At 46.0% G+C, this 71,266-nt stretch overlaps 1 protein-coding gene across 9 annotated transcripts; it reads left to right on the top strand.

The window, feature by feature from the left end:
- The first annotated feature begins 6,413 nt into the window (after window positions 1-6,413).
- LOC135173799 (heterogeneous nuclear ribonucleoprotein K) lies at window positions 6,414-46,092 on the top strand. Of its 9 annotated transcripts, none has more exons than XM_064140958.1 (18): window positions 6,415-6,565; window positions 6,851-7,042; window positions 7,755-7,819; window positions 9,054-9,118; window positions 9,227-9,306; window positions 12,496-12,593; window positions 13,888-13,944; window positions 15,318-15,361; window positions 16,283-16,355; window positions 16,909-17,022; window positions 18,008-18,136; window positions 19,353-19,660; window positions 20,602-20,656; window positions 41,873-41,923; window positions 43,328-43,349; window positions 43,425-43,507; window positions 43,929-44,098; window positions 45,627-46,092. In XM_064140958.1, the coding sequence occupies exons 5-18, from the start codon at window positions 9,258-9,260 to the stop codon at window positions 45,655-45,657; spliced, it is 1,284 nt and encodes a 427-aa protein (XP_063997028.1). In that variant the 5' UTR covers window positions 6,415-6,565; window positions 6,851-7,042; window positions 7,755-7,819; window positions 9,054-9,118; window positions 9,227-9,257; the 3' UTR covers window positions 45,658-46,092. The 9 variants fall into 9 exon arrangements, with proteins under 9 accessions (XP_063997030.1, XP_063997028.1, XP_063997024.1 ...); XM_064140951.1 differs by having other exon boundaries at window positions 6,416-6,565; window positions 45,566-46,092; XM_064140960.1 differs by lacking the exon at window positions 18,008-18,136 and having other exon boundaries at window positions 6,414-6,565; window positions 45,566-46,092.
- Window positions 46,093-71,266: the final 25,174 nt, after the last annotated feature.

Here is a 71,266-nt window from a genome sequence, read left to right on the forward strand (position 1 = left end):
AATTCAAACCCTCCAGCAGACATGTCCAAGTCTGTTGCTGCTCAGGCCATTCTGGCACCTGCTAAGGCAAAAGCTAAGACAAAGTGTGGTTCACAGGAGGATGTAAGAGAGGGGACCTCTGGTGATCAGCAAGAGGAAGAAGAGGAGGCAGTTAGTCTGCGAGACCTTGCAAATGTGCTGAGACATCAATACTCAAATGAGAGGAGCACAGTGAGGTTGGCTGCCAAGAGAGAGGATGGTTCCAATGAGTTTAGGAGTGCTATGAGGAAGGTTCTGTTTGGCCAGGGACAACCAGGTCAAGAGGAGGAAGAGGAGGAAGATGACATCCAGGACTCCAAGGATCCTCTCAGAGAGGTCAGGGAAGTTAGAAAGGAATATGCAAAGGAATCAGGTGAGCCAATCCTAAGCTGGCTAGTGAGATGCTGTGGTGTTGGTGCTAATGCCCTGCAGGTAGGAGACAAGTCTGCCAAGCAGCTGGGACCACTCACCAAGGAGAGTGGAGTGGACAAATACCTAGCAAGTCCTCTTGGTAGGGTTAGCTTGTGGACATGCCTTCTATTGGCTGTGGCTATGAGATTTCCTTCCCGAAATGATTTGCCATGGGCTGCCAAGAAGTGGAACACCGTTGAGCAGGGAATTAAACTTCTGAAGGAGTTTGCTGTGAAGGAAGTGCTTCATGGAGATCATGGCACTCATGAGCCTGACAATATTCCTTTGGGAACAGGTCTCATGAAGAAGCTTATTTAGCTTGCTCCTTCATCCTATGCTAACATCTTGGCCAGCAAGTTTCTATCAAGGAGTGATAATGGAAGGTCTTTCACTGTTGGTGAATTCACTGATCAGCTCAGGCAGATAGACGACAGCTTGTCACACTCTGGCCTAGTCTCTGCCATAAAAACTCTAGGTACAGAGATAAGGGATGGCATCAAAGACAGCATGAAAGAACTGAAGGAGGATCTTAAAAACATTACCAATCTGGTAAAGGATACCATTCCTGCATCATCTGAATGGGTGCATGTTTCTGCAGTCAGGAACAGACGCCCACCTCCTACAAGGCAATTCCAGCCCAGGAGGAGACAAATTCCACCCAGACATCAGCAATCACGTGCGTCACTGTGGATACTTCTGCATGACACATATGGTGAGAACATGAACAAATGGGATGGTAAACCTACTTCAGCTCATTCAAAGAGAGTCAGGGATTTGCAGAGTGGCAGAAACAGAGGCAATAATGCCAGAAAAGTAGCTGTCACTTCTTCAGCTCCTGAGAGCAACTGCAATTGTTCCAACAATTGCAATTCCTCTCGCAACAACACCAATCACAGTGTACACCCTACATGCCATGTTCAGCATTAGGGGTGCCCTGCCTCCAGCCAGGAGGAGGAAAGGGATAGTGGAGAGAACCGAATCTATTGGAATGTATTCATTAGGTGGCCAGGCAGTTCAAAAGTTCGGAAATACAGGGCTTTAGTTGACACAGGTGCTCAGTGTACTTTGTTGCCATCCAATTGCAAAGGGACAGAGTCCATATCTATTTTTGGAATCACTGGTAGATCTCAAGAGTTAACTAAGATACAGGCTGAGATCAGTTTAACTGGTAAAGAGTGGAAGACACATACTATTGTAACTGGTCCTGATGCGCCTTGCATTTTGGGAATTGACTTTTTGAGACAAGGTTGTTTCAAAGATCCTAAGGATTACAAATGGGCTTTTGGAATAGCATCTGTAGAGATTGAGGATGGTAAATTGAAATTGTCCATTAGACCTGAACTTTCAGATGAATCTGCAGTTGTGGGACATCATGACATAGAGGATCTGGAAGTGCCAATTGCTACTCAAACTGTACACCACAGGCAGTACAGAACTAACCGTGACTCTTTGTTGCCCATTCATCAGCTGATTCATCAACTGGAGAGTCAGGCTGTCATCGAGAAAGCTCATTCACCTTTCAACAGTTCCATCTGGCCTGTGCGCAAAGCTAACGGCGACTGGAGACTCACAGTAGATTTTCGTGCCCTCAATGAGGTGACTCCACCCATGAGCGCAGCTGTGCCGGACATGCTGGAGCTCTAGTACGAGCTGGAATTGAAGGAGGCTAAATGGTATGCAACTATAGACATTGCTAATGCTTTCTTCTCTATTCCCATAGGCCTCAGTTTGCATTCACCTGGAGAGGAATCCAGTACCAGTTCAATCATTTGCCTCCGGGATGGAAACACAGCTCAACCATCTGTCACTCAGTCATCCACAATGCACTGGAGAAAGGTAAAGCTCCAGAGCACATCCAATTCTTCAACAACATCATTGTGTGGGGCCAAACTGCTGAGGAAGTCTTCAAGAAAGGTAACAAAATCATTGACATTCTGTTGCAAGCAGGTTTTGCCATTAAGAGAGACAAGGTCAAAGGACCTGCCAGAGAAATTCAGTTTCTGGGAGTGCGGTGGCAGGATGGTCACCGTCACATTCCTCAGGATGTGATTAACAAAGTCTCCACCATGGCAGTTCCCACAAACAAGAAGGAGACCCTCTCTTTCCTTGGTGCAGTGGGATTTTGGAGACTACACATTCCTGGTTTCAGTCAAATTGTCAAACCACTGTATGATGTGACTCATAAGAGAAAGAACTTTGAGTGGGGACTTGAACAACAAGCAGCCTTTGATCAAATCAAACAAGAAATAGTTCATGCAGTGGGCTTGGGACCTGTGTGATCTGGTCCGGACATTAAGAACATTCTGTACACGGCTGCCAGTGACAATGGTCCAACTTGGAGTCTTTGGCAGAGAGCTCCAAACAAGACACGTGGTCGTCCACTTGGTTTCTGGGGATGTGGCTACAGAGGTTCAGAGGGAAATTATACCGCAACAGAGAAAGAGATTCTAGCAGCTTATGAAGGAGTGAAAGCAGCTTCTCAAGTAATTGGAACTGATTCACAATTGCTTCTAGCTCCTAGATAGCCAGTTCTAAACTGGATGTTCAAAGGCAAAGGTTCATCACCACATAATGCCACAGATGCAACCTGGTCTAAATGGATGGCTTTGATAACCCAATGAGCACGAATGGGTAATCTTGATCGACCTGGTCTGGTGGAGGTGATCACCAACTGGCTGGAAGGCACAGACTGTACCAAACCTCCAGAGGAGAAAATAACTCGTGCTGAGGAAGCTCCTCCCTATGGTGATCTCTCTGATCAGGAAAAGAACTATGCTTTGTTCACAGATGGTTCCTGTCGTCTTGTTGGGAACAAGCGAATATGGAAGTCAGCAGTCTGGAGTCCTACCAGGAGAGTTACTGAAGCGAGAGATGGAGAAGGAGAATCCAGTCAGTTCGCTGAGGTAAAAGCTGTTCAACTTGCTCTTGATGTGGCTGAACATGAGAATTGGCCTATCCTTTACCTCTACACCGACTCATGGATGGTAGCCAATGCTCTATGGGGTTTGCTAAAGGACTGGAAGAAGAATGGTTGGCAGAGGAAAGGAAAGCCTATTTGGTGTGCTGATCTATGGCAGGACATTGATGCACGGCTGGAAAGAATTCCAGTGAAGGTGCGGCATGTAGATGCACACATGCCTAAGAACAGAGCTACTGAAGAACATCACCATAACCATGAGGCAGACCAAGCTGCTAAGATTGCTCAAGTTGATACGAACTCTGATCTTGATTTTGACCTTGATTGGAAACACCGAGGTGAACTGTTCCTAGCTCGGTGGGCCCATGACTCATCTGGACATCAAGGCAGAGATGCAACATACCGATGGGCATGCGATAGGTCAATTGACTTGTCCATGGATGCTATCACCCAAGTCATCTATGACTGCGACATTTGTGCTGCTATTAAGCAGGCTAAGCAAATCAAGCCCTTATGGTATGGTGAGAGATGGTCAAAGTACAAGTATGGTGAAGCCTGGCAGATTGACTACATCACTTCACCTCGATCTCGTTCGGGTAAGCAGTATGTGCTAACGCTGGTAGAGGCCAGCACTGGATGGTTGGAAACCTACCAGTTCCACGTGCTACTGCACGCAACACCATTCTTGGCTTGGAGAGACAGATCATGTGGAGACATGGAACTCCAGAGAGAATCGAGTCAGACAATGGCACTCATTTCAAGAACAATCTTGTGAAAAACTGGGCCAAAAAGCATGGTATTGAGTGGATCTATTATATACCCTGCTATGCACCAGTTTCAGGGAAGATTGAGCGCTACAACGGTTTGCTGAAAACCACCCTAAAAGCCATGGGGGGTGGAACTCTGAAAAACTGGGACAAACATTTAGCACAAGGTACCTGGTTGGTAAATAGTAGAGGTTCAGTAAACAGAGCAGGACCTGCACAATCGGACTTGGTCCAAACAGTAGACGGTGATAAAGTTCCTGTTGTACGTGAAACGAATCTGTTAGGGAAAACTGTTTGGGTAATTTCACCTTTGGGCGAAGGGAAATCTGTCCGAGTGGTGGTGTCTGCTGAAGGTCCTGGTCACACCTACTGGGTAATGCAGGAGAATGGTGAAATCCAGTGTATTCCACAGAGAAACCTAACCTTAGCTGAGAGAGTCTAAATTCATAGTGTATAATACAAGTTGTTAGGAGTTTTCTGTTCTAGGTACCATCGTCGTCCAACACTGAAAGAATCTGCGAGGGGATCTACAGTACGTGAACATGAACCCAACATCACCTGGGAGTCCCTGTTCTCGTCTCACCTGTGAGGAGACAAACTGTTCTGAGCTTTTGAATCAGCTACATCTGAAATAACTGGAATGAAGTGTGACCTGAACTTGTAATATTCATTAGTGTAAATATTGGTTTAGATTAGATCAGATAATTCTCAGTGATACTCTGAGCGAAGTAGACAGGGGTGGATTGTGCTAGTTTGAAGCAGGCTAGAATGTTTTGGTGAAAAGAACTAGATAATTGGCTGAAAAAGGAAAACAATGGTTGTGTCTCCTTCTCTCACAGTGTCACTGAGATGTATGGGAACAAGAAGGGTAAACATTAGATAACATTCGCCATTTTGTTCTCCCTTTGCTTTTGGCTTCGGACTCAGTTGCAGCTCCTTAACCCCACTGCTACTAACCTTCCTTCTTAACCTCTTGGCTGCACCTCTATTCTTTCTCAGGATTGGGGTAAGGTTGAGAGGGGCCGGGGAAGGTGTTGGGGTGGTTTGAGAGCCCCTCCTGGGGACTCAGGTTTCTGGGAGAGGAGTTGTGCTTCTGTATTGTTTATCCTTTGTATATTTCTTTATATAACTGTATATACTGTAAATAGCTGCTTGTATATTTGCTGCTGTAAATAAATAGCTTCATTTATATTCCTGGAGTCCCTTCTGAGTTAGCTGGGGCAATTCCACAAAGTGTGGGGGGGCGGGTAAGAGCCCAAACCATCACAAGTATATACAGTTATAGACAGAAATATACAAGGTAAAAGGTAATACAGAAACACAACTCCCCTCCCAGAAACCTGACTCCCCAGGAGGGGCTTCCAACAGCCCCTTCACCATCCCCCTACCCCTCTCAACCTTACCCCAGTCCCAAGGAAGAATAGAGGTTCGGCCAGGGGATTAGGAAGCAAAGTGGATTATTCAGAGAAACGGCAGAGAGGTTAGAGAGAGATGCAGCTTCGAGCTCCCCAGCAGAAGTGCCTTTATGTTTTGATTCTTCTTCTTGTATCTCTCAATAAGTCTATTAGGGAAGTAGACATCACCATTGATTTTCCTTTCACAGCCTGTAATCTAGTTCTTCTCACCAAAACATTCTACCCTGCTTCAAACTAATACACTGGGTAATTAGCTAACTATGTAACAGTATCTTGAAGGCTGCAGCAGTGAATCTCAGCCTTGTTTGTGGCCTAATTAGGAGACAATGGAGGATGGGAGAAAATGAGCACTGGAGTGTGTTTTTTGTGTTTTTTTGTGGTTTGCTTGGGGGGAAGGTTTTGGGGGAATTCTCATATATCCTGTATCAGGTGTTAAGGATTCATGTATGCTGTATACTTTTCTGTGCATTTTAAAATGCAACCTCTCTGTATTTTCTTCTCCAATTCAGGAAGAGCATTATTTTATTGCCCTCTTTCCTTAAAAAGAGTAAAGTAGGATAATCTAGGTCTGGCACACTCTTAAACAAAAAACTACAATAGACACATACCTACCTACTCTTCAAACAGGCTGGATCGAGATCGAGCCCTTTCTCCTTCACCCTACCCTCAGCCGAGCTACCCCATACTTATCCGGGGCAGGGGTGGTGCTGAAAACAGACGGAACCAAAAGGGCACTTCTCATCGCCCAAGTTCCGAGTAGGAAGGAAAGAGAGAACACACCTGCTCTCTGTGTACAGTTTCCCCTTCCCCCTCCCCAAAACCCCGCGCAACCCAACACCCAATAGGAGACGTAGAGCCCCGCGCGCCTTTAAAGCATCGCAAGAACGCTGTCCCACCCCTCCGATGTTAGGGGACCAGCACAAGGCGGGGTTTTCACAGGCGCCATTTTCCCCCCCTGAAACCTGCTCTCGCTTTCCTTTATAACCTTCCATCGTTTCAACTGTTGTTGCATTCTTCTCGTGGCTCCCGTCAGGCAGGTAAAAAACAAACAACAAACCAATTCAGGCACACTGTGGAGGGGTAGGGTGGTTCGCGCTCCTCTTCTCGTAATACCCAGGCATCTCTCACCGCGGTCCACACGAAGGGCGGGGTGAACTAGAAGCCATTTCTGCCCTGATAGGCAGCTGCCTTACGCAATGGGGCCGCAGCGGGTCTCTATAGGGGGGGTGGGGAGAGGTCGGCTGGATTAATTGCCTGGCGGCACTGGTGGATGCGTGTGGTGGTAGGAGCTGATCATTTTCTTTTGTACGTGGTGGGTGTAGGTAAACGTAGCTTGCGCTCGTAGCTGGTGAAGAAGGGGTGTCGCGCCCGCGCCGAGGGAACTGGAACTGTTGATTGCACCTCTGTCGGCTCTGCTGTGTGATATAGTAGCATAGGAGGCCTGAATCGTCGCAGATTTTTGTGGGCTCTCGCAGGGACGTGGTACTTCTCCGCTGCTGGGGCGGCGGAATTGGGTAGGTCCAGGAACTGCTACGTGGAGGGAGGGGACTAGGGGTGATTCTTTGCCTAATGTGGAGTAGCTTGGCTCAACCTGCGGGCTCAAGGGGCCTAACCTATGCTGAGGGAGGGGCGATAGAGTCATCTGTGTCTCTGCTGGCAGCCGTTGCGCCTCGGCGACCTTTGTGCGGACACGGTGGCCGAAACGGTGCGGCTTCCAGGTTAGCGATGCGGTGGAAACTGACCACACTAGCGGATGCGCGTTAAGGCTGGGGGAGTGGCCGCCGCCGCCTTCCTGCGCTTACTCAGGATAGCTGCATGGGCCGAGTGTTTGAGAATTATGGTGGGTAGAGAGGAAGAACGCTCTCGGCTGTGGCCTGTGCGACTGCGGTCGCGTCAAACCAATTGGAGAGTGCTATACGGTAGGGCTTCCTTTTAGGGGCGATTATGGCATTGGCGGATTTATTCTCGTAGTAGCATCATTGCGCTCTATTGTACCCGCTTGAGCTCGGGTAAGGGCCGCTGAAATATCTCCTTTGTGTCTTCCCTGGGAAGAGTGGGGGAAACGTTGTGACCGCGTGGTGGTGGGCTTTTCTGCTCCCGGCTCCGCCTACCAGTGGGTAGGCGCCATTACAGCGGCCGCCATTTCTGCTGGTCACTGCCACGGCGGAGGTAGGTCTAGATCTGTGAGGGTTATGTAATGCAGTCTTCTCCTTCCTCCCCGCCTAGGGAGTGAGCTGGGCTCCGGAGCGCTCTGTGGTCGGCTGGCTGTGGAAGTCCTGCGAGGAGTAAAGGTGAACGTCAGCCAGGCCAGACCAGACCCTGCCGCGGCATACGTCCGGGCGGGAAGGGGGTAGTTCGTTCCGGAGGGAGCGGGGTAGAAATGTGCCAGCATCTCGCAGCTTGTCCGTGGCCACTTTGCCTTTACGATGTTTTACGAAATGATGCGTTAGTCAATTTAATTCCGCAAAGTCCCGTTTTATACAACAGCGCACAGTAGCTAATTGAGAACATCTTGTCCTGAACACGATTTCACTTTATCCACTTGCAGCTCTAATTTTTTTTTGAGACGTTCGTAAGTAGAAGAGGGGCTGGAAGGGCTAGTCATTTGAACCTGGTGAAACTTTTCTTCCTGCTTTCTCCCTCCCCCTCCAGTGCCTGATGTTAGTCTGCAGAAACATGGTAACTGTTGCAAATGAATAGGTGATTGAAAGGATGTTTTCAAAAGTACCGCAATTTTTCTTGGTGAATAAATACTTAAATGTGAACCATTTGCTCAGGCTATGGAAGTTAAACAATAAAATCCAAGGGGGAAAAATAGCATTCTATGTCTGTTATCTGTACAAATTAACTTTTAAGAGAATAAGGTGCAAAATTGTTCTGCCCGAATTTTTAACGTGTTTTACAAGTATTCTCACGTGGACCTGCCTTTTTAAAGATTTTTTTTTTTTTTTTGGCACCTGATTCACAGTGTCGAAGTTCAGCTGCTTTTGAGATTTTGTGCATGTATGCAGAGGTTATACAAAAATAATGTGTTTAACAGATTGATTTTTTTTTTTCTAGTGTGGCTTGTATGTAATTTCTTTTGTTCACCTGTTATTGTATCATGCATATCATTCAATATGTCTGCTAGTAAATTAATAATTTATAAAATTATAATGTTTATAGTAACAAGTTGTTGTTCTAAACTATTTTTCTTCACTGATTGTTTTTTAAAAAGGAAAATCAAGATATTTATTATAGAATATGCTAAGAATGGGAACTAGATAATTGTTCACTTCAAATATCTGATTGCTTAAAGCTAGCAAATGCTTGAATACAGAGCATGTCTAGAATCAGTAAGACGATAATTGTTTAGCTGTAAATTTACAGATTTGATTATTCTCCTCTTAGTGATGTGCTTAGCCTTGTTATGTTTTCTCACTTATAAAGAAGGGCTTTGCACCAAAACCTCTGGTCAAACCCCCAGTTTTAGCTGTAGTGAGAAGCCTGTAAGTAAACAGAGCCTGATCTATGCTGTTTTCATAGGCTGTTGGGTTTTCATCCCACCCAGAACGCTGTAGTCTTGCTCTGCAAGTGTATATATATAACTGGTAAGTTCTAAGAGCAATCATTGCTTTCTGTTTTTCTGTTTAGTACAATATACCATTTGCTTCCCCTTCCCTCCGATAGATACACTAGTTTTTTTTACTCTACAACAGGTTTCATCTGCACACCTGAGAATAAAAGGTAATGGAAACTGAACAACAGGAGGAGACCTTTACCAACACAGAGACAAATGGTAAATTTTTTTCAGGGGCTATTTTATTTGGGAGGAAGAGCCCTTAAACTGTGTTTCTAACTATTTTGGAATACTATAGGTGTATCAAATGCTTGTATTGGCAATATTTTGATGTGTCCCACGTGATTTTATATTATGAGTACATAAATTTTCTTTGAGAATATTTTTATGTGGCATAAGTTATAACTAAGGACTTGAAAATATTTGATATCTAAATACTCATACTTGCATGGACAATGCAATGGTAAAAATGTTGTCAGACATATATATATTTATTTGTTGCAGTTGTTATTTTGAAGGAATGTAAATATACCTGTGAAGTATCTAAATATTAACTAAATGAAAAAAATGTGAACGTGAAAATTAATGAAGAGTTCGAGCAGGGGGTCCTGCCTGACCAACCTGATCTCCTTTTATGATCAGGTTACCCACCTGGTGAATGTGGGGCAGGCTGTGGATGTAGTCTACCTGGACTTCAGCAATGCAAAGCTGACAGCTCGTGGCTTGGACAAATTCACTCTGATATGGGTCAAGAACTGGTTGGAAGTCCGGGCCCAGAGAGTGGTGGTGAATGGTGCCACATCCAGTTGGCAGCCAGTCACTAGTGGTGTTCCCCAAGGATCAGTGCTGGGCCCAGTCCTGTTCAATATCTTTATTGATGATCTGGATGAGAGGATTGAGTCCAGCATCAGTAAGTTTGCAGATGACACCAAGCTAGGAGCAGGTGTTGATCTGTTGGAGCAGGGGTCCTCAGGCTTCTTAAACAGGGGGCTGGTTCACTGTCCCTCAGACACTGTCAGGGGCTGGACTATAGTTTGGAAAAAAAACGAACGAATTCCTATGCACACTGCACATATTTTATTTGTAGTAGTGCACAAAAACCAGGAAAAAGAATGCAATATTTAAAGTGAAGAACAATTGTAATCAACAAAAACAAATAATACTTCAACGTGAACTATGGGCCTGCTTTTGGCTAATGAGATGGTCAGTGTTAGGTTCCATATTGTCACTGCTAGTTGTAGCAGATCTGATTAGAGATTTCAGATGTTTCATTCGGGGAAAAAGTCTGCTCACAGACATAGATGCTGCCAAAGATGGCTGCAATTTTGAGTGCATGGTTCCTGAGATTATGATATGTCTCTGAGGGGAGAGATGCGTAGAAATTAGTAAGGCTGTTTGATTTGAATGCATCTTTCAGCGAGTCACAAGTCTGTAGTTTGGCCAATTCCATTTGGTAAATCAGATCAACAGTTTCAATGTCAACAGAAAATGGGTTCCAGAAAAGCTGTATGTCCTGCTCATGGAGACCAAGCTCTTTAAATCTATTTTGAAACTCCTTTTGCAACATTTTTAGTACATTCATACATGTTTTGTTTGGGAATGCAACTGCTGTTTTTTCTGCAGACAGATTTTGAGTTGTGAGGAGATGGCAGAATTTTCCTCCTTTACTTGGTTAATGAGCAGGTCTAATTTGACTTGAAATGCTTTCACATGTGTGAATACATATCACAGATGAGCTTCCCCTTTCCTTGAAGTTGGACATTGAAATTGTTGAGCAGCTCTGTTACATCTGTCAGAAACGCATGATGCCATTTCCATTCTGCACTTTGAGCTCTGGTACTTCTTTGTTTTTAGAGAGCATAAAATCACAAACCTGTGGCAGTAAGTCATAAAATCGTTTCAGAACTCTCCCTTGACTCAGCCAACAGACTTCTGTGTGGTACAGAATGTCTTCATAGGCAACATTTATCTCAGACAGAAATTCCTGAAACTGTCTGTGGTGTAGTGCATGAGCTCTAATGAAGTTAACACAAGAAACCACAGCTTTCATGACAGAGTTCAGGTTCAGTAATTTACAACACAGTGCTTGTTGGTGTATGATGCAGTGTATGGCTATTGGATGTGAACGGCTGCGTTTGTCCATATCTTTGTTAATGCGTGCAACCACTCCTTTCACGGACCCCACCATGCTAGGAGCACCATCAGCTGTCACACTGAATAGTTTACCCCAGTCCAGCTCCAAATCGTAGTTTGGCAAAATTTCTCATTGATACCGTCTCAGGAGAGGAGGAGGACGAGGACGGGGCGGCGCCGGTGCGGTTTGTAGCCGAGAGGTGCCCCATGGCCCGGGGGGGGGGGGGGGGGGGGCCAGGTCGAGGACGAGGAACTGGAACGCCCAGTCGTGATGGGTGCCGTGATGGGTGCTTGGGGGCTGCGGAGGCCGGCGCGCGGATTAAGTGGCAGGAAGTCATCTGTGGCTGCTTGGTTTCTCCTCCAACCCCCAGCGGGGGGGATTCTGTAAATACCAGCCGGCCAGATTGAGGACCCCTGAGTTAGAGTATTAGCATTGAGGTGATTCATGCCATTTTTTTCCAAAGCTATTTAAAATACTATTTTCTTATTGTTCAATCAATATTTTAGTGTTGGACAAGCTACTTCTGATCTTTTGGGCTTTAAGGTTTTCCTAATAGTAAAAGAACTACTAGGTAGGTGATGCTGTTAAGTTTGCAAACGTAATAGGTCGAGAGAGGTTCTCCCCCTCTACTCTGCCCTGGTGAGGCTGTTTCTGGAATTTTGTGTCTAGTTCTGAGAGTGAGGGACTGGGCCTCTTCAGTTTGGAGGAGACTGAGGAATGACCTCATCAATGTTTATAAATATGTAAAGGGTGAGTGTCAAGAGGATGGAGTCAGGCTCTTCTCAGTGATGCCCAATGACAGGACAAGGAGCAATGGGTGGAAGTTGAGGCATGGGAAGTTCCATGTAAACATGAGGAGGAAATTTTTGACTGTGATGGAACTCTGGAACAGGCTGCCCAAGGGGATTTTTGAGTATCCCTCTCTGGAGAGATATACAAGACCAGCCTGGATGCATTCCAGTGTGATCTGGTATAGGTGATTCTGTTCTAGCAGGGGAGTTGGACTGGATGATCTCTTGAGGTCCCTTCCAGCCCCTAACATTCTGTGATTTCAGCTGTAGTTCATAGATTTGGAAAGTGTCTTCAATAATTAATTGATATGTAGGCTGATGAAGTAAAAACCTGTTTCTGTGTTATAGATAAGGTAGATGTCAGAAGTTAGCATTGGGCTAGTAGGAGGGAGTGCTTCATTAGGAATACAGTGCATTAGCTTGATATTTAAGCAACAGTAAAATTGTGTTTGTGTTGTTTTTCCTTTATGGATCCATCTACAGGCAAACGTCCTGCAGAAGATATGGAAGAAGAACAAGCCTTCAAAAGATCTCGAAATACAGATGAGATGGTTGAGTTACGCATCTTGCTTCAAAGCAAAGTATGCTTCAGTATCATTATGTTCCTGCTTATACCATTGCTTAAGAGTGGTCACAAACTGTATGTTGTTGTGTATGTTTAGAAAGAACATATGCTTTATTTAAAATAAAGAAATATTAGGCATATTCATAAGTGAGCATGAATTGTGGTAGAAGTGTATTGCAATGGTATTCTCGTAATTTTTTTTCAAAGATCTATGGGACTGTTTGTGGTGTTTTTTTTATTAAAACACTCATTTAAAAAATAAAGCAATAGAAACTATGAGCCACTTATGTTTGAGTGGACCATAATTGTTTCCATGGAAATGACTGTATTAGCCTGTAGAAAGCAGGCAGTTCAGAGAATAATCATCTTATAATTGTAAATTAAATATGAGAGGCAATATGACTTCCTCAGGATTTTAGTAGTTTTCCTAGATTTATTAAATCTAGAAGGAAGTATGGGAATAATGTTTCAGAGATTGCAATTGCTTCACTAACTAGTATAAATTGTCACAGTAAAATTACTATTTATTAATCTTTTTTTAGTGTTTCCAGTTGTTACAGATGTTTGTGCTCTTTGAAGTAACTCAGACTTGTGTAGGGGTGGGGAATGTTACCTGAACTCTGCATGGCATATCTGATGAATAGTCAAGTTAAGTGGAATGCTGCAAAATGTTTGTGGTCCTGTTAACATCATGTATGAACTGCATAATGACAATAATTTTGTGTGTAGTTCTTGAAGTAGCCTACTAAAACTGTAGTTTTACAATTGTCTTTCTTGATTATCTGAGTTTATTCCTGTTGATTTTAGCCAATGGAGATTAGTGATTGCTTATATTTGCCCTGCATTCTTCAGACTCTACCCACCTGAGTGGTCAGTTGAGTTAGGTATAAACCAAAAGTAGCCTTTGAAATTATCAAATGCTTGGAGGGCAAGTAAAGTTTGCAATTTTTTTTAAAAAAAGTTATCAAATAAACTAACAAAATTCTTGACCTGTGTAACATGCATGGAATCCCATAAGCTATTTTTTCAGCTATACTCTTAACTATGAGATAGTTTTAACACATGCACAATTGTCTAGAAACTTAAATTTAAAATTGGAGTAATATTTTTATTTCTTTCAAAGTTTGGTTGTGAGAGCTGTTCCAACTTTTTTTTGTTCTTCATGGTAAGAGCATATTAGTTTGTTTAATTTGAACCTTTCAAAAGCAAAACAGGCCTCACCCCTGAATGCAGAACGTTGTTCTTAGTCTTCAGTTAAATGTAGTTTGTGCTGTATTAGCATAATGTGATGTCTGGAAACTATTTTACAGAATGCTGGAGCAGTGATTGGGAAAGGTGGCAAAAATATTAAGGCACTTCGTACAGATGTGAGTATATATATGAGGTTAAATTAATTAAACTATTTTGGAGCACTACATTGAAAACTTGATTGTATACATTTATAGAAATCGATCAATTCAAATCTAGAAAACAATCTAATTATAAGCCATTGATAATGATTGTCAGAGGAGTTATGTTTTTCAGTTTGTGTTGTAATTAAAACCCATCTCAAGTTATGTGGGACAAGAAGTTTATCTTGACCCTCTTTGCTTTCAAACAGGATTCCTCTAAATTACACACTTAAAATGAGTTGGTATCTTTAATTAGAGATATTGTGACAAAGCTTAAAACCCTTACCTGCCATTTCCCATATATGTGAATCAGTTAATAGTACTAATTATCACAAATAGTATCAGAGCCCAGTGACAGAAAAATTATTTAACCTTTAAAAAAGAAAAGCATCCATAATGGTCCATCTGTTCTTTTAACAGCTTGGACATAAAGCACAAAATCATTCATATTAATTTAAATATAGGTATAGAACAGGAAAGAAACGTTCTGTTACTTGGAAAACCTTTTTTAATTGTCATTGCTTGTTTACTTACAGTGGATTGACTCCTGTGATTAGACATGTTTGGTGTATTTGTAAAACTTTGCAATGCTTTTTAAATTTCATTTGTTTACACTCCTGTACTTAGCATCAACTATTTCAGCAAGTCTTTCAAGCAAGACTGTTTAACACAATATTTGCCAATATATCATTACAGAACCAGTTCCATCAAAGTTCACAAACTATAGTAACTAGAATTGAGGATTGAGTTGAAGTGGTCAGGAATCATACATACACTTGCTAACTTTGGCAGCTAATGTTTTTGTTTGCTTTAAGTAAATACATCACCTAAGTCCAGATAATTTAATTGGTCTGAAATGCTAACTTTCCCAACTTGCCCAAGGTTTCAGTAATGTGGATCTCAGCAGTCTTTGTCTACGTTCATGAGCCAACCTGCTACTGAAACATTCTGTTAAAAGTAACTTAGTCAGATGAAGTAACTCATTAAGATCCATACTGTTAAGCCACAGTTGATGTAGCAATCCATTATTGTATTAGTTTTCAGAACAACTTAAGCTTGCTTCATTAACTGAGAGTAATGAGTATAGTTTGTATTAAATTAAAATGTATTGCTTTTCCCCCTTTTCCCTCTCCTTGTTTTTTTTGGCCATATATCTCCGTTACCCATGTACTGGATCGACTTGCCCCTGCGTTGCCCACCATGACGTTGGCCCATCCGCCCCTGAACGCTCATGTGAAAACCCTGGTTGGCTATGCCCAAAAATGTGCTTGTTGCCAAATGGGTACCATACTTCTGATTGAATACCCATGCCCAATGCCAACATCCACGAACGCCAATGACCAATGCAGTACAATGCAAGTGTTTCAGTCCCAGACAGCAGTGGCCCCGAGCGGTATGTCCCAACAGTTTATGCCTCACTGCCTGATTAGAAAGAGAGAAATGTATTTTATTACCTGCCTTTTATATAATTAGTGTCCCCTTATAGACCGTGTATTGTGTTTTTTAAAAGCTTTCTGTCTTATTTTCTGCATTAAGTCTTTTTGTCCCTGAACTATGTGAGTTGGCCACCCAAACAATTCACTAATTTTATTTCAGTGGAAGTAGCACAGCTTCAAGTGTTGCATAGTCACTGCATTATAAATCAAATTCTTTCAAGAGTCTCTTGCTCTGTCTCTGTGGCCCACCTTGCTCCCCCCAACATTGTCTGTTCATAATTATTTCTGATGAAATGCTAACTCTAGCTCCCTTTCCTTTTTGCTTTTAATTTGTGTTACATTTTTGTTTTGGGGGTGTGTGTGGTTTTTGTTTGGTGATTTATTTTTTTTTTCCCTCCTTGTATTTATATTTCTTTTTTGTAGAACCCATTAGTAATCTAATTTCTAACTGGTCTCTCAACCTAACTCCAGATATAATGTTGACCACTTGCATAACCCCACTTTTTTCTACCAGAAGGTGTGCCAGTTTTACCAATGTAACAACAAGGATATATTAAATTGGTGGTGGTGGTAAATGTGAATATTCACTTCTACTTTCAGTTCTGCATTGATTTCTTGCCTGCTTAATCTGAGCCCTTTCAAAAGCTCTCCCTTTCTCTCTCCAAGACTTACCTAGTCTTAAATTCATCATGCATATGTATTGGGCATAAACAAATATGCATGTGTTGTAAATCCAGTGAACAGCTTTATTTTAAATGGGGAATATTAATTGTCAGTTCTTCTGTGTAGTCATTTTTGTGTATGATTATTAATATTAAACTTAATTCTACTACTTTTCCAACTTCTCCATATTTTCTGACACTATGTCCTCTTAACAGCATCTTGAGTATAAGTGCAGACACAGAGACAATTGGAGAAATCTTGAAGAAGATTATCCCTACTTTAGAAGAGGTATGTCTCTTAGGTTTGTTTCTTCAAAGTTATAATTTTTTTTTAAGCTAACTGTAGATGATTGTGTGCTATTTTTAATAAGTTAAATGAGAAAATAAACCCCATTCTTTTTTGAAAGGAGGCCTATAGCTCTCAAGATACTTTTATTCTCTACATCCTCTAATAAAAAAAAATCTTACTAGAAAATAAGTATTTGGAATGGCCTCCTCCCTTTCAAAATAACTGTTTCCCGACTTTAGTCCCCAGTTTGAGGTAGCTCTATTGTAATGTCCATCTTGTGTTGCATTGTTTGATATCTTAAAATTTTAGCCAATAATAAGAAGGAAAACTAATTTGACCTCAAAAAGCAAGTACTTCAATAGGTGCAATTGTCTTGTAGCAAATAAAGTGTTGGAGTTCAGCAGCAAGTTGTCATGCCATGGTGTTTGGTGAAAAACGTTAAAAAAATCCCCACCAAAATTAGTGTTTTAACTTCCCAATTTCACCTGCTCCCCTAATTATCTTTTCCCCTGACTAATATTTTATTCTTTCCTTGTATGCATCTTGTTTACAGTATCAACACTACAAAAGTAGCGATTTTGACTGTGAATTAAGACTTCTAATTCATCAAAGTCTAGCAGGAGGAATTATTGGTGTCAAGGGTGCTAAAATAAAAGAACTCAGAGAGGTACTGTTTCCTATTTTTTCAGATTCTGCTTTTATTCTATAAGCAGATGAGAATTTTGTGTTCGTAAACAGTGAGTGTATGCATCATCTGTGCAATAATTTCCAAGTTATTACAACTTCATTGCAAAATGTTGGAAACAGTGGTTGTTGATGTTAGAGCCTAGAACCTCTTATAAAGCTTTTAACCATATTAGCAGTAATCTTGATATAAAAGGTTACTTTTTAAAATTAATGCCATTCATCATTTCTTCTGGAATGATCTGCTAAACAGATGATGTTGGTGGTGTTGGAGTTAGATGTTTGAATATTAATAGCATAGTATGTTGTTGGTTTTTTTTGTTGGAAAATTGTTTGGGTTTGAGTGGGTTGCAGTTTTGATTTTTTTTTTTAAGTTCCACTTGATTGAAGGCCACTATATTCTTTGAAGGTCTATTCCTTGTGAAGGAATGATGTTTTGTTCTAAAAAGCTAGTGATTTCTGAATCAAGAGTATTCTAGCTCTCTTTTTAATTTTCCCTGGCATTGTTAAAGGTAATTCCAAATCAGTTTAGACATATGCTAGTTTGTGTGCACTGAGGAAGGCAAGATGACTAGACATAACCCTGGTTACATTACTGTTTTGCATCTAAAGCATGTTTTTATTACATGAAGTTTAATAATTTATTAGTATGTGGTCATTTTGCTAATATTTGATTTAAGTGACTGTAGATGAGCCATAATTGAAAGATTTTTAAAAATGAACTTTTATCCTATTTGCTAGCACTTCATATGAACTCATGTCATTGCAGGTCTTAAATATAATATCCTTTTTTTTTGTTTGTTTAAAAACTCAGAAGCAAGCATTCACTTAAAATGACTGGAAGCTTAATGGTTTGGTTTGAGTTTTTAGAAATGTTTTAGTGTGTCTTAAGACACTTTGTTTTCAATGAGTTCAAATAAATTTTTAACAGTTGTATGAAGATTTGGGGGTTTTCTTGTCTTGAACAGAACACTCAGACCACCATTAAGCTCTTCCAAGAGTGTTGTCCTCATTCCACTGATAGAGTGGTGCTTATAGGTGGAAAACCTGATAGAGTTGTGGAATGTATTAAGATCATCTTGGATCTTATCTCAGAGGTAATGTCTTAAACGTATTATTTTTTTTTAGTGATATTCATGAAAATTGAGACTTATTTGGATGGAAAAATATCTTTCCACTTCTATTTTGAATTCAGTGCCTCTTCTCCGGTAACAAAATAAGTGTTGGGCAGTTATCACCCTTCAAAATTATTTCTATTTTCTAGCATACCTTATTGGACAGGGAAGACATGTTTTGTACCAATGGACTGGTACATATTGGTAAAATAAGAAATTTAAAATTGAGGAGGAATCAAGACAAATGTATGTGCCACTGATGAGTCACAACAATTTCTCTATTGCAGTTAAGTTCTCAGGAAGCATATCACTGTTTCTGTCCTCATCAGCACTGTGAAATCAACAATGTGTTCAGAATGTGTAAATCATATTAAATAGAATAATTGAAGTTGTAAAAAAACTTATAAGATCATGAAGTCCAACACCTCCATGACTGGTAGATCATGTCCTGAGGTGTCACATCTTGTTTTGGTGACTCCATCACTTCACTGGTCAGCCTGCTATGATGACTGACCTCTCTTTCAATAAAGAAATTCTTTGTAATATCTGATATAAACCTCCTCATGTGCAGATTGAAGACATTACTTCTTGTCCTGTTGTTAGTTACTTGGGAGAAGAGGCTAACACCAACCTCACTTTTAACCTCCTTTCAAGTAGAATAATAAGATTACCTCTCAGCCTTCTCCTCTTCAAGCCAAGCAATCCAAGTTCCCTCAGCCTTTCCTCATAAGACATGCTCTCCAAATGCCTCACCAGATTCATTGCCCTTTTCTGTACCTCCTCCAACACCTCAATGTCTTTCTTGTACTGCACTGCCCAAATCTGGACGCATTTCTTGAGGTGTGGTCTGGGTAGTGCTGAGTATGGGGGCACAATCGCTTCCTTACTCCTGACCATGTGATTTCTGATAGTCTAGGATACTGTTGGTCTTCCTGGCTACCTGGGTGCACTGCTGGCTCATGTTTAGCCAGAACCCTCTGGTCCTTTTCTGCCAGGCAGCTTTTCAGCCACTTGTCCCAAAACCTGTATCATTGCATGACATTGTGACTGAAGTTAATTTACATTTTAATATAGTAATTTAATGAAATGTAACAGACAGTGCTAATCAGGGGGAGGGGTGGTGTTTTTTTTTTTTTACTTTGTTGGTTTGTCTTTTTCTGTTTTGGGTTTTTTGGTTTTTTCTTTTTGTGTGTTGTAGTCTCCAATTAAAGGACGGGCCCAGCCTTATGATCCCAATTTCTATGATGAAACATATGACTATGGTGGCTTCACAATGATGTTTGATGAGAGAAGGGGACGTCCAGTAGGCTTTCCAATGCGTGGAAGAGGAGGCTTTGATCGAATGCCTCCTGGTCGTGGTGGACGACCTATGCCTCCATCGAGAAGAGATTATGATGATATGAGCCCTCGCAGAGGACCTCCACCACCTCCACCAGGTCGCGGTGGCAGAGGTGGCAGTAGAGCTCGTAATCTTCCTCTTCCTCCTCCACCACCTCCTCGTGGCGGGTAAGCTGTTGCGTAAATGGATAGTACATTTTTACTCAAGATAGAGTTTTGTACAGAATTATGCTATGTTTCCAGGACTTGTTTCACATTCCATGTTGATAGTGATTTTTATTGGGTTTGGCTGAGATGGAGTTAGTTTTCCCTAGAGCATCTTTTGTAGTGCTGTGTTTTATATTGGTAGCTGGAAAGGATGTTGGTAATGCACCAGTGTTTTGGCTACCGCCAAGCACCAAAGCTGTGCTTTTCCAACATCCCCCTCTTCCCAGCAGTAGGCTGAGAGATAGGCAAGGTCTTGGGAAGGGACACAGCCAGGCCATCTGACTCAAACTGACCAAAGGGGTATTCTATACTATATGATGTCAGCTCAGATAATAAAAGCTGGAAAGAAGGAAGCTGAAAGAAGGAAGTGTGGGGGCGTTCATTGATGGCATCTGTCTTTCAGAGAAGCCACTATACATATTGAATCCCTGCTTCGAGGGAAGTGCCTGGACATGATCTGCTGATGGGAAGCAGAGAATAATATAATTGTTTGCACTATTTTCCACATATGGCTTTTGCTTTTTGTCCTATTAAATTGCTTTGATTTTAACTTATGGGCTGCTCTCTGTGTTTTCTCTCTCCCCTGTCCATTTAAGAATGGGAATGATAGAATGGCTTTGGTGGATATTTGGTCTCTAGCCAGGGCCAAACCACCATGTGATTATGCAGGTTTGAGTGTTCATTGCACCAGAGAATATTGAGAATTATTTGAATTTGATTATTTCTGTGATACGGGAGTCTTACTAGGACTGTAGTTAGTAGTTCCGTAACTTTTGCGTCATTCAGAACTTGGCTAAAGTATTCAGAAATTCACAGTTGTGTGTAAATCTTGAAAGTTTGCAGTAGGATATATAAACTAATTTATAGCATGAGTAATGTGCTGCTGCTTTTTCTCATTTTAGAGATCTTATGTCTTATGACCGAAGGGGTAGACCTGGAGACCGTTATGATGGAATGGTAGGAGTTAAAGTTCATATTGGTTTGTTTAGTAAATAGTTAGTGCTTCCAATATCTGTGGAAACTGTTCTCAAATATATGCATTTACATTAAGTGTGAGGTATGTGTGCTTCTGATTAAACTTTGGTACCGCCAAAATATTCTGGCCGTACAAATGGTGCCTGCAAGATTTTGACTACTTGGGGTGTAAAGGGTATTTGGGATGTGATCTGTGGTTTTGATTGTGCTCTATCAACTTTTGATTACAGTCCCTGCAAGTTTTATTACATGGACCTTTTAGACTTTTGCTTCTTAATCAAGATTACATAAATAGGAATTAGGAGGCTTTTCAGATCTGGAAAGCATAGAATAGAATCAGAATCAACCAGATTGGAAGAGATCTCCAAGATCAACCAGTCCAATCTATATCACCTGGCCCTGTCCAATCAACTAGACCATGGCACTAAGTGCCCTATCCAGTCTTTTCTTGAACACCTCCAGGAATGGTGACTCCACCACCTCCCTGGGCAGCCCATTCCAATGGCATGTCAGAAAAATCTTTTTCAACAGATGTTAGCAGAATTTAAGAGAATGAATAATATCTATAAAGAGTTCTAGTTGATCTGGTAGATAATTTGGGTTTTTGAGTCAATTCTTCATGCTAATTTCTATGTCAGGGTGGGGAGGATGACCAAACCTCCAAGTACTCTAATCCATGTTAGGGGATGGGAAAGAATTAAAAAAGGCTTCAATATTTTCTGCTGTGTTATATTATAAAATTGACTTTCTGGGAATCATTCTCAGTTGTATCCTGTTTCCTGGGAAGAGAAATCATGGGCACCTGTGGTGACAGATTAGATTACATTTACTTAATTTAAATGAATAGAAGAGAAAGAAGGAAGCTATAAAATGGTTACTTAAATGAGCATTGCCCCTATATGTGAGGAAGAGGTAGTTACTTCCTGTAACTACCATACAATCTAGCTCAGGTCACAGAGGAATGCATTCAGATGGGCCTTGAAAGTCTCCAGAGAAGGCGACTACACAACCTCTTTGGGGAGCCTGTTCCAGTGCTCTGTGACCCTTACAGGAAAGAAATTCCCCCTTGAGTTGAGGTGGAACCTCTTGTGCTACAACTTAAACCCATTGCTCCTTGTCCTATCACAAGGACCAAGTGAGCAGAGCCTGTCCCCCCTGCTCCTGACACCCATTCCTCAGATATTTATAGGCTCTTCCACACATCCTGAGCTTTCTCACTAGGATGTCATGGGAGATGGTGTCAAAGGCCTTGCTAAGGTCAAGGTAGACTCATCCACTGCTCTCCCTGAATCTACCCATTCAATTATGGTATCATTGAATGCTATCAGGTTAGTCAAGCATGATTTCCCCTTGGTAAAACCATGCTGCCTACTCCCGATAAGCTTCTTATCTTCCAAGTGCCTTGAGATGCCCTCCAGCAGGAGCCACTCCGTTAATTGTCCAGGGATGGAGGTGAGGCTGACAGGTCGATAGTTCCCTGGAGCCTCTTTCTTGCCCTTTCGAAGACTGGAGTACCATTGGTTCTCCAGTCCTGTCTGCCATGATTTGGCAAAGATGGTGGAGAGTGGCAAAGTGATAACATCAGCCAGTTCTCTCAGCACCCTTGGGTGCATCTCATCAGGGCCCATGGACTTGTGAATGTTCAATGTGTGTAACTCATCCCTAAGCCAGTATGCACTGACCAGTGGGGAGCATTCCCTCCTCCAGGCTTCCTCTTTGTCCAGAGTCTGGAGTACATAGAGGAGTTCAGTCTTAGGTGTAAAGACTGAAGCAAAGCAGGCATTCAGCAACTCTGCCTTCTCTGTATCCTCAGTTATCAAGGCTGCCTCCTCATTCAGCACTGCCCCACACCCTCCCTGTGCTTCCTTTTTCTACTGATCATAGAATCAACCAGGTTGGAAGAGACCTCTGCGATTATCCAGTCCAACCTATCCCCTAGTCCTAGCCAGTCATCTAGACCATGGCACTAAGTCTTTTCTTGAACACCTCCAGGGACAGTGACTCCACCACCTCCCTGGGCAGCACATTCCAACAGCAAATCACTCTCTCTGTGAAGAACTTCCTCCTAACATCCAGCCTATACTTCCCCGGTACAACTTGAGACTGTGTCCCCTTGTTCTATTGGCAGTTGCCTGGGAGAAGAGACCAACCCCCACCTGGCTACAACCTCCCTTCAGGTAGCTGTAGACAGCAGTGAGGTTACCCCTGAGCCTCCTCTTCTCCAGGCTAATCAACCCCAGCTCACTCAGCCTCTCCTCATAGGGTTTGTGTTCCAGGCCCTTAACCAGCCTTGTCGCCCTTCTCTGGACACGTTCCAGCACCTCAACATCTCTCTTGAGTTGAGGGCCCCAGAACTGGACACAGTACTCAAGGTGTGGCCAGACCAGTGCTGAGTACAGGGGAAGAATAACCTCCCTCATCCTACTGGCCACACTGTTCCTTCCTGATATAGACCAGGATGCCATTGGCTTTCTTGGCCACCTGGGCACACTGCTGGCTCATCTTCAGCCTACTATCTATCAGTACCCCCAGGTCCCTCTCCTCTTGGCTGCTTTCCAGCCACTCAGTCCCCAGCCTGTAGTGCTGCTTGGGGTTGTTGTGGCCAAAGTGCAGAACCCTGCACTTGGCCTTGCTAAATGTCATCCCGTTGGCCTCTGCCCACCTATCCAGCCTGTCCAGGTCCCTCTGCAGGGCTCTCCTACCTTCCAACAGATCAACACCTGCACCTGGCTTGGTGTTATCTGCAAACTCGCTGGATTCAATCCCCTCGTCCAGATCACCTGTAAAGATGTTGGACAGGACTGGGCCCAACACTGACCCCTGGGGAACACCACTAGTGACAGCTGCCAACTGAATGTGGCACCGTTCACCACGACACTTTGGGCTCAGCCATCCAGCCAGTTCCTGACCCAGCACAGAGTGAATCTGTCCAAACCATAAGCTGCCAGCTTGGCTAGGAGCGTCTTGTGGCAGACAGTGTCAAAGGCTTTGCTGAAGTCCAAGTAGACTACATCCACAGCCTGCCCCACATTCACCAGGCGCGTAACCTGATCATAAAAGGAGATCAGGTTGGTGAGGCAGGACCTGCCCTTCCTAAACCCATGCTGGCTGGGCCTGATCCCTTGGCCATCCTGTAGGTGCTTTGTGATGGCACTCAAGATGACCTGTTCCATGACCTTGCCTGGCACTGAGGTCAGGCTGACAGGTCTGTAGTTCTCTGGCTCCTCCTTACGACCCTTCTTGTGGATGGGTATCACCTTGGCCAGCTGCCAGTCTTTGGGAACCTCTCCAGTGAGCCAGGACTGCTGATAAATGATGAGAGTGGCTTGGCCAGCTCAGCTGCCAGCTCTCTCAGCACCCTAGGATGGATTCCATCCGGTCCCATGGACTTGTGAGGATCCAAGCGTCACAGCAAGTCCCTTACTTCTTCCTCATGGATTAGAGGGTGGCTATACTGGACCCTGACTCCATCCGCCACTTCAGGAGTCCAGCTGTCCTGGAGACAACCTGTCCCACTATTGAAGATTGAGGCAAAGAAGGTGTTAAGCACCTCTGCCTTTTCCTCATCCTTTGTCGCTATATTCCCCTCTCTAACAAGGACTGGAGGTTGTCCTTGGCCCTTCTCTTGCCATTCATATATTTATGGAAATATTTTTTATTTTCCTTGACATCTGTGGCCAGCCTGAGCTCCAAGTGGGCTTTTGCCTCTCTAATTTTTCCTCTACAAGACCTAGCAACTTCCTTGAACGTTTCCTGGGACACCTCACCTCTTTTCCAAAGGTGATAGACTCTCTTTTTAATCTTTAATTCCTTCAGTAGCTCCCTGCCCATGCAGTCTGGCTGCCTCCCTAGTCATCACAGCTGCTTCTGTGCCTTCAGGAGTTCTTTCTTGAAATAGGTCCAACCTTCCTGTACCCCTTTATTTTTAAGGGCTGCAGAGTCGATAGAGAGCACAGCGGACACTGCTGCTTAACTCTGACTTTCTGCTCTGTCTTGCTGTTCCGCGGTTTGGGAGGTACTTCAGGTAGGCGGGGGGGTCGGCAGGGCTGCTATCTCGCAGGATTGAGCGGGACCGTGAGGTGGGCTCGTGACGTGTGCCGCGGGAGGTTTAAAACCCTCCGGGGCGGTGCGTGCAACACCATTTTGGCTGCAGAGCCTCCCTGTAGCTGGGATTTTTTTTTCTCCTGTTTATAACTGTCAATAACACTGTGCACCATGGCTGTCACTCACACAATGAAGGGCAGAAAAAGCGTGTGCACCCAGACAGATTTGACCCACCATCACACAGGAGTCCAGGCTACTGGTTGCAGGGAGTGCTGGAACCTGTCACTTGCCGTAGAAGGGGCGAACAATTGCGCCAGGTGTGAGCAGGTGAACTTTCTCGTCACCTTGGTGGCAGAACTGAAAGATGAAGTGGCTGAGCTGAATGATGAAGTCTCCAGGCTCAGGTTAATAAGGGAGGCCCTGTGTGATGGTTTGGGTGTTCACCACATTTTAGAAATCACACAGACTAGACTGAGCCAGCTCTGGGAATATAAATGAAGCTATTTATTTATAGCTGGCACAATATACAAGCAGATATTTACAATATATACAGTTATATACAGAAATATACAAGGTAAAAGTAATACAGAAGCACAACTCCCCTCCCAGAAACCTGCGTCTCCAGGAGGGGCTCTCAACCACCCCTGCACCTCTCAACCTTACCCAGTCCTAAGGAAGACTAGAGGTTCAGCTGAGAGGTTAAGAAGCAAAGGTGAGTGGAAGGTGAGGTTAGGGAGATGCAGCTCAGTCAGAAGCCCAGCCAGAGAGCGACGAAATGGCGAGTGTTATCTAATGTTTTTGTTTCTACTTCGGTAAGACTCTGCGGGGAGTAGACATCACCATTGTTTTCCTTTCACAGCCTATGATCTACTTTTTCTCACCAAAACATTCTACTTTGCTTCAAACTAGCACACCCTGCATGCAGAGGGCAGGGAGGATGGAGAGGGCTGAGGAGCATCCATCTGGAATGATGTCTAGGGTGGAGCAGTCCCCCCCCCCCAAGTTGTTGGGGACTCAGTCTTAAGGGGGACAGAGGGACTCATTTGTCGTCCCAACCCATCCCACAGGGAGGTCTGATCCCTTCCTGGTGCCCGGGTTAGGGACATCGCCAGGAGACTCCCTAACCTAATCCAGCCCTCTGATTATTACCCTTTGCTGGTAATAAAGGCTGGCAGAGATGAGATTGAGAAGAAGGGCACCAGGGCAATTAAAAAGGAATTTAAGGCCCTGGGGAAATTGATAGAAGGGGCGGGAGCACAGGTGGTGTTCTGCTCAGTTCCCTCTGTGGCAAGAGTTCACAGAGAGGAACAACAGAACCTATGCCATCAACTACTGGGTCAAGGGATGCTGCCAGCGGTGGCACTTTGGGTTCTTTTTCCATGGGGAAACTTACTGAGCCAAACCTGCTTGATCCTGATGGGGTGCAGTTGTCGAGGAGGTGCAGGAGAGTCCTGGCACTGGAGTTGGCAGGGCTTGTTAGGCGGGCTTTAAACTAGGTCTGAAGGGGGTGGGTGAGGCAATTACTCTCTCAGAGAAGGAGAGAGTGGGATGGAAACTAGAGTCAATTGAGGAATCGAGAGCCCAGCTGAAGTGCATCTATACCAGTGCACGCAGCTTGGGTAACAAGCAGGAGGAACTAGAAGTCCTGGTCCACCAGGGTGACTATGATATAGTTGCCATTTCAGAAACTTGGGATAACAGGCACGATTGGAGTGCTATACTGGGGGGGGATTCAGCCTCTTCAGGAGAGACAGGAAAGGGAGAAGAGGAAGGTGGGGTGGCTCTCTATATTAGGGAGTCACTCCTTGCTACTGAGCTTGAAGTGAGGGAACAAAGGGGTTGAACGCTTGTGAGTTAAAATCAGAGGGAGGACTAACAAATCTGACATCCTGGTTGGAGTCTGTTATAGACCACCGAACCAGGATGAGGAAACAGATGAGGTATTTTACAAACAATTGGAGGCTGTCTCAAGATCATCAGACCTTGTTCTTGTGGGTGACTTTAACCTGCCAGATACCTGCTGGGAACTTAATTCAGCAGAGAGGAGGCAGTCCAGGAGATTTCTAGAGTGCATGGAGGACAGCTTCATGACCCAGCTGTTAAGCGAGCCTACTAGGGGTCAAGCTCAGCTTGACCTGCTGTCCTCCAACAGAGAAGGGCTGGTGGGAGATGTGACAGTGGGAGGCTGCCTGGGGTGTAGTGATCATGAGATAGTGGAGTTTTCAATATGCAGGGAGATAGGGAGGAACTATAACAGAACCCTCACCTTGGACTTCCGGAGGGCAAACTTCAATTTGCTTAGGAAACTTATTTGAAAAGTCCCCTGGGCAGCAGTCCTTGAGAACAAAGGGGTCCAGGATGGTTGGACCAACTTTAAACAGGAGCTCTTGAATGCACAGGAACTGGCAGTTCCCATGTGCCAAAAGACGAGCCAGAGGGGAAGGTGACCAGCCTGGGTGAAAAAACAGCTCCTGAAGGAATCGGGGGGGAAAAAAGACCCTGTCCCCCACAGCAAACTGTTGGTTAAGCAGAGAGACTAAGGCCCAGTTAGAACTGAGGCTGCCACCTCTGTGAAGGATAATAAAAAGCACTTTTATAAATTTATCAATTCTAAAAAGAAGGGCAAGAGCCTCCACTCATTACTGGACCAGGAGAGGAACACTATAACTGATGAAAAGGAAAAGGCTGAGGTCCTGAATGCCTTCTTCACCTCAGTTTTCAACAGTAAGGAGGGTGGAGTTCAAGGCAAATGGCCTCTTGAACTGGGGGATGGGGTCAGGGTGTGGTGTGTTGCCCTGGAAATTCATGAAGAATTAGTTCAGGACCTGCTGAGCCACCTGGACACCCACAAGTCCATCGGACCAGATGGGATCCATCCTAGGGTGCTGAGAGAGCTGGCAGATGAGCAGGCCCAACTGCTCTCCATCATTTTCCAGCAGTCCTGGCTCACCGGAGGGGTCCCAGGAGACTGGAAACTGCCAAGGTGATCCCCATCCACAAGAAGGGTCGGATGGAAGAACCCGGGAACTACAGACCTGTCAGCCTGACCTCAGTGCCAGGGAAACTGATGGAGCAGGTTAGCTTGGGGGCAATAACTGTGCACCTGAGGGATGGCAAAGGGCTCAGGTCCAGCCAACATGGATTTAGGAAGGGCAGATCCTGCCTCTCCAACCTGATCTCCTTCTATGATCAGGTGACCCGCTTGGTGGATGTGGGGAGGCCTGTGGATGTGGTCTATCTGGACTTCAGCAAAGCCTTTGACACTGTCCCCCACAGCAAACTGCTGGCTAAGCTGTCAGCCCACGGCTTGGATGGCAACACTTTGTGCTGGGTTAGGAACTGGCTAGAGGGCCAAGCCCAGAGAGTGGTGCCACATCCAGCTGGCGGCCAGTCACTAGTGGTGTCCCTCAGGGATCAGTACTGGGCCCCATCCTCTTTAACATCTTCACAAGAACCCCATGCAGAGATACCAAGCTGGGGTTGGAGTGGCTGGAGAGCAGCCAAACAGAAAGGGATCTGGGGGTGCTGATCAATACCTGCCTGAACATGAGCCAGCAGTTGTGCCCAGGTGGCCAAGAGAGCCAGTGGCATCCTGGCCTGCATCAGGAATAGTGTGGTCAGCAGGAGCAGGGAGGTCATTTTGCCCCTGTACTCTGCACTGGTTAGGCCTCACCTTGAGTACTGTGTTCAGTTCTGGGCCCCCCAGTTTAGGAAGGACATTGAGATGCTTGAGCATGTCCAGAGAAGGGTGACAAGGCTGGTGAGAGGCCTTGAGCACAGCCCTACGAGGAGAGGCTGAGGGAGCTGGGATTGTTTAGCCTGGAGAAGAGGAGGCTCAGGGGAGACCTTATTGCTGTCTACAACTACCTGAGAGGAGGTTGTAGCCAGGAGGAGGTTGCTCTCTTCTCTCAGGTGGCCATTACCAGAATGAGAGGACAAAGCCTCAAGCTACGCCAGGGGAAATTTAGGCTTGAGGTGAGGAGAAAGTTCTTCACAGAGAAAGTGATTTCCCATTGGAATGGGCTGCCCGGGGAGGTGGTGGAGTCGCCGTCCCTGGAGCTGTTCAAGGCAGGATTGGACGTGGCACTTGGTGCCGTGGTCTAGCCTTGAGCTCTGTGGAAAAGGGTTGGACTTGATGATCTATGAGGTCTCTTCTGACCTTGGTGATACTGTGAACTTTCTGAGTTAGTTCCTTAAATAGGCTGAAGTCTGCCCTTCGGAAGTCCAGCATGGAGGTTCTGTTGATGCCCCTCCTGGTTTCTCCGTGTATTGAAAGCTCTGTAATTTCATGGTCACTGGACCCCAAGCAGCATCCAACCACCACATCCCCTACCAGCCCCTCTCTATTTGTGAGCAGCAGGTCAAGCAGGGCTGCCCCCCGGTAGGCTCTCGTAACAGCTGGGATGAGAAGTTGTCTTCCACACACTAGAAGCCTTCTAGACTGCCTCTTCTCTGTGCTATTTAAGTCCCAGCAGATGTCTGGTAGGTTAAAGTCACCCACCAGAACAAGGGCAGGTGATCTTGAGGCAGCCTCTAGTTGCTTAAAGAGTAATAAATCAACCTCTTCTTCTTGATTGGGTGGTCTATAACAGACTCCAACCAGTATATCAGTCTTGCTGGCCTTCCCCTTAATTCTCACCAATAAAGACTCAACTTGATCATCCTTGATTTCTGCCCCCATGACATCCAGAGCATCCCTAATATACAGAGCCACTCCTCCACCTCTTCTCCCTTGCCTGTCTCTCCTGAAGAGTCTGTAGCCATTGATTACAGCACTCCAATCATGTGAGCCATCCCACCACGTTTCAGTGATGGCGACAATATCATAGTTTTTCTTCAGCACAAAAGCTTCCAGCTCCTCTTGTTTGTTACCCATACTGCGTGCATTAGTGTACATGCACTTCAGCTGGGCTGCTGCTTTTACCCCTAGCTCTAGCCTTCCATCCTCAATTCCCTTTGATTTATCTCTGGTGCTGTCATGTTTAACCCCCTCCCCCTTCCACTCCAGTTTAAAAGCCCTTTCAACAAGCCCAGCCAGCTCATGTGCTAGGGTCCTTCTCCCCCTCTGTGTCAGTTGTATCTCATCTGTTGCTTGCAGACCTGTGGCATTATAAAGTTCCCCAATATAAAAGAATCCGAAGTTATGTTGGAGGCAGCAGCCTCTGAGCCACTTGTTAATCAAATGCACTTTCCTGTTCCTCTCTACATTCCCACCTGTGACTAAGGGTAAAGATGAAAAGACTACCTGAGCCCCTGCTCCCTCAACTGCTTTTCCCAGGGCCTTAAAGTCCCTTTTAATAGCTTTTAACCCTCTGGTATTAACCTCATCATTCCCTGCCTGTGTAACTTCAGAAGGGAATCACCAATAATAATTACCCTCCTCTTTTTCTTCTGGGTACTTGTTCTGATGCAAGGGGGCAACTGATTTGTTTCAGTTGCCCTTCCAGACAGTGATGCTTCTGCCTTCTCCAAAACCACCTCACCCTTAATCTCTAGCATCCTGTATCTGTTGTGTAAGGGCAGCTGAGGATGTGAGGATGGCTGGAAGGGTTTTCCCTTGCCCCTTCTGGCAGGTACCTGCATCCATTCTCCCTTGTTACTTGGTTAATCTTCCTCAGGCAAGGGGGACTGCAGAGCATGGTGCTGTATGTCCAGCTCTCTTTTACATTCTCTTTCAGCCTTAAGTCTTTCCACTTCTCCCTTGAGTTCAGCCACTAGGTTAAGCAGACTATTAATCTACTCACACCTAATGCAGCCATTTCCTCTGTCTCCCTCGACTTCGAGTGACAGGCTCCAACACTACTCACAGGCAGTTGCCTGAACACCTGCGTTCCTACGGGTGGGCTCTGTTTGGGTGCCCACAGTTTTACAAGTATTGTAAAGCTTTGACCTAGTTTGCACCATGTCTCTCTTTCTTTGAAGTTCGATGGTAGTTAGTTTGGGTGTGAAGGGTTTGTGGGTTTCTTTTGTGAGTGGATTTTTTTTTTCTCTCCCCGGTGTGTGCTGCAGGTTGGGCTCAGCAGAAAGCTGCTCTTTTGCCGAACCAGGCTCTGGTGTCACCGCTGCCGCTCCTCGTTTAAATCACCTGCTCACCAGGCACCGCCCCCTCTGCCTCACTCTCGAGTGAGCACTTAACGCCATGTAGCTTGCCGTGCCTGCCGCTTCCCTGCCCCTCTTCTGGGTTTCTCCGATTGCGAGAGCCTCAAAGTGGAGAAAAAAGATTTGAAAAGGCTTTGAAAAAGCACGTTTCAGTTGAGCTAGCCTTGGTTCTGCTCTCTTGCTGAATCAGGCTCTGATGTATTTGAAGAAGCTCTTCTTGTTCTGTTTTACTTCCTTTGCCAGCTTCAGTTCCAAGAGGGCTTTGGCCTTCCTTGTTGACTTTCTACAAGCTCTGACAACTTTTCTGTAGTTCCCTCAGGTGACCAATCCCTTCTTCCATGAATTTTAAGTTTCTTTCTTCCCTGAGATTTCCTTCAGGAGCTCCTTGCTCAATCATGCAGATCTCCTAGCACATTTAACTGACATTTATTCAGGGGAACACACCTGGCTTGGTCTTGGAGGAAGTGGTCTTCAAAAATTAACCAACTTTCTTGGGCTTCTTTACCCTCCTGTCCCTTAGCCCATGGATTTTCTGCAGCTATGTCTCTGAAGAGCACAAAGTTGTAATTCTATTTGTTGGTCTGCTTCTACCCTGTACAATATTCAACTCCACTATGTCATGATCGCTGTTCCCAACCTTAATGTCCTCAAACAGTCCCTCTTTATTAGTTAATGCAAGGTCCAGCAGCGCACCTCTCCTTGTTGGTTCCTCCACTACCTGCATCAAGAAGTTATCATTGATACACTGCAAGAGCCTTTTGGACTGGCTGTGTGAGCTTCCCTGTAAATATCAGGGTGAAGTCACCCAAGAGTACCAAGGAGTTTGCTCTAGAGGCTACCTCCAGCTGTCTGTAGAAGGCCTCATCAACATCTTCCTCTTGGTCTGGTGGTCTATAGTAGGCACCTACAACAATTTCACCTCCTTTCCCACATCTCTTAATTCTTAACCACAAGCTTTCAACCTGTTCTGCTTCCTGTGATGGTTTGGGTGTTCCTCACCCCCCCACACTTTAGAAAATCACCCAGACTAAGCCGGCTCTGGAAATATGAATGAAGCTTTTATTTACAGCTAGCACAATATACAAGCAGATATTTGCAGTATATACAGTTATATACAGAAATAGACAAGGTAAAACGTAATACAGAAACACAGCTCCCCTCCCAGAAACCTGAGTCCCCAGGAGGGGCTGTCAACCACCCCTTCACCTTCCCCCTGCCCCTCTCAACCTTACCCCAGTCCCAAGGAAGAATGGAGGTTCAGCCAGAGGGTTAGGAAACAAAGTGGATTAGTCGACAATGGAAGGTGAGGTTAGGGAGTAAGATGTTGCTCAGCCAGCAGCCCAAGTGAGAGTGGTGCTGAGTGTGTTATCTATGTTTTGACTTATCTTTTTTTACATCTCAGCAAGCCTATGAGCAAAGTAGACATCACCATTGTTTCCCTTTCCTCAGCCTGTAATCTAGTTCTTTTCACCAAAACATTCTAGCTTGCTTCAAACTAGCACACTCTTCCCCCCCTTGGATAGAACTCAGCACATTTCAGTTGCTCTTGCACATAGAGAGCAACTCCCCTGCCTCATCTTACTGGTCTGTCCTTCCTGAGCAGTCCAGAGCCATCCATGGCAACATTCCAGTCGTGGGTGCTGTCCCACCATGTTTCAGTGATGGCAGTTATATCATAGTTATTCAGCCTAACCCAGATCTCCAGCTCTTCCTTCTTATTCCCATGCTCCGTTCATTGGTGTATAAGCATTTCAGGGAGGGAGTTAGTCCATTAGCTTTCACTCTTGCAGTTTGACCATTCCCAGCCACTTCCATGGCCACCAACCTAGCATTAAGCTCTGCATGTGCTGATTCCTCATTGCTTGATCCCTGTGATCCATCTCTGCAAGATTGAAAGTGTTCTTGTGTGTCCCCAGCATGCTGCTCTTATTAGCCTCCCACCCTGGTGTGCTGTCCCTCAGCTTATACTCATTGCTAGCCCTTGCATCTTCTCCAGCACACAACTCATTGTTATCTACCTCCCCTGAGACAGCAGTGGAGCTGAAGCATTGCCCCACAGTTGTCTCAGGCTTGCTTACAGTAAGCCTGCCTTTCTTCCCTCCCCCCCTTCCAACCTGGTTTAATACACAATTAATGATCCTTGCCAACCCCTGTGATCTAAACCTTCCACTTTGAGATGCACTCCATCTGCTGCCAGCAGACCTGGTGTCATGTGGGGTGACCCGTGGTCAGAAAAAGCCAAAGTTCTGCTGGAGGCACCAGTCTCTAAGCCAAGAATTGAGCAGGTGAATCCTCCTCATTCTTTCTGGCTTAGTCCCTTCAGCAGGGAGAATAGAAGTGAATACTACCTGTGCTTCCACTCCCTTGACTGCTTGACCCAAAGCCTTGAAGTCTCTCTTGATAGCCTTCAATTTTCTTCTTCCAAGGTCATCATAGCCTATCTGGAAGGTTAACAGTGGATAGTAATCTGTAGGCCATACCAGGGAGGGAAGCCTTATCACATCCTTGACCTGGGCCCCCAATAGACAGCAGGGCTCCCTTTGGAGTGGGTCTGCATATTGGGCTTTCTGTTCCTTTCAAAAGGGACTCTTCTATAACAGTGACTCTTTTCTACTTGATGTAAGATGTTTGTATGGTGGGCTTGGGCTTCCTTAATTTTGGGAATACCTCCAAGCCAGATGATTCACCTTCCTCAGTGGCTGGTTGTGCATGCAGGACATCAAACCTGTTCTGCAAGGGCACCTGGGGGGCACTCCCTTCTCCCTGAGGGCCTTTTCCTATGGGGTCCTATTTACTAACTCCTTGAAGAGCTGGAAGTTTGCTTTCCTAAAATTTAGAGTCCTAACTATGCTTCTCATGGGCTTCATACTCCTTAGGACAGTGAACTGCACTAGTACATGATTGCTGCAGCCCAGGCTGCCTTTGACTTGGACATCCCTGCATTTATGACCAACAGGCTCGATAATGCATCCCCTTGTATAGGGCTGTTAATTTCTTGTCATAAGAAGTTGTCATCTAGGCACTCTAGGAGCCTTTTGGATTGCTTACAGTTAGCCATGCTACTTTTCAAACAGATGTCAGGGTGGTTAAAACCCCCTAGAGGGATGAGAGCCTGTGATCACAATGTCTCCTTGAGCTGTAGTCAGAAGGCTTCATTGATAGGCTCTGCTTGGTTGGGCAGCCTGTAGTAGACTCCTACCACAAGGTTTCCTTTGTGGTCCCCATCCCTATGTCATAGCTTTCCTGTAGTAGAATAGCTTCCAGCTTCTGTTTGTTGCCCATGCTGTGTGCACTGGTGTAGATGCACTTCAGCAGCTGGGCTGCTGGCCATGTCATCACCTTAGAGGGACACTCCACTGTTTGCCCAAGGCATTTCATTGGAGCTACCTACCACAGGCTGTTTACCATTGGTAAAGGGGTAATAAGAGATGGGGAGAAAGGCTTAATATAAGCAAGTTCCAGTTTATTATACCCAAGAATGGGTTTATATACTTTCTATCAGAAGACTACATAACAGGATTACAAATCCTGTTAGAGACTGATTGGTTATATACATTTACGTTAGGACTACGTTAGGATTACACGCTAATTGCTAGGATACATTAGCTATGTATTTCTTCTAATAAGGCACAATAACTTTTCTTAGCAAAGCTTAGTCCTTCAGAGAATTTATCAACTTAATCCTAAGGAGACAGTTATGGTGTCTAAGTAAGAAAACAGGCACCAAATGGTGCCAGGTTGTGAAGGCCATAAAACAATTAGTTTAGACTGGAGACCTCTTGTTTTACAAACCACGTTTCTTTCAGAGGCACTTTGATTCTACGCTTTCACCCAGCTCAGTGGCCTGCCCTCAAGCCCATGGCTTGTACTTCAGTATACCAAATTCAGACATTTCTATAAAATCACTATATGTAACATTGCTATACCAAACAGCTACCCTCCTGTTCCTTAGTACCCCAGAGGCCCTTGGCTCAGTTCCTTAAGACCTTGCCTTTGCTACAGTGTTCACAGCATGCTTCAGGGCAATAGGTTTGAGGTCCTTACTATCACCCCATCCTTCCAACCCTGATATATCTTCCTGCCACTTGTCACAGACAATTTTGGTATTGTCACCATCTCCTACCTCAAGTGAAATGACAGACTGAAGGCTGTCCTTAGGCAACTCTCTAGTGCAACTGGTTTTAACCCCCTCCCACTTTGAGTCTAGCTTAAATTCCTTTCAGCAGTCCCTGCCACCTCATGTATCGGGATCTTTTACCCTCTCTGAGACAGATGTACTCCCATCTCTTGGTAGCAGACCCAGTGCCATATAAAGTTCCCCAAGGTCAACCCCATGTTTTTCCAGCTTGGTGACCAGGAGGTGGTGTGAGACCGTGTGGAAGGCCTGGCTCAGGTCCAGGTAAATGACATCAGTTGCTTGCCCCTTGTCTATTAATGTTGTGACCTGTTCATAGAAGGCCACCAGGTTTGTCAGGCAGGATTTGCCCTTGGTGAAGCTGTGCTGATTGTACCAAATGGCCTCTTCACTGTTCTTCTGTCTCAGTAGTGCCTCCAGGAGGATCTGCTCCATGATCTTACTGGGCACAGAGGTGAGACTGACTGGCCTGGAGTTCCCTGGCTTCTCCTTCCTACCCTGATTGAAAATAGGAGTTATGTTTCCCTTTTTCCAGTCAGTGGGGACTCCCCCAGACTGCCATGACTTTTGGAATATAATAGAGAGGGGTTTAGCAAACTCCTCAGACAGTTCCCTCAGCACCCATGGGTGTATCCTGTTGGGTCCCATAGACTTGAACACTTTCAGGTTATCACAAACCTGATCTTCACTTATGATGGGCAGCTCTTCCTTCCAGCCCCTGCCATTATCTTCCGTGGCTCCAGGAGTGTGGCTGGAGGCCTTTGCAGTGAAGACTGAGGTAAAGTCGTCATTGAGAATCTCAGCCTTTTCCATATCACTTTTGACCATTTCACCTGTGTCCTTTCTGAGGGGACCCACACTTTCCCTAGGCTTCTTTTTACCATTAATATACCTGTAGAAATTCTTGGTGTTCCCTTTGACCTCCCTGGCTGGATTCAATTCCAACTCTGCCTTGGTTTTCCTAACCAGATCTCTGGCTGCTAGGGCAGCTTCCTTATACCCCCCCATTCCAGCTGCCCTTTCTTCCACTCCTTGTAGAGTTTCTTTCTGTGTGACAGTGTGTCCAGGAGCTCCTTGCTCAGGCAGGCCTCCTAGCATTCTTCCCTGCTTTCCTCTTTGTTGGTATGCATTGCTCCTGGACACAGAGGAGGTGGTCCTTGAGTACTGACCAGCTGTCCTGGGCCCCTCTTCCCTCTAGGGCTTCGTCCCATGACACTTTGGCCAGCAGATCCTTGAAGTGATCGAAGTCTGCATGCCTAAAGTCTAGGGTCGTAAGCTTGGAATACGTCCTTCTTGTTGCACTGAGGATCTTAAATTCAACTGTCATGGTCACTGCAGTCAAGGCTGTCCCTGAGCCTCACATTGGTCACTAGCCCTTCCCTGTTGGTGAGAACACCTTTTCTTGTTGGCTCCTCTACCATTTGGAGGAGGAAGTTGTCATCTATGCAATCCGGGAACATCCTGGATTGCTGATGCCTTGCTGTGTTGTCCCTCCAGCAGATGTCAGGGTGGTTGAAATCCCCCATGAGGACCAGGGCTTGTGAAGCTGCTTCTATTTGCCTGTGGAGGACCTCATCTGCCTGGTTCTGCTGGTCAGGTGGCCTATAGCAGACCCCTACAGTAACATCATCCTCCCCTGTCTTCCCTTTAATTTTAACCCATGCACTCACAACCAGCTCAGCATCCTTCCCCGGGTGGAGCTCCACTGATTCCAGCTGGTCACTGATAAAGAGGGCAATGCCGCCTCCTCTGCTTCCCTGCCTATCCTTGCTAAAGAGCTTATACCCATCTATCCCTACATTCCAGTAATGGGAATCATCCCACCAAGTTTCAGTAAGAGCCACTATGTCATGGCATCCCAGCAGCACAGTGGCCCTTAATTCATCCTGTTTGTTACATGAGCTCTGCATTTGCGCAGAGGCACTTCAGCTGGGCTGGCCCTGTTGTCCTCTTGTGCCAAGTCACCTTGATTTCTGCAGATTGTCCTGCTGTGTCATCCCTGGCTTACCTCAGGGCAGCAAGTTGAGGGCCCTCATTGGCTCTTCATCCCTCTGCCTCCAGTGAGCTGCCCCAGAGTTTGTCACCAGCCAGCAGGTGACTATCAACCCCTTCCCCCTTTCAATCTAGTTTAAAGTCCTATCAATGAGCTCTGCCAATTCCTGCCCCAGGATCCTTTTCCCCCTCTGGGACAAGTGTATCCCATTGGTTGTTTGTAACTCTGGTGCCCTGTAAACTGAGACGTGGTTGTAGAATCCAAACCCCTGTTGATGACACCAGCCCTAGAGCCATGAATTGAGCTGTTGGCTCTTCCTACATGTTCCCTTGTCCATTGCTGATGTTAGAGGGATCATAGAATCATAGAATCAACCAGGTTGGAAGAGACCTCCAAGATCATCCAGTCCAACCTATCCTCCAGCCCTATCCAGTCAAATAGACCATGGCACTGAGTGCCTCATCCAGTCTTTTCTTGAAGACCTCCAGGGATGGTGCCTCCACCACCTCCCTGGGCAGCCCATTCCAATGGGAAATCACTCTCTCTGTGAAGAACTTCCTCCTAACATCCAGCCTATACTTTCTCCGGCACAACTTGAGACTGTGTCCCTTTGTTCTGTTGCTGGTTGCCTGGGAGAAGAGGCCAACCCCCACCTGGCTACAACCTCGTTTCAGGTAGTTTTAGACAGCAATGAGGTCACCCCTGACCCTCCTCTTCTCCAGGCTAAATAAGCCCAGCTCCCTCAGTCTCTCCTCATAGGGTTTATGTTCCATGCCCCTCACCAGCTTTGTTGCCCTTCGCTGGACACGTTCCAGCACCTCAACATCTCTCTTGAATTGAGTGGCCCAGAACTGGACACAGTACTCAAGGTGTGGCCTGACCGGTGCTGAGTACAGGGGAACAATAACCTCCCTTGTCCTACTGGCCACACTGTTCCTGATGCAGGCCAGGATGCCATTGGCTCTCTTGGCAATCTGGGCACACTGCTGGCCCATCTTCAGCCTCCTATCTACTAGTACCCCCAGGTCCCTTTCCTTGTGGCTGCTTTCCAGCCACTCAGTCCCCAGCCTGTAGCACTGCTTGGCGTTGTTGTGGCCAAAGTGCAGAACCCTGCACTTGGCCATCTTAAATCTCATCCCGTTGGCCTCTGCCCACCTATCCAGCCTGTCCAGGTCCCTCTGCAGGACTCTCCTACCTTCCAACAGATCAACTCCTGCTCCTAGCTTGGTGTCATCTGCAAACTTACTGATGCTGGACTCAATGCCCTTGTCCAGATCATCAATAAAGATATTGAACAGGACTGGGCCCAGCACTGATCCCTGGGGAACGCCACTAGTGACTGGCTGCCAACTGGATGTGGCACCATTCACCACCACTCTCTGGGCTCTGCCATCCAGCCAGTTCTTGATCCAGCACAGAGTGAATCTGTCCAAACCATGAGCTGCCAGCTTGGCTAGGAGCTTCTTGTGGCAGACAGTATCGAAGGCTTTGCTGAAGTCCAGGTAGACTCCATCCACAGCCTGCCCCACATTTGCCAGGCAGGTAACCTGATCATAAAAGGAGATCAGGTTGGTGAGGCAGGACCTGCCCTTCCTAAACCCATGCTGGCTGGGCCCGATCACTTGACCATCCTGTAGGTGCTTTGTGGTGGCAATCAAGATGACCTGTTCCATGACCTTGCCTGGCACTGAGGTCAGGATGACAGGTCTGTAGTTTTCTGCCTCCTCCTTATGACCCTTCTTGTGGATGGGTATCACATTGGCCACGTTCCAGCCTTCGGGGACCTCTCCAGTGAGCCAGGACTGTTGGTAAATGATGGAGAGTGGCTTGGCCATGGAATCATAGAATCATAGAACTGTCAAGGCTGGAAGGGACCTCAAGGACCATCCAATTCCAACCCCCCCTGCCACAGGCAGGGATACCTCGCAGTACATCAGGTTGCCCAGAGCCACATCCAGCCTGGCCTTAAAAACCTCAAGGGAAGGGGCTTCCATCAGCTCTCTGGGCAACCTGTTCCAGGGTCTCACCGCCCTCATGGTGAAGAACTTCTTCCTAACATCCAATCTGGCCAGCTCGTCTGCCAGCTCTCTCATGGACTTGTGAGGATCCAAGTGTCGCAGCAGGTCCCTTACTTCTTCCTCATGGATTAGAGAGGGACTATACTGGTCCCTGACTCCATTTGCCACTTCAGGAGTCCAGCTGTCCTGGAGACAACCTGTCCCACTATTGAAGATTGAGGCAAAGAAGGTGTTAAGCACCTCTGCCTTTTCCTCATCCTTTGTCACTATGTTCGCCTCTCTATCTAATAAGGACTGGAGGTTGTCCTTGGCCCTTCTCTTGCCATTCATATATTTAAAGAAACATTTTTTATTTTCCTTGACAGCCGTGGGCAGCCTGAGCTCCAAGTGGGCTTTTGCCTCTCTAATTTTTCCTCTACAAGACCCAGCAACTTCCTTGAACTCTTCCTGGGACACCTCACCTCTTTTCCAAAGGTGATATACTCTCTTTTTAATCTTTAATTCCTTCAGCAGCTCCCTGCCCATCCAGTCTGGATAGAGGAGAACACAACTTGAGCTCCTGATCCATTTGCCTGCTGCCCTAATATCCTGAAGTCTCTTTTAATTGATCATGAGCCTCTCATTGTTGCATCATCGCTACCCACTTGAAAGACCAGAAGTGGGTAGTAGTCTGAAGGACTCATGAGGTTGGGAACTTTACCTACTGTGTCTCTTACTTGGGCACAAGGGAGGTAGCAGACCTCTCTGTGAAGTGGGTTCAGGCTGCATATTGGGTCCTCTGCTCCCTTCAGTAGGGAGTCTCCTATAACAATGACCCCTCGAGGTTTCTTTTCAGGATTGGTTTTGATGGCTGGCCTGAGGCAACCTGTCTTTGGTGCAGTTTCTGGGCTTTTTGAGTCCTCATCCTTGCTGATGACCTGTTCCTCCTGCAGACCCTCATACCTGTTCTGCAAGTGCACTATGGGCAGTGTGCCGCTTAAAGTAGCGTGCTTGCTCAGTTTGCATTTGTTCTATTGGGCGGAGACCTGTTCCCATTGACCCTGCTCATGGGGGTTACTACATGAAGGCTGAGAGACTTGCTGGTGGGAGGATATCAGACCCCCTGCTTCACTAAGAGTTAACCCTAGTTCAGCTTTTGTAGGGATTAGATTATGGAAATAGTCAATTTCCCTTTTGCAGTCTCTTACACTTCTTAGTCTTTCTACCTCTTTTTTTAGTTCAGCTACCATATTCATCAGATCCCTGATCTGCTCACAGAAGCATTGAGTGCACCCTCAGCAAGTTTGCTGATGACACCAAGCTGTGTGGTGCAGCAGACATGCTGGAGGGAAGGGATCCATCCAGAGGGACCTGGACAGGCTGGAGAGGTGGGCACAAGCCAACCTCATGAGGTTCAACAAGACCAAGTGCAAGGTCCTGCATCTGGGTTGGGGCAATCCCAAGCACAAATCCAGGCTGGACAGTGACTGGATGGAGAGCAGCCCTGAGGAGAGGGACTTGGGGGTGCTGGTGGATGAGAAGCTCAACATGAGCCAGCAGTGTGCACTTGCAGCCTGGAGGGCCAACCAGATCATGGGCTGCATCAGGAGAAGGGTGGTCAGCAGGTTGAGGGAGGCGATTCTTCCCCTCTGCTCTGTTCTGGTGAGACCCCACCTGGAGTACTGCGTCCAGTTCTGGAGCCCTCATTACAGGAAGGATGTGGATGTGCTGGAGCGTGTCCAGAGGAGGGCCACTGGGATGACCAGAGGGCTGGAGCACCTCTCCTATGAGGACAGACTGAAAGAGTTGGGGCTGTTCGGTCTGGAGAAGAGGAGACTCCAAGATGACCTTATTGTGGCATTCCAGTGTCTGAAGGGGGCCTACAGAAAAGCTGGGGAGGGACTGTTTAGGCTATCATGGAGTGACTGAACTAGGGAGAACGGAGCAAAGCTGGAGGTGGGTAGGTTCAGACTGGACATGAGGAGGAAGTTGTTCAGCATGAGAGTGGTGAGAGCCTGGAATGGGTTGCCCAGGGAGGTGGTTGAGGCCCTGTCCTTGGAGGTGTTTAAGGCCAGGCTGGATGGGGCTCTGGCCAGCCTGATCTAGGGTAGGGTGTCCCCGCCCATGGCAGGGAGGTTGGAACTGAGGGTCTTCAAGAAAAGACTGGATGAGGCACTTAGTGCCATGGTCTAGTTGATTGGATAGGGCTGGGTGATAGGTTGGACTGGATGATCTTGGAGGTCTCTTCCAACCTGGTTGATTCTATGATTCTAACTAGATGATCCTTGTCGTTCCTTCCAACCCTGACTGATTCTATGATTCCGTAGTTGTTTGTTGTCGAGTTCTGAAAGAAAAAAATGTTCTATATCACATTTGAGGGGGGAAAATAGTATTCTAAATAGAATTAGTAAATAGTACGCTTCATTTAGTCATTGGCGGTAATGAGGTATGTGGCAATGGATTACTGCAATATGAGAATCCATATCTTTTCTGCTTGACCTGCTGTTGACATAGATATATCAGTGACAGTTACTTGTTTTATTAAATAGCTTTCTGGGATTTTTTACATATGAGAGAAATAGGAGCGTTTGATATCTGGTAATAACCTTTTTTAGTATATAGTACTGATTTAGTACTTAAAGATGTTTTTACAGAAACAATCTGAGCTTTGCTTTCCCCTTAGCTGTTTGGTATTCTCTCTCAAAGTAAAATCTGTTTATTCCACAGAAAAAAGGAGGAAAGAAGTGTGAGCAGTTACAGTTCCCTTGCAGTGAAAGTAAAAAGAGTAAATATTTGCAGTAGTTTAAGCAGTGCTGAAAAATGTTTTTCTGTCTTGATATGTGTGTTTGCTTGCCAAGTTACCTATAAGCCTCTTATTATGTGGACTTAACTTGAATTTATTTCTTCTTTTCATATGTTGTGTCTGGAAGATGATGCAGTGTCATGTGGATGCCTGTGATGATATGCAGCCCCCAGAGTTGGTGAGTTTAATTGTTTAATTGTTGAATTTTGACAAAAATCATTTGAATTGGTTAAGTGACAACTGGAATTTGTTGATATTGGATGTAGTCAGTGACATCTTGCACCTATTAGAGTTTATCTGACTTCTTACTCTTAAGGGGTTCAGGAAACAGTTTTAAGGGTATCAGCAAGTGTTTATGCTGTCTAGAAGATGGCAAAGTGCTGCCAAATTTTAAACGTTAGTTCCTAGCTTACATGAACACTTATCTCCTTCCAAATTCATTTTCCTGTCTTGCAGTCTGGGAAGGAGGAGCAGCAGAAAGGGTCAAGAAAAGGATTACTAATTAAAACAAGTTAGACTGAGAAAAGGCTTCCCTGGGCAAAAATAGATGATCATCAGAAATAGGTGGAAGAGTACGAGTGGAATATGTAGTTTTAATCAGCATTTGAATTAAGTTCTAACCATCCTTCATTCTTTCATATTTTGCATTCCACTACAAGCTCTATTATGTTGTAGTATGGCCTATATTGTTAAGTAATGTGATTACATAACACCGGTTGCTTAGAAGCAGATCAATTGAACAGTTTTTTTCTGAATAGTTTCCATTTTGATGTGACTCCAAAAAAAAACCAGTAAGTAAATATTTTGTTGGGAAAAGTAGTTGCATTACAACTTGTACAAACAAGTAATTAATGCAAATTCCTGTATTTCATCAATGCTAATTGAATTCTAGAGAGGGGTGCATATCTAATCTCTGTTTCTACAGAAAGATATTAAAATAGGGTGTTTGTGCATTTAGAAGACTTCAGATCAAATTAAGCTCTTGATATCAAGTACTAGTCTACAAATCCTGGAAATAAAAGCAGTCAGAGGTGTTGTATTGCAGTGATTTGGATTTGGTGTATGGCAGTTTTAGCAGAACAGCAGTAAGATACAAAGGATTGTAGCATAGTCTGAATGAAGAGACCAATTATAAAGTTATTAGTGTTGACATTTTTCTTGAGATATAGAAGGAGTAGGAGAGTTGACAGTTACTGGGTAAACATCTTGTCTCAAACTGAGACTTTAATTTCTCCTGAGTTATAAAGGTGAACTCTGATCATTCAGTTGCAAGTTCGGTCTGAGAGTCAGAAAGAGATCAGCATTAAGAGCTGTTTGCCAGCTGAATTCATATGGTTGTTTCTTAAACCAGTATGGCTGAATTTTAATTCTTAGATGTTTTAATAGAGCAAGATAAGTTATTAAATCACCTTCCCTTCATTCCTGGTCTGCCCTTTTCCCCAGTTTGCCTTTAATGGCATGTAGATTAAGGTTTTGAGTAAAACAGGCTCAATGTAAACAGTATGGTAATTGTGATGAAAACAAGTGAATGAATGATGGCTACTTGCTATTTAAGAGTTTTCTTTTTCTTTTTTTCCTATAGTTTGAGGGTGGCTCTGGATATGGTAAGTTTTTATAGAGAACTTTGACATTACGTTGCATTTAGTCAGCAAGAAGCTTGATGCATACATTTAAATCAGACTATTCTTACACAGGGGGCCGTGGTTCATATGGAGATCTCGGTGGACCCATCATCACGACACAAGTAACAATTCCCAAAGATGTAAGTGAAGCTGATTTGCTTTGTGCTTGAGTTTAAATAACTAGAAAACCACAGTCTTTTCTCAGAATATACAAATAAATTCAAAATTATTTGGGATACTTGACAAGTACTTTTAATAGAAAGCAGATCTTTCTAAAACACCAAAAGTTTTTATCTTCATTTTAGAGATGCACTGAACTTTAAAAAAATTATTAATAGTAGATATAGTCTACGTAACTTGTTTTTACAAGGAAGCATTTGGTGCTTACAACTTTATTCCACCTCTGTTTATATGGTAAATGTTACAGAAGATCTTTTAGAGCCTGTGAAAGAGGATGTTTCCATTGTAACTCTTAAAACTGAACTGATTTAAGCTACTTACAGTACGGTGTTTTTGCGGAGAAAGTTATATCACAAAATGAATACAATGTTTTTTCCCTAGTTGGCAGGGTCTATTATTGGAAAGGGAGGACAGAGAATCAAACAAATACGTCATGAGTCAGGAGCTTCAATCAAAATTGATGAACCACTAGAAGGTTCAGAAGATCGCATAATAACTATTACAGGAACACAGGACCAGATACAAAATGCTCAGTATTTACTGCAAAACAGGCAAGTTGAAGCTTAATGCTGTCCTTACTGTCAATTTTGAACTGACTTTCTAGCTATTACATTCTAAAGCTCGTTGCAATATAGTTCTTAGAAAGCAGGATTTAACTATTGAACTTCTCCAGTGGAAGTTCTGCCCTGATTCTCTTCTTCAAAACTAATCTTGATGGAAGGCACCTTAAACAAGTAGCCCTCTTATTTCTCTGACAATTGCTACCAAAACCCCCTACTTCTAATAAATTGGATAGAACCTGTAGAAAATATAGAAGATTTCAGTGGATGTTGGTCTAGTTCTGTGTGGAAGACTAGTGATTTTGTTGTTTTTTGATAATTTAAGTGACAACAAATCACAGTCTGCCATATGGCACAGACCATGCCTCTACAGGACATGAGATGAAATTAATTGGTGCTGTTATGCAGCATTTGCAGAGGCCAATGGGATGAGATTTAACAAGGCCAAGTGCAGGGTTCTGCACTTTGGCCACAGCAACCCCAAGCAGCGCTACAGGCTGGGGACAGAGTGGCTGGAGAGCAGCCACGAGGAAAGGGACCTGGGGGTACTAGTAGATAGGAGGCTGAAGATGGGCCAGCAGTGTGCCCAGGTGGCCAAGAGAGCCAATGGCATCCTGGCCTGTGTCAGGAACAGTGTGGCCAGTGGGACAAGGGAGGTTATTCTTCCCCTGTACTTGACACTGGTCAGGCCACACCTTGAGTACTGTGTCCAGTTCTGGGCCCCTCAATTCAAGAGAGATGTTGAGGTGCTGGAACGTGTCCAGAGAAAGGCAACAAGGCTGGTGAGGAGCCTGGAACACAAACCCTATGAGGAGAGGCTGAGGGAGCTGGGGTTGTTTAGCCTGGAGAAGAGGAGGCTCAGGGGTGACCTCATTGCTGTCTACAACTACCTGAAACGAGGTTGTAGCCTGGCAGGGGTTGGTCTCTTCTCCCAGGCAACCACCAATAGAACAAGGGGACACAGTCTGAAGTTGTGCTGGGGGAAGTATAGGCTGGATGTTAGGAGGAAGTTCTTCACAGAGAGAGTGATTGGCATTGGAATGGGCTGCCCAAGGAGGTGGTGGAGTCACTGTCCCTTGAGGTGTTCAAGAAAAGACTGGATGAGGCACTTTGTGCCATGGTCTAGTTGACTAGATAGGGCTGGGGGATAGGTTGGACTGGATGATCTTGGAGGTCTCTTCTAACCTGGTTGATTCTATGTTTTCGCTGCTTACCAGCATTACTTTTTCTTCTGACAAATTAATAGTTTCACAGTTATTAAAGCAGAACTAAGAAAAGTGTGGTGTTGTCATAATATTTAATATTGTTTAATTTGAATGCTTGACTTCAGGTTACTATGTATTTAAATGTGCTTATAATTATTAGTCATTATTCTTTTAAAATTACTTTTAAATGTGTTGGGATTTGTATGTGTGGTCAATCATTCTAATACATGCTTTCTTTCTTTTTCTTTTATAGTGTGAAGCAGTATGCAGATGTTGAAGGATTCTAATGCAAGATTATTTTTTCTTTTTTATAGTGTGAAGCAGTATTCTGGAAAGTTTTTCTAAGACTAGTGAAGAACTGAAGGAGTCCTGCACGTTTTTTTCTTTTTTAAAAAATATCTTCTGTTTAAAAAAGCCAACATTCCTCTGCTTGCTTCATAGGTGTTCTGAGTTTGAGGTGTAGTGGAATCTGCTGTTCATGACATGCAATGTTTTAGTTCATTACAAATATTTGGGGAAGGGAAATGTTGCACAAGAATAACATTTGAAACAGCAGCAGAGAGTGAATTTCATTTTTATTCATTGTTGGTGGTAAATTGTAATGTTTTTTGTAACTATTGTGAACACCCTGCTTTATGTACACTGTAATTTTTTTTTTCAAAGACAAGGAGAAGACTGGTCATTCATATATCCCTGACATACTTTGAGAGCAGTGTGCAGAATGTAATGCTTTTTTTTTAACACCTATTTCATGATTTTTAAATAAATTTACTGAACCTATTAGTGGTGGTCTTTTTTTTTTTAAATATGCATAAGGCAATATCTCAAATAGATTGTACACACCTCACCCCACCCCCTCCCCAAAGAAAATGCGTAAATGAAAGTTGCCGTTAAACTTGCTCTTCTGCTTTGATATAGATGGAATGCCATGGTTTTGGCTTTGCTCTTTGGAGAAAAAGATACAAAAATATTAATGCAAACGCTGTGAAATTTGAACTTTTTTGTCAAGTTCTTGGCCCTCTTTGCAGTACACTATATATACAGGCAACAGTATATAAAAAAAATCATGTTTGCTATGCTTTAACAGTTGATGAAATATACTTAGTTTAGACAGCTTTATGCAAATGTTAAAAATAGCAGTTTGTGTAGCATTAATGAATCAATTGTAGTTTTCAGAGCTTTTATTAGTGTCAGGTAGAAACTTTCATTAATTGACAAATTGTCAATATGCAACTTGATTTTCCTTGTATACAAAACTTAAACTTGTTTGGTTTCCCTGTTTGTTGATTCGATAGGGAATATGTGAGAAATTAAAAAGATAAAAGTAGCTCTGGATATTTCATGTAATACCTTGACATTTGTATTTATAGTTTACAATTTTGATTTCACTTCCTAAATAAAAACAATTTTTAAAAAGCAAATAAAATTTGTAAATCTGAATGTGATTAATGTAGATGAAGTGGATTTGTTTAAACTTTTGGAAGTGTCTAGAATATTGTTGGGGAGGGGAAATTAATTGATGTGAGATGATATTTTTCCAAACTTAATATTGTTTATTAATTTTGATATTTAGAACTCTTGCCACACCTGACCACTAATTTTAATAATATTTTGGTTCTTACACGGTCATGGAAACATTCTATGGATAATATCTAGATCTAGTAATAACAAGCAAAATATATACGAACAATAATTGAACTGGAAAAGAAGGTTCCTGCAGTGAAATGCTGCTTGCAGTCAATATGCTGCTTGCCCAATAGATGGGCTCAAGCTCTTTCTGCTCTATGGCGGAAGGCAACAGAGAATTAGAGGCATTTAAGCATTTACAGATTATTATTACCCACTCGTGGAGGCTAACAACAGTCCAGATAGTGCCTAAATGCTGTCAGGGGATTCTGTCTTGTTGGATGTTGAGACTTGAATCTTCCTGGCTTCTGGGAAAAGAGGCAGACAATCTCTGACCTTATCTTCAGGCTTCTTCTGGATGATCTGTATATATTGTCCAGGAATTCTAAGCAGGACCTTCAGCTGCAGAGGCAGGATCTCTTGCACAAGTAGTCTTTTCATCTATACCCATAGGCACAGGTTGTAATGCAGAGAGGAATAGGAAAGCGCATCTGATTAACAAGTGGCTCAGAGGTTGCTACCTCCAACATAACTTCAGATTCTTTGATCTTGGGGAACTTTATAATGCCACAGGTCTGCAAGCAACAGATGGGATACAACTGACACAGAGGGGGAGAAGGACCCTAGCACATGAGCTGGCTGGGCTTGTTGAGAGGACTTTAAACCAGAGTGGAAGGGGGAGGGGGTTAAACGAGACACCACTAGAGACAAAGCAAAGGAAATTGAGGACAGTAGGCTAGAGATAGGGGTAAAAGCAGCAGCCCAGCTGAAGTGCATGTACACTAATGCACGCAGTATGGGTAACAAACAAGAGGAGCTGGAAGCTTTGGTGCTGAAGGAAAACTATTATATTGTCGCCATCACTGAAACGTGGTGAGATGACTCGCATGATTGGAGTGCTGTAATTAATGGCTACAGACTCTTCAGGAGAGACAGGCAAGGGAGAAGAGGTGGAGGAGTGGCTCTGTATATTAGGGATGCTCTGGATGTCATGGGGGCAGAAATCAAGGATGATCAAAGTTGAGTCTTTATTGGTGAGAATTAAGGGGAAGGCCAGCAAGACTGATATCCTGGTTGGAGTCTGTTATAGACCACCCAATCAAGAAGAAGAGGTTGATTTATTACTCTTTAAGCAACTGGAGGCTGCCTCAAGATCACCTGCCCTTGTTCTGGTGGGTGACTTTAACCTACCAGACATCTGCTGGGACTTAAACACTGCAGAGAAGAAGCAGTCTAGAAGGTTTCTAGAATGTGTGGAAGAGAACTTCTTATCCCAGCTGTTACGTGAGCCTACCGGGGGGCAGCCCTGCTTGACCTGCTGCTCACAAATAGAGAGGACCTGGTAGGGGATGTGGTGGTTGGAGGCTGCCTGGGGTCCAGTGACCATGAAATTATAGAGTTTCAAATACATAGAGAAACCAGGAGGGGCATCAACAGAACCTCTGCACTGGACTTCCAAAGGGCAGACTTCAGCCTATTTAAGGAACTAACTCAGAAAGTTCCTTGGGAAAAAGCCCTTTAAAACAAAGGGGTCCAGGAAGGTTGGACCTACTTCAAGAAAGAACTGAAGGCACAGGAGCAGCTGTTCTATTGAGCCAGAAGATGAGCTGAGGAGGGAGGCAGCCAGACTGCATGGGCAGGGAGCTGCTGAAGGAATTAAAGATTAAAAACAGAGTGTATCACCTTTGGAAAAGAGGTGAGGTGTCCTGGGAAGAGTTCAAGGAAGTTGCTGGGTCTTGTAGAGGAAAAATTAGAGAGGCAAAAGCCCATTTGGAGCTTAGGCTGCCCACGGCTGTCAAGGAAAATAAAAAATGTTTCTTTAAATATAAGAATGGCAAGAGAAGGGCCAAGGACAACCTCCATTTCTTGTTAGATAGAGAGGGGAATATAGTGACAAAGGATGAGGAAAAGGCAGAGGTGCTTAACACCTTCTTTGCCTCAATCTTCAATAGTGGGACAGGTTGTCTCCAGAACAGCTGGACTCCTGAAGTGGCAAATGGAGTCAGGGTCTAGTATAGTCCCCCTCTAATCCATGAGGAAGAAGTAAGGGACCTGCTGTGACACTTGGATCCTCACAAGTCATAGAATCATAGAATCAAGCAGGTTGGAAGAGACCTCCAAGATCATCCAGTCCAACCTAACACCCAGCCCTATCCAATCAACTAGACCATGGCACTAAGTGCCTCATCCAGTCTTTTCTTGAAGACCCCCAGGGACGGTGCCTCCACCACCTCCCTGGGCAGCCCATTCCAATGGGAAATCACTCTCTCTGTGAAGAACTTCTTCCTAATATCCAGCCTATACCTACCCTGGCACAACTTGAGACTGTGTCCCCTTGTTCTATTGCTGGTTACCTGGGAGAAGAGGCCACCCCCCACCTGGCTACAATGCCCCTTCAGGTAGTTGTAGATAGTAATAAGATCACCCCTGAGCCTCCTCTTCTCCAGGCTAAACAACCCCAGCTCTCTCAACCTCTCCTCATAGGATGTGTGCTCCAGGCCCCTCACCAGCTTTGTTGCCCTTCTCTGGACATGTTCCAGCACCTCAACATCTTTCTTGAATTGAGGGGCCCAGAACTGGACACAGTACTCAAGGTGTGGCCTGACCAGTGCTGAGTACAGGGGAAGAATAACCTCCCCTTGTCCTACTGGCCACACTGTTCCTGATGCAGGCCAGGATGCCATTGGCTCTCTTGGCCACCTGGGCACACTGCTGGCCCATCTTCAGCTTACTATCTATCAGTACCCCCAGGTCCCTTTCCTCCTGGCTGCTCTCCAGCCACTCAGTCCCCAGCCTATAGCGCTGCTTGGGGTTGTTGTGGCCAAAGTGCAGAACCCTGCACTTGGCCTTGTTAAATCTCATCCCATTGGCCTCTGCCCACCCATCCAGCCTGTCCAGGTCCATGGGACCGGATGGGATCCATCCTAGGGTGCTGAGAGAGCTGGCAGATGAGCTGGCCAGATTGGATGTTAGGAAGAAGTTCTTCACCATTGTGGCCGTTTGAGCTGATCCTCTAGCTCAGACATAGGGGAGAGATGAACATCCCAGGGATAGGCCACATAAATGGCAACAATAGATAAATTAATATAATTTCATTGGAGCATCAAGAACTTAATGTCTAGAAGCACAGTTTGTTCTCCCCCTTCACCCGCTGGCTTCTGCTGCTGCAGCTTCGCCTATCTTCCCCGGCTGCTGTTTTGGCTACTGCTGCTTCTGCTGCTTCGCCGCCGCTTGACCCCCTCCCCATCTCCCTTAAGGTTATTGTATTGTATTGTTTTGTTTTGTTTTTTTTTTTTTCCCTTCCTTCCTTCTCTAGTTATTATTTCTCTTTACATTGTTATACTTATATTATAAGAAAATACAATTTCATCTTTCCCTGACTTTCAAAAAAGTAGGGGGGTTTGTGTTGTGAATTTCTTCCCGGGGGAGGGATCAGCCCGAACCCGGGACAGGACTCTTTTTGGCGCCTTAACGTGGGGCACGATCTTGGCTTGTTGTTTTGTTTTTTTTTCCTTTCCCCCTGTTGATTGATAATCAGAATAAGAACATCAGGGAAAAATGAAGTTGTTTGATATATTCTGGCCTATTATTGCCTCAATTCTGACTCTGTCGGTTCAGCAGTGTTTTACAGCTATGGTGCACTACCAGGTGTGTTCATTCTTTGCTAAGATGGTCTGGGACTCGGTAAAAGCTGTGCTAAGGAAGGTTGGAGATGTTGTTAGGAATATTTTAGGGTTTAGGAATGTCGTTGAGGGTGTGCCGTATGTGACATTGGTGTCAGAGACTAGGAGTTATTTGGAAGAGATGAGCTACCCAGTAGCATGCCTAATATGTGTGAACTTGATGTTTTTGGCTGCTATTATAGGTCTGGTTATAGTGTGGAGACGAGAGAAATGCAGGAATAAACAGGCTGTAAGTGAGGTTTTTACCTTCTCCGGAGGCAATAGTAGGGAGATAAGGGTTAAAGAAACAGTCTGCAACCGAAGCGGGGGAGGGAGGGCCACGGCACCGGGCAGACGGACTGCTCGCAGAGCAGTGAAACGTCCTGCCTCGGAGCCTTTGAGAGGAGAAAAGATTGTTGGACATGGCCCGTACCCCACTGACCCTGAAGCATGGAGGCAGGAAACAATCTGGTTCCCATTCGTACCTAATAGAATGGAGGAAAGTAAAGGTAGAGGCGATGGAACCCCTGCAGAAGTGCAGTCACAAAGGGCTGCTGCGGCGGCGGCAGGTCTGGCCGCAGACGGTGTGGGCTATGGCAAAGTTCCTCGGACAGATAAAGTTGAGGAACTGGTTTGTGGAAAATGCGGCTCGAACGTTTTGATCTGTAGGAGGGTCGCTGACACCAGAGCCTCTGCCAGCAGAGAGGCTGCTGAGGCAAAGATTCTTTCGCCTGCAACCAGGGGACTGGAAGCGGTCCCAGGGGAGGCGGCGAGGTCCTCAGAAGGTGAACCCACTAACGCCATCGAGCCTGCTAATGCCACTGCTCCTGCCTTAGCCCCGTTTGCCTCTGCTGAGCCGACTGCTGTTGCTGCTGTTGGGAAGGGTCCTTCTGCCTCAGCCTCAGCCCCACGTTGGGCGCCAAAAAGAGTCCTGTCCCGGGTTCGGGCTGATCCCTCCCCCGGGAAGAAATTCACAACACAAACCCCCCTACTTTTTTGAAAGTCAGGGAAAGATGAAATTGTATTTTCTTATAATATAAGTATAACAATGTAAAGAGAAATAATAACTAGAGAAGGAAGGAAGGGAAAAAAAAAAAAAAAAAAAAAAAAAAACAATACAATAACCTTAAGGGAGATGGGGAGGGGTCAAGCGGCGGCGAAGCAGCAGAAGCAGCAGTAGCCAAAACAGGAGCCGGGGAAGATAGGCGAAGCTGCAGCAGCAGAAGCCAGCGGGTGAAGGGGGAGAACAAACTGTGCTTCTAGACATTAAGTTCTTGATGCTCCAATGAAATTATATTAATTTATCTATTGTTGCCATTTATGTGGCCTATCCCTGGGATGTTCATCTCTCCCCTATGTCTGAGCTAGAGGATCAGCTCAAACGGCCACAACCATGAGGGTGGTGAGACCCTGGAACAGGTTGCCCAGAGAGCTGATGGAAGCCCCTTCCCTTGAGGTTTTTAAGGCCAGGCTGGATGTGGCTCTGGGCAACCTGATGTACTGTGAGGTATCCCTGCCTGTGGCAGGGGGGGGGTTGGAATTGGATGGTCCTTGAGGTCCCTTCCAGCCTTGACAGTTCTATGATTCTATGGCCAAGCCACTCTCCATCATTTACCAACAGTCCTGGCTCAGTGGAGAGGTCCCAGAAGGCTGGAACGTGGCCAATGTGATACCCATCCACAAGAAGGGTTGAAAGGAGGAGCCAGAAAACCTCAATGCCTGGCAATGTGATGGAACAGGTCATCTTGAGTGCCATCACAAAGCACCTACAGGATGGCCAAGGGATCAGGCCCAGCCAACATGGGTTTAGGAAGGGCAGGTCCTGCCTCACCAACCTGATCTCCTTTTATGATCAGGTTACCCACCTGGTGAATGTGGGGCAGGCTGTGGATGGAGTCTACCTGGACTTAAGGAAAGCCTTTGACACTTCCCATTCTCTTTCCGCACTGCCATAACGGACTGTTGAAGGGTGAGTGGCCCTTGCTAATGACAAGCTGCTTCTCCAGGCAGCAGGGAGTCTTGATTGGTGGGGTATTGCCTGTGATGAACTACACGAGAAGCAATGGGTAATTGACATCCTCTACCTTGTGGGTACCAACCACAGAAGGGTCATCTGACAAGTCAGGCATGATAGACAGCTGCTCTTTATCGACAGTCTCTACAGCTGCTATGCCAAATGCCCACTTGTTCCCTTTTGGGTCTTTAAAATACCCTTCCCACAGAAAGTCAATCCCCAGGATGCAAGGTGCATCAGGGCCAGGCACTATGGTGTGCTTCTCTCACACATTCCCTGTCAGGCTTATCTCAGCCTGCAGCACTGTCAATTCTTGCGATCCCCCTGTGACTCCTGAGATGGTAATGATTTCTGTTCTGCTGTGGCTGGAGGGTATCAGCGTGCATTGAGCACCGGTGTCTACCAAAGCTCTGAACTTCTCAGCTTCAGAAGTGCCAGGTCATTGCACAAACACATCCCAATATACTCTGTTGCCCCTGTTCTTCGCCTGGATGGAGACAGGGCACCTCGAAGGCTGAGCACTTTGACCACACAAGGCACATGTGTTGGAGAAATTCTTGCTAGCTGAGGACACAGAAATGATAAACATGAGCAACCCGTTCTGGGAATGTCCTTGAATCCATCTTGGGAGTTAGATACCAGGCACAGGGTGGCTTACCCCCACATGCAGCTGCAGGGAGGTGGAGTGCAGATGCAGGTGGGCAGTGTTTAGCCAGCCCCAGAGGCTGACCCTCAGATTGTTATGGTATGCTGACCTACTGATGCCTTACAAGTAACCCTGTACCCTCAGATTGTAACCAATCTTGGTGGAGCACGCCTCTTGCTAGAATGCATATAAGTCACTGTATCACGGAAATAAAGTGGATTATGACCATCTAACCATATTGGTGAACAAAGAGTCATTTTACCCAGGTGCTCCACCGGTTATATGCCAATAGGTAATCTTGATCGACCTGGTCTGGTGGAGGTGATCACCGACTGGCCGGAAGGCACAGACTGTACCAAACCTCCAGAGGAGAAAATAACTCGTGCTGAGGAAGCTCCTACCTATGGTGATCTCTCTGATCAGGAAAAGAACTATGCTTTGTCCACAGATGGTTCCTGTTGTCTTGTTGGGAACAAGTGAAGATGGAAGTCAGCAGTCTGGAGACCTACCAGGAGAGTTACAGAAGTGAGAGATGGAGAAGGGGAATCCAGTCAATTTGCTGAAGTAAAAGCTGTCCAACTTGCTCTTGATGTGGCTGATGTGATGGTTTGGGTGTGCCCCGCCCCCTCCCCCCACTTTAGAAATCACCCAGACTAGACTCAGTCAGGTCTGGAAATATGAATGAAGCTTATTTTTACAGCTAGCACAATATACAAGCAGTTATTTTGCAATATATATACAGTTATATACAGAAATATACAAGGTGAAAAGGTAATTGTTGCGGAGATCAGGAATTAATATGTGGCCGAGTCGGGAATTTATCAAAAATAGTTATTTTTTATTTTCCCAAAAACCCACCCCCACTGTTGGGAATCACGTTCGGTGGAGCGCTATGGGAAGATGACTCTTTGTTCACCAATGTGGTTAGATGGTCAAATCCACCTTATTTCCGTGATACAGTGACTTATATGCATTCTAGCAAGAGGCGTGCTCAGCTTAAGATTGGTTACAGTCAGAGGGTCCAGAGTTACATGTAAGGTGTGCATAGGTTAACTTATCACAACATTCTAAGGGTCAGCCTCCCAGACCACCCACTCCAGCCCCCTAGGTTATCTAGTCTCTGCCCACTGCAGCTGTGTGTGGGGTGCTCAGTTGTTTACATCTCGGTTTCCTGGCCCCGCTGGGAACCAAGGACGTTCTCAGCGCCAGTTACCCATGTTTATGACTTTATGTGCTCGACTGGTGAGAAATTCTTCCACACCCCCACAACTATATATACAAAGATTAATTTAGTTTAATGAGCAGTTTCAGTCTCATGAGAATTAAACTACAGGGATACTATCAATAATCTGACTATTTTGGAAGTCAGAAGTTGGAAAAGGCTTTAGTTATTAATTAATAGCAGTTTCTTACTAAATTAGGCTAAGCCAAATAACTCACTCAGGCTGACTCATGCGGTCTGTCTTCCTCTTCCTTTCAGCGGCTGCAAGTGAATCGTTACGAGGTCGTTAAGAGTCGTTAGGCACACAAAGGTGTCAATAGGAAATCAAATCCTTTGAAGGTCTCTCTGCAGTCCAGGCGAGGGGGGTGTATGAGCTTAGGCAGACACATACGTCCAGGCACAGGCAAACTTCAAGGCGGGAACCCCAAAGGCGGGAAGACCCCCAATATTTATAACCTTCGCTAGACAAAGGGCAGAGTTCCCACACCTTAGGCACGAAAGCGCACGGCCAATCCCAGCCTGGCTCCAGCGCGGGAACTCACGGGGCAGTCCTCCCCCCCTTCACGGCTGCAGGGCAGGCGAGGGGGGAGGGAAACCAGGCAGCTTTTCCCCTTTCCCCCCGAAGTCCGGGCAGGAGAGGAATTTAGGGGTACAGGACTCCAGGACAGTAATACAGAAACACAACTCCCCTCCCAGAAACCTGAGTCCCCAGGAGGGACTCTCAACCACCCCCTTCACCTTTCCCCTACCCCTCTTAACCTTACCCCAGTCCCAAGGAAGAATAGAGGTTCGGACAGAGGTTAGGAAGCAAAGTGTATTAGCCCAAAGTGGAGGGCAAGGTTAGAATGATGCAACTCAGCCAGCAGCCCCAGCGAGAGTAATGCTGAGTGTTTTATCTAATTTTTTTTTCTTGTTCCTATACTTCTCAGCAAGACTGTGAGTGAAGTAGACATCACCACTGTTTTCTTTCCACAGCCTGTAATCTAGTTCTTCTCACCAAAACATTCTAGCTAGCTTCAAACTAGCACATCGGCCTATCCTTTACCTCTACACCGACTCATGGATGGTAGCCAATGCTCTATGGGGTTGGCCAAAAAACTAGAAAAAGAATGGTTGGCAGAGGAAAGGAAAGACTATTTGGTGTGCTGATCTATGGCAGGACATTGATGCGTGGCTGGAGAGAATTCCAGTGAAGGTGCGGCACGTAGATGCACACATGCCTAAGAGCAGAGCCACTGAGGAACACCAACACAACCAGCAGGCAGATTTCTCAAGTTGATACAAACTCTGATCTTGACCTTTGTTGTGGAGGCAGGAAAATAATGTGTCTGAGTCAGGAATTTATATAAAAATAGAGTTAATTTATTTTCCCGAAAACACGCCTCCAAAAATATATACACAAATTAATTTAGTTTCAGTTATCAGATTCAGTTCATTTGAGAAAATCTACAAAAATACCATAGATAATTTGACTATTTTGGAAGTCAGAAGTTGTAAAAGGCTTGTTGAGCTATTAAATATTAGCGTTTCCCACAATAATAAAGCTGAGCCAAAATAACTCACAGTTGGGCTGGCTGAAAAGAAAGTGTGATCCAGCTGCTTTTCCCCTTGCTCTCTTTCAGAGGCCGTTGGAGGGTCGTTAAGGACTATTGACCTGCTTAAAGGGTGCTAATGGTGGGAAGCCATCCTCCCAAGCAGAGTGCCAGGGGCTCCTTCTGCAGAGTCTATTCAGGCAAGGGGAGAACTCTCAGGCAGGCACGAACTCTCAGGCGGGAGCGAACTCTAAGGTGGGAATCCCAAGAGCAGGAAGTCCCCCAATATTGATACCCTTCCTAGACAAAGAGCAGAGTTATCACTTCCTAGGTGCGAAGACCACAGCCAATCCCCAGCCCGATTCCAGCGCAGGCACTGTACAGGGCACCCCTCGTGCCGGAAGAGCCTTTTGCTCCCCCCTTCATGCCTGCAGGGCAGCAGGGGGAAACAGGTCTTTTCGTGCCTTTTCCTCTCCAATTTAAACCACAGAGGGAGAGGAATTTAGGGGTATACAGGACTCCAGGACATTCCCACTCCAGTGGTAATGAGCATCTTTGTCTAGAAATTCAGAGTGGTAGGTGATCCCCCTTGCAATTTAGTAAATTGCGACCTATTTAAATATGTAGCTTAGCCTTTCCAACATTAACAATATTTAGCAACACAGTAATAGCCCCAACAATACTTAACAATACTTAACAGGGCTTAACAATAGCCCAAACAGTATTAAATAATGCTACACAGTCAAATTGAATAATTGCTCTGTTCCTGGTGGAGCAATAGAGTTCATGGCAGATCCTTAGATGCTCTGAGTCCATGGCTGGAGGTCACTCTCTGTGGGTCCTGATGCCATCATCCACTGGCCACCCCGGTAATATCCCTCCATCTCTTGTGTAGCTGGTTCTCCCTTTTCCAGGTGCTGGTCAGGAACTGGTCCTTGGCTTTGACCTTAACCTGTAGGGAGACAAAAATTGCCTTGGCCTATAAAGGCCAGGCTTGACAATTAATAATTGGGGATGATCCACTATGCACTGATGTGGTGGCTTTTTCCATTTGCATCTAGGTCTTCCCAGGCATATAAGCCTCTGGGTTTATCCAGTGTCATTGGCACAACCCCTATAGAGGGTAATATAAGTAGCCTGGTTTGGCCCTTTGTACTGGAGCATGTGGTCAGCGACCATGGATGGCTCACCTAAGCAGCAGGTCTTTTGGGGCTTCTGTAGCTCTCCCAGTGATTGCTGACAGTTAAAAGCTGCCTGAGCCACTATTATAATAATTTAGTGTTATGCCTCCTGTCTGGGAGACAAGAAAAGGTTAACTTCCTCTGAGGAGGATGTAAGGTTCCCCAGGGGGGGGGGCTGCCGCTTCTGGGCGTGCCACCTTCGCTCCGAGATCCACCACCGAGCAAGCCACTGGCCCCGGGCTTCTCGTGTCTGCCTCTGGGTTTACCAGCCAGATTCTGAAGGCACCATACTGTCGGGGTACGGAGGCTGGCGAGAGGCGAGATCGGGGTACTGACGACTCGAGACAGCAGCTTCTAGGCATCTGTGCATCAGTACATCAGTACAATTTTATTAGGGTAGTGCAGCGTCTTATATAGTGCTTCAGAGGAGGTGTTTCCAGCCAGCCTGGGGCTGGCAGAAGTGGACAGTACAGATTGGCCCCAAGTTATGTGCAAGGCAGAGATAGGTTACCTGTGGTAAACAACCTGTGAGTACCACCCAGGGGGGCTGGCCAGGGCCAGCCCCCTTGGGGCTGTGTCCGCCCCGGGTGCCGGCAGATTCCACCCCCTGACAGCTGTGCGTGGGTTGCTCATGGGTCTGTTAGCTTAGGCCCCTGGGAATCAGTAAGACTCCAAGGACACTTCCCATCACAGGGCCTGATGTTTACATTCCATACCTCGTGGCAGGAGAAAGCTTCCCACAATACCCCCTTCTTTTCTTTGAGCAACCCACGTTCGATCTTATACAGGCCATGTTTGACACAGGTATGGATGATACAAGTGCAGGTTAACAATGCTAAAGTTAAGAGAATGCATCTGTTAAGAACCTTTTTGCTAGTGGCAATAGTCTGGCAAACTAACAACCCAAGCTTAGCTAGCAATCCCAAAAGCTATTCCTGTAAGCGACAGTGAGTCAAATGTTCAAAAGCCCAAAAGTCCAGACGAACATCACAGTCACTGGAGAGTGCAAATCCGTCGTCTTCGTTGGCTCAGCGTGGCAGCCGATGTTGTAGAGCTGCAGACGCACCAAGCTGTCCAGTATTTCTCCTCAGACCCCCACAGTTCTGGATTCAGTCTGTAGTTCTCAGAAATCTCGATGTTCTAATCACACTTCTTAGCTGTGAGCTGCATCTGTCCATTTTGCTTTAAGAGCTACTAGCCTCTAAATATAGTACAAGGATATGCCTTAGATATTGCATTCAGGGTATTCTGCTTAGGCCTTTTCCCACAGTTCTTCATCTACTTTAAGAATTTAGGGCAGTGTTTTTTATCTCTTGCAGGGCCCTTGCAAGAGAAAAAGGTCACATTGCCATCTTATGCCAATTTCAGTGGGCTTTGGCCTTTACAAAAGGATGCTAAACTGAATCTATTCCATTAAACCACAATCACTGAAACTCATGAAAATACCCAAATTCACTGACCATGATCAGACCTCATCATCCATAGACACGTATAGCCATCATCTCAATACTCCTTTCAAGATCTTACCACAGTTCTGCCATCTGAGCAGGATTTCTGCTCACCTTAAGGAAGGACAGGCTAATCATACTCAAGCTGGTCCCCATCTTACAATGCCTGTGAAGATAAGGGATCAAACACAAACAAATACAGAGACAAATGCAAGTGAACAAATACAGAAACAAATACAGAAACAAACACAAACATATTGAGTGCCTAGGCTAACAAACCCATTGATCCTGTCTGCAGAATTCTTTTATACCTGCTCCCTTGTCTTTCTACCCCCTTTTTCCCCCTCTTTTTTTTTTTTATTCCAGAAAAAACCCAGATATACAGAAAGAACCCAAGATCAAAACATCCCATGATTTCCCCATATAAAAAAAAATCCCATAATTGTCATATTACAAACTCTGAGCCTTAACTATACTATTTTAGCAGCTTAAGGGTCTAGGAAATGAAGGAAATAGGAGAAAAAAAAGGCGAAGAAAAACTCAAGAAGTGTGGTACCACAGGAGAGTCAGAATCAGAACAGAGGGGAAAAGAAGATCTTCCTAGAAATTCTGATACAATTAACAATCATTTAACATCCTATTCAGTAAACTCCTAACCTGTAAGATCCAGTACAATCAAAAAAAAGCATTAATATTGACGTCAATAGTTCATATGGGTAGCAAGATACAAAAATACGAGTTTGTTATAGTAAGAACTAAGCTGTTCGTTTCCCGCTGAGGAAGTGCAGGGGGGGGGGGGGGGCTGTGAGCCAAGCTCGCCGCCTATGCCAGGGGAGGGAGGCGGGGGAAGCGGGGGGGTGGGAGGGGGGGAAGGAGAGGTGGGGGATGTGTCCCGTGACCTGCGGAGCCGCCATTTCCGAACTTTCCAAGCCGGGACGGGAAAGGGACCCTGACGAACTCTGCTGCCGGCCGGGGGGTGGGGGGGGGGGAAAGGGGAGGGCGGCTCGGACTTCCAGACGACTTCTCGCTGATCTCTGCAGGCTGGTCTTCGAGCCCGGTCCCCCAGAGTCTTTCTCTTCGTCCGTCTGTCTCTTTGGTGTTCTCATGTCCTGTACCCACGATCGGTGGGGGGCACGGGGGGGGGGGTTGGGTTCTGCCGGGCTCCGCAGTTGGGGAGGGGCGTTTCCCGCCTGCGGCGAGACTCGGGAAGCGCGGGCGCTGCTGCCATTTCTACTTTTTCTTTCTGCTTTTCGTTCTTTCTGTATCGGGGACGCGGTGGTGGGGGAGCTGCCATCCTGATGATGGAACGCAGAAGGAAAGCGCCGTAGCGACTGGCAGATTGGACACGGCAGTGGCGGCTGGAAGCAGCCGCTTTGGACGGCAGTCCCGAAAAACTTTTACAGGCTGAGAAACTTTCGCAGTTTGGCGCCACCGGACGGCCATCGGCAATCGCCATCACGGGGTGGTGGGAGCGGCTACCGGCGCCGCGCGGTCGCTATTCCGCCGAAAGTAAAAAAGGGAAGGGGTGGGGGTGGGGGTGGGGGGTCTGCTTTCCGGCGGCAGCTGCTCCGGGGGGGACCTGACTACGCACGATCACCGCCCCCAGAATGTGCCCATCTGTATGGTCGCACCCGTCGTCACGACAGTTGCCGTTATTAAAGTACCCCCATATCTATGAGCGGTTCCATAATTTAATAAGCGCCTATCTGTATAGGCCGCCCGTACCAGCAGACACTGTCCCCCGTAGTTAGGGACGGGATAAAAAAAAAGGAAAACCAGCGCACTTCCCTGGCAAAATTCCATCAGCGAGAAAAGGGGGGGTGGGGGGGGATGGGTGTGTGTTCCTGCCTTCCGGCAACAACTGCTCCTCGGGGGGAGATCCGACTCTGCGTGATTACTGGCCCCGAAAAACGCCCATATGTATAGTCACGCGGCCGTCGCCACAGCTGTCGTTACCGAAGCACCCCCATATCTATGAGCAGTCAATCTTCAATAAGCGCCTATCTCTATAGGCCGCCCATATCAGCAGACACCTATCCCTCGTGGTTAGTAACGGGTTAAGCGAGGGGGAAGAGAAAAAAAAGAAAAAGAGGAAAAACAGCGCGTTTCCCCAGCAGGGGGTATAGTAGCGTCCGATCTCTTGCGGTTCTGCCAGCTCCTTACACACGGAGGTGAAGCGATGTCTCGGCCCCTCCTCGGGGCCCCTGCGGCTCAAGGGCCGGCTTAGAGTTCTGTCGATCGCGGCCTGGCGGCCTGCCGGTGGTCACGATGCAGGCCTCAGTGCCTGGCCGCAGCAATATGGTGGTCCAATTAGCCTGTTCGAGCGCCATTTGTCGGGGTACGGAGGCTGGCGAGAGGCGAGATTGGGGTACTGACGACTCGAGACAGCAGCTTCTAGGCATCTGTGCATCAGTACAATTTTATTAGGGTAGTGCAGCGTCTTATATAGTGCTTCAGAGGAGGTGTTTCCAGCCAGCCTGGGGCTGGCAGAAGTGGACAGTACAGATTGGCCCCAAGTTATGTGCAAGGCAGAGATAGGTTACCTGTGGTAAACAACCTGTGAGTACCACCCAGGGGGGCTGGCCAGGGTCAGCCCCCTTGGGGCTGCGTCTGCCCCGGGAGCCGTCAGATTCCACCCCCTGACAGCTGTGCATGGGTTGCTCATGGGTCTGTTAGCTTAGGCCCCTGGGAATCAGTAAGACTCCAAGGACACTTCCCGCCACAGGGCCTGATGTTTACATTCCATACCTCGTTGCAGGAGAAAGCTTCCCACACCGTACTAAATCTTTCAGCTGCCAATCTGCCAGGTGCTTCAAGATGGTTTTAAAGATTCCCTAGAGATAGGGCTTGTCTGTATCACCTACCTCGCAGAGCGTTCAGATCTCTGGATCGCCAGTCACTATGTTTGTCTTGGTCTCCTCCCCTACATCTTGGGGAGAAGTTTGCAGGACCTGTTCCCCTGGGGGAGTCCTTTACTGACCAGACCTGTCTGCGCAGGGTCCCGGATTTTTCTGTGGGAAAAGCACTAGATTGTCTCTCCCCTGACTTTCTGTCTTCAGGAGAACCAAAACCAAACCCACACTGGAGCCCATGAGCATTTAAGTCTGTTAACAGTTCAGCCCATGCCATCACGTGTTCTTTTGCATCTTCCTCTGCATATTCTGCGATCGCCCTTTGAATTGTCTCTATATTTTTCATTGCTCGCATTTGCAGGCTCACTGGCAATCCCCTCGTAATAGGGTTTAATCTCTCTGGATCAATGGGAGCATTCAAGGGGCAGTCATATTTTCCCTTGTCATATATTGCCTGCACACAAGCGAGGCTGCAGAGAGCTGTGATCAGTTCAGAGGAGCTGGTGACCCTTAGTTCTGTCGTCTCTCCCCAGTAGGCTGAACGAAAGTCGCTTCCCCAGTAAGCTGTCCAGGCAGTGAGGCTGTGCGTCCCCTCGGGTTCGTATTTCAGGAACACATCATCCCCCCAGTCCCCATCTGCTTCCTCGGAGTCTAAGAGGACTTTGTCCCCACCAGCTCGAGAGACTCTGTAGACGTACTTTACCACCGAGTCACCTGGCTCTCTCACATATTTGATCTGCAGGTCACTGTCTGTGTATCGCTTTTTAACAATGGTGGTACCTGCACCACGTTTTCTGCTCTTCGAGATCTGAGTCTTTGTGACAGGCAGCATGCTTTTTTGTCCCATGGCGTCCTCCTCACCAGAGCTCTCTTCCCCTGTAGCTATAGGGGAGTCCGGTTGGGACCTGGGCTTTCTGTGTGGCTTTGCAGCTTTTTGCCGCACAGAGACAGACACAGCAGAATTCCCTGAGACAGTAACAGCATCTCTCCTGCCTGACTTCAAAGAATTCCCTTTCCCCAAATTGTCCCTCGGGACACTCTCTGCTTTTCTCCCTGGTTCCTGCAGTTACTCTGTGTAGCAACCGATGTTGTCGATTCACAGGTCCATCAGTTGTCCAACATTCTTTCTCAGACTCCCATTGGTCTGCATTCACTCTATAATTCTCAGAAATCATGATGTTTTCACTACACTGTGGGAAGCTTTCTCCTGCAATGAGGTATGGAATGTAAACATCAGGCCCTGTGATGGGAAGTGTCCTTGGGTCTTACTGATTCCCAGGGGCCTAAGCTGGCAACCATGAGCAACCCACGCACAGCTGTCAGGGGGTGGAATCTGCCAGCCCCCGGGGCAGACGCAGCCCCAAGGGGAGCTGACCCTGGCCAGCCCCCCTGGGTGGTACTCACAGGTTATTTACCACAGGTAACCTATCTCTGCCTTACACATAACTTGGGGCCAATCTGTACTGTCCACTTCTGCCAGCCCCAGTCTGGCTGGAAACCCCTCCTCTGAGCACTATATAAGCCATTGCACTACCCTAATAAAGTTGTACTGATGTACTGATGCACAGATGCCTAGAAGCTGCTGTCTCGAGTCGTCAGTACCCCGATCTCGCCTCTCGCCAGCCTCCGTACCCCGACAAATGGCGCTCGAACAGGCTAATTGGACCACCGTACTGCTGCGGCCAGGCACTGAGGCCTGCATCGTGACCACCGGCAGGCCGCTAGGCCGCGATCGACAGAACTCTAAGCCGGTCCTTGAGCCACAGGGGCCCCGAGGAGGGGCCGAGACATCGCTTCACCTCTGTGCGTAAGGAGCTGGCAGAACCGTAAGAGATCGGACGCTACTATACCCCCTGCTGGGGAAACGCGCTGTTTTCCTTTTTCTTTTTTTTTTCTCTTTTTTTTTCTCTTCCCCCTCGCTAAACCCGTTACTAACCACGAGGGATAGGTGTCTGCTGGTACGGGCGGCCTATAGAGATAGGCGCTTATTAAATTTTGGAACCGCTCATAGATATGGGGGACTTTAATAACGGCAGGTGTCGTGACGACGGGTGCGACCATACAGATGGGCACTTCTGGAGGCGGTGATCGTGCATAGTCAGGTACCCCCCGGAGCAGCTGCCGCCGGAAAGCAGATCACCCCCTTCCCCCCCCCTTCCCTTTTTTTTTGCTTTCGGCGGAATAGCGACCGCGCGGCGCCAGTAGCCGCTCCCACCACCCCATGATGGCGATTGCCGATGGCCGTCCGGCGGCGCCAAACTGCGAAAGTTTCTCAGCCTGTAAAAGTTTTTCGGGACTGCCGTCCAAAGCGGCTGCTTCCAGCCGCCACTGCCGTGTCCAATCCGCCAGCCGCTACGGCGCTTTCCTTCTGCGTTCCATCATCAGGATGGCAGCTCCCCCATCACCGCGTCCCCGATACAGAAAGAACGAAAAGCAGAAAGAAAAAGTAGAAATGGCAGCAGCGCCCGCGCTTCCCGAGTCTCGCCGCCGGCGGGAAATGCCCCTCCCCAACTGCGGAGCCCGGCGGAACCCAACCCCCCCCCCGTGCCCCCCACCGATCGTGGGTACAGGACATGAGAACACCAAAGAGACAGACGGACGAAGAGAAAGACTCTGGGGGACCGGGCTCGAAGACCAGCCTGCAGAGATCAGCGAGAAGTCGTCTGGAAGTCCGAGCCGCCCTCCCCTTTCCCCCCCCCCCACCCCCCGGCCGGCGGTAGAGTTCGTCAGGGTCCCTTTCCCGTCCCGGCTTGGAAAGTTCGGAAATAGCGGCGGCTCCGCAGGTCACGGGACACACCCCCCACCTCTCCCTCCCCCCCCCCCCCGTTTCCCCCGCCTCCCTCCCCTGGCACAGGCGGCGAGCTTGGCTCACAGCCCCCCCCCTCCCTGCACTTCCTCAGCGAGAAACGAACAGCTTAGTTCTTACTGTAACAAACTCGTATTTTTGTATCTTGCTACCTATATGAACTATTTACGTGAGTATTAATGCTCTTTTTTGATTGTACTGGATCTTACAGGTTAGGAGTTTACTGAATAGGATGTTAAATGATTGTTAATTGTATCAGAATTTCTAGGAAGATCTTCTTTTCCCCTCTGTTCTGATTCTGACTCTCCTGTGGTACCACACTTCTTGAGTTTTTCTTCGCCTTTTTTTTCTCCTATTTCCTTCATTTCCTAGATCTCTCAGCTGCTAAAATAGTATAGCTGAGGCTAACAGTTTGTAATATAACAATTATGGGATTTCTTGATATGGGGAAATCATGGGATGTTCTGGTTTTGGGTTCTTTCCGTATATCTGGGTTTTTTCTGGAATAAAAAAAAAAAAAAAGGGGAAAAAGGGGGTAGAAAGACAAGGGAGCAGGTATAAAAAATTCTGCAGACAGGACCAATGGATTTGTCAGCCTAGGCACTCAATATGTTTGTGTTTGTTTCTGTATTTGTTTCTGTATTTGTTCACTTGCATTTGTCTCTGTATTTGTTTGTGTTTGATCCCTTATCTTCACAGGCATTGTAAGATGGGGACCAGCTTGAGTATGATTAGCCTGTCCTTCCTTAAGGTGAGCAGAAATCCTGCTCAGATGGCAGAACTGTGGTAAGATCTTGAAAGGAGTATTGAGATGATGGCTATATGTGTCTATGGATGATGAGGTCTGATCACGGTTAGTGAATTTGGGTATTTTCATGAGTTTCAGTGATTGTGGTTTAATGGAATAGATTCAGTTTAGCATCCTTTTGTAAAGGCCAAAGCCCACTGAAATTGGCATAAGATGGCAATGTGACCTTTTATCTCTTGCAAGGGCCCTGCAAGAGATAAAAAACACTGCCCTAAATTCTTAAAGTAGATAAAGAACTGTGGGAAAAGGCCTAAGCAGAATACCCTGAATGCAATATCTAAGGCATATCCTTGTACTATATTTAGAGGCTAGTAGTTCTCACTGGAGAGGTCCCTGAAGACTGGAAGCTGGCCAATGTGATTCCCATACACAAGAAGGGTTGTAATGAGGAGCCAGAAAACTACAGACCTGTGAGCCTGACCTCAGTGCCAGGCAAGGTCATGGAACAGGTCATCTTGGGTGCCATCACAAAGCACCTACAGGATAGCCAAGGGATCAGGCCCAGCCAGCATGGGTTTAGGAAGGGCAGGTCCTGCCTCACCAACCTGATCTCCTTTTATGATCAGGTTACCCGCCTGGTGAATGTGGGGAAGGCTGTGGATGTAGTCTACTTGGACTTCAGCAAAGCCTTTGACACTGTCTGCCACAAGAAGCTCCTAGCCAAGCTGGCAGCTCATGGTTTGGACAGATTCACTCTGTGCTGGATCAAGAACTGGCTGGATGGCAGAGCTCAGAGAGTGGTGGTGAATGGTGCCACATCCAGTTGGCAGCCAGTCACAAGTGGTGTTCCCCAAGGATCAGTGCTGGGCCCAGTCCTGTTCAATATCTTTATTGATGATCTGGACGAGGGCATTGAGTCCAGCATCAGTAAGTTTGCAGATGACACCAAGCTAGGAGCAGGTGTTGATCTGTTGGAAGGTAGGAGAGCCCTGCAGAGGGACCTGGACAGGCTGGATGGGTGGGCAGAGGCCAATGGGATGAGATTTAACAAGGCCAAGTGCAGGGTTCTGCACTTCGGCCACAATAACGCCAAGCAGCGCTATAGGCTGGGGACTGAGTGGCTGGAGAGCAGCCAGGAGGAAAGGGACCTGGGGGTACTGATAGATAGTAAGCTGAAGATGAGCCAGCAGTGTGCCCAGGTGGCCAAGAGAGCCAATGGCATCCTGGCCTGCATCAGGAACAGTGTGGCCAGTAGGACAAGGGAGGTTATTCTTCCCCTGTACTCAGCACTGGTCAGGCCACACCTTGAGTACTGTGTCCAGTTCTGGGCCCCTCAATTCAAGAAAGATGTTGAGGTGCTGGAACATGTCCAGAGAAGGGCAACGAAGCTGGTGAGGGGCCTGGAACACAAATCCTATGAGGAGAGGTTGAGGGAACTGGGCCTGTTTAGCCTGGAGAAGAGGAGGCTCAGGGGTGATCTTATTACTGTCTACAACTACCTGAAGGGACATTGTAGCCAGGTGGGGGTTGGCCTCTTCTCCCAGGTAACCAGCAATAGAACAAGGGGACACAGTCTCAAGTTGTGCCAGGGTAGGTATAGGCTGGATGTTAGGAAGAAGTTTTTCACAGAGAAAGTGATTTCCCATTGGAATGGGCTGCCCAGGGAGGTGGTGGAGGCACCGTCCCTGGGGGTCTTCAAGAAAAGACTGGATGAGGCACTCAGTGCCATGGTCTAGTTGACTGGCTAGGGCTGGGTGATAGGTTGGACTCGATGATCTTGGAGGTCTCTTCCAACCTGGTTGATTCTATGATTCTATGATTGATTCTATAAAGCACATTGGACAGACGCAGCTCACAGCTAAGAGGTGTGATTAGAACATCAAGATTTCTGAGGACTACAGACTGAATCCAGAACTGTGGGGGTCTGAGGAGAAATACTGGACAGCTTGGTGCACCTGCAGCTCTACAACATCAGCTGCCACGCTGAACCCACAAAGACGACGGATTTGCACTCTCCAGTGACTGTGATGTTCGTCTGGACTTTTGGGCTTTGAACATTTGACTCACTGTCGCTTACAGGAATAGCTTTTGGGATTGCTAGCTAAGCTTGGGTTGTTAGTTTGCCAGACTACTGCCACTAGCAAAAGGGTTCTTAACAGATGCATTCTCTTAACTTTAGCATTGTTAACTTGCACTTGTATCATCCATACCTGTGTCAAACACGGCCTGTATAAGATCGAACGTGGGTTGCTCAAAGAAAAGAAGGGGGTATTGTGGGAAGCCTTCTCCTGCCACGAGGTATGGAATGTAAACATCAGGCCCTGTGATGGGAAGTGTCCTTGGGTCTTACTGATTCCCAGGGGCCTAAGCTGGCAACCATGAGCAACCCACGCACAGCTGTCAGGGGGTGGAATCTGCCGGCCCCCGGGGCAGACGCAGCCCCAAGGGGGGCTGACCCTGGCCAGCCCCCCTGAGGTGGTACTCACAGGTTGTTTACCACAGGTAACCTATCTCTGCCTTACACATAACTTGGGGCCAATCTGTACTGTCCACTTCTGCCAGCCCCAGGCTGGCTGGAAACACCTCCACTGAGCACTATATAAGCCATTGCACTACCCTAATAAAGTTGTACTGATGTACTGATGCACAGATGCCTAGAAGCTGCTGTCTCGAGTCGTCAGTATCCCGATCTCACCTCTCGCCCGCCTCCGTACCCCGACACTACACTCCTTTGCTATGGGCTGCCTCTGTCTATTGTGCTTAAGAACTACTAATTTCTAAATACGATACAAAGATATGCCCTAGATGTTGCTTTCAGGCTACTCTATTAGGCCTTTTTCCACAGTCCTTTATCTGTTTTTAAAAATTTTTAAGGCAGTGTTTCTCATCTTCTTGCAGGGCCCTTGCAAAAAGATAACAAGCACATCGCCATCTGTGCCAATAAGTGGGTTTTGGCTGTTACAACAGGTGATAAGTTGATCTCTAATTCACAGTTGTCCATTCATTAAACCAGAATTGTTGAAAATGCATGACAATAGCTAAATTCATTAACCACGATCAAAACCTTTTAATCTATACCCACACAACCATCATTTAAGTACTCCTTTCAAGATCTTGCCACAATTCTGCCATCTGAGCAAGAAGACTTCTGCTCACTGCAAGAAAACAGGCTGGTCATAACAAGCTGGTCTCCATTTAAGGCCTGTGAACGTAAATGAACAAGCATGCAAACAAACACAAAAACTAATACAAACATACTCATTGCCTAGGCTAACAAATCCATGGACCTTGTCTGTAAAATGTAACTTCCTTCCTCTATTCTCCCCCCCCTCCTTTTTTTTTGTGAGTTATACATAATCCTAGTGCTATCTAAATACACAGAAAAAATCCTAAAAAATATTCTGGAATATCCCTATATCCTAAAATCCTACAATTGTAATATTACGAACTCTTATCCTTAATTATATTACCTTAGCAACTTAAAAATCTAGCAAATGAAGGAAATATAAGAAAAAGCAAAGAAAACTCAAGAAACATGGTACCATGATATCCTTAGTATGAGCAAAGAAGAAATAAGCAATAACCTATACATTCACAAAGCAATTTCTTAACATAATATTCCATTATAATACGTACCAAGTGCTAATCACACTCTATTGCAATTACCTAAGGCTCATTATGCTGCTAAAATTATCCTAAAAACTCTAGTACAATTAATAACCGTTTAATATCTGTGCTAGTTTGAAGCAAGCTAGAATGTTTTGGTGAGAAGAACTAGATCACAGGCTGTGAAAGGAAAACAATGGTGATGTCTACTTCCCTCAGAAGTCTCGCTGAGGAGTTTGGGAAGAAGAAATGAAAACATTAGATAACACTCTCACCATTTTTGTCTCACTCTCTGGCTTGGGCTGTTGGCTGAGCAACATCTTACTCTCTAACCTCACCTTCCGTTTGGCCTAACCCACTTTGCTTCTTAAGCTCTTGGCCTAACTTCTATTCATCCTTAGGATTGGGGTAAGGTTGAGAGGGGCAGGGGGAAGGTAAAGGGATGGTTGAGAGCCCCTCCTGGGGACTCAGGTTTCTGGGAGGGGAGTTGTGTTTCTGTATTACCTTTTACCTTGTATATTTCTGTCTATAACTGTATATACTGTAAATATCTGCTTGTATATTGTGCCAGCTGTAAATAAATAGCTTCATTCATATTTCCAGAGCTGGCTGAGTCTAGTCTGGGTGATTTCTAAAGTGTGGGGGGGCAGGGAACACCTAAACCATCACATATTTTTATTTGGCTCCCCGACGTGGGGCAAATTCATTTTGAGTGATTGTTAATTAACTCTGGGAATCAGAATGAAGCTAATGAAGCAGCTATTTTACTTAGTGGGGGGTATTGTGTGGCCTATTTTCTGTTTTATTGTGTATAATTGGATCAAAGCCCAAATTGGTTATTTCTTGCTTAATGTAGTTTTTAAGAATGTCAAAGCTAAACTCACAAACATTTTCTGGAGCTCAGGGGATTTCATCATTGGGTATGCTGGATTTAATGCCACTGAAAGTTTTACCAGTAATATTACAGAGGTAATAATAATATTACTGCTTTATCTACAGCACTCATGAGAGTTATTCTACCTAAAACTGAGATGCCAGACCCTTGTTCAGGATTTTGTTCACGTCAGACTGTGGTATTTCTGTCGGGTGTGAGTTTATGTCTTCTAATTTTGATTTTCATATTAATTCTGGCATTATGTAAGAAAAAATTGACTGTGATGCCTGCAAGAACCAGGAAGCTGTCTGTGTCCAAAACGAAAGGGACAGTGTCGCATAAACAATGTACCAGTGGAAACCAAAACAATGATAACTCAGGGGCACAGCAAGGAACTACACCTCCCTCTCCAGGTTCTGGGAAAGCTGTCAATGTTCCCAGTGGGAATGATAACATGGCAGGATTGGCAGGATTCCCAGGAAGGGGGTGACTACTCAAAGCCAGGATGTTCCCTCTAGTAATAACACCTGAGCCAGCAGTGTGCCCAGGTGGCCAAGAGAGCCAGTGGCATCCTGGCCTGCATCAAGAATGGTGTGGTCAGCAGGAGCGGGGAGGTCATTCTGCCCCTGTACTCTGCACTGGTTAGACCGCACCTTGAATACTGTGTTCAGTTCTGGGCCCCCCAGTTTAGGAGGGACATTGAGATGCTTGAGCGTGTCCAGAGAAGGGCGATGAGGCTGGTGAGAGGCCTTGAGCACAAGCCCTACGAGGAGAGGCTGAGGGAGCTGGGATTGTTTAGCCTGGAGAAGAGGAGGCTCAGGGGTGACCTTATTGCTGTCTACAACTACCTGAAGGGTGGTTGTGGCCAGGAGGAGGTTGCTCTCTTCTCTCAGGTGGCCAGCACCAGAACGAGAGGACACAGCCTCAGGCTGTGCCAGGGGAAATTTAGGCTCGAGGTGAGGAAAAAGTTCTTCACTGAGAGAGTCATTGGACACTGGAATGGGCTGCCCGGGGAGGTGGTGGAGTCGCCGTCCCTGGGGCTGTTCAAGGCAAGGTTGGACGTGGCACTTGGTGCCATGGTCTAGCCTTGAGCTCTGTGGTAAAGGGTTGGACTTGATGATCTGTGAGGTCTCTTCCAACCCTGATGATACTGTGATACTGTAACACTAACTCAGCCAGTTCGAATCTCCAGGAAGCAGACAAGGACTCCACCTCTAAGGCAGATTAAAACTCACAGGCCATTCCCCTAATGATTCAAACCCTCCAGTAGACTCGTCAAAGTCTGTGGCAGCTTAGGCTATTTTGGCACCTGCTAAGGCGAAAGCAAAGACACCACATTTGACAAAGTGTCATTCAAAAGAGGATGTAAGAGAGGGGACCTGTGGTGAGCAAGAGGAGATACATAGTCTTTGAGATTTGGCGAACATGCTCAGATCCCAGTACTCTGATGAGAGGAGCACTGTGAGGTTGGCTGACAAGAAAGATGATGGTTCTGATGAGTTTAAGAGTGCTCTTAGGAAAGTTCTGTTTCTAGGCCAGGGGCATCCAGATCAACAAGAGGAAGAAGAGAAGAATGACATCCAGGATTCTAACGATCCTCTCAGAGAGGACAGGGAAGTTAGAAAGGAATACTCAAGGGAATCAGGAGAGCCGATCCTAAGTCGGATGGTGAGATGCCATAGCATTGGTGCCAATGCCCTGCAGGTAGGAGACAAGTCTGCCAAGCAGCTGCGGCCA

The sequence above is a fragment of the Pogoniulus pusillus genome, assembly GCF_015220805.1.
Source record: "Pogoniulus pusillus isolate bPogPus1 chromosome W unlocalized genomic scaffold, bPogPus1.pri SUPER_W_unloc_2, whole genome shotgun sequence".
In the NCBI taxonomy this organism is placed as follows: Eukaryota; Metazoa; Chordata; class Aves; order Piciformes; family Lybiidae; genus Pogoniulus; species Pogoniulus pusillus.

Excerpts from the sequence above, each read along its gene's own strand:
- LOC135173799 (XM_064140954.1), top strand. The coding sequence starts at position 9,258 with ATGGAAACTGAACAACAGGAGGAGACCTTTACCAACACAGAGACAAAT. Across the intron at positions 9,307-12,495 it reads TACCAACACAGAGACAAATG|GCAAACGTCCTGCAGAAGAT; the intron begins GTAAATTTTTTT and ends ATCCATCTACAG. Across the intron at positions 44,099-45,565 it reads CAGTATTTACTGCAAAACAG|TGTGAAGCAGTATGCAGATG; the intron begins GCAAGTTGAAGC and ends TTTCTTTTATAG.